The sequence below is a fragment of the Anabrus simplex genome, chromosome 4, assembly GCF_040414725.1.
Source record: "Anabrus simplex isolate iqAnaSimp1 chromosome 4, ASM4041472v1, whole genome shotgun sequence".
Lineage (NCBI taxonomy): Eukaryota > Metazoa > Arthropoda > Insecta > Orthoptera > Tettigoniidae > Anabrus > Anabrus simplex.
The window spans coordinates 424,086,655-424,158,743 of record NC_090268.1 but is presented as its reverse complement, the minus strand read 5'-3'; the positions used below and the strand labels follow the sequence as shown (position 1 = coordinate 424,158,743).

Below are 72,089 nucleotides of genomic sequence, written 5' to 3'. Positions count from 1 at the left end.
ATAGCTGCAGGCAATCGTTGCTAGTTATTGAGAACGTTCAAATGTGTCTACCATCATCCATCATTTAAGTATGCACCTGTCATTTCTTGTAGGAAGATCATTTTCTGTGCTTAAGAATGGGCTGAATGATAAACGGATAAGCTTAAATCAAGACAATTTAGAGAAATTAGTTGTTTTATAATGTTACAAAAGGAACCGAATTTTGATAGTGCATATTTTTCAGTTTATCGTGCATGTTTTGCCATATGATAGTGCATGAATACATGCATATTTTGAGATTTTATCGTGCATGGAAATCCGGGCTCTAGTAGTCAAATGACCTACAGTTTGTCGAGTTCGGTTTAATATGTGTCTGTGACTGTTACAACATCACGAGAAAATGATGGGCGGATTTCAATGAAACTTGGCATTTCAGTTAAGAATAAGATCTAGTAGGATCTTAGGTAAAAGTTTTTCACCGGGCGAGTTGGCCGTGCGTGTAGAGGCGCGCGGCTGTGAGCTTGCATCCGAGAGATAGTAGGTTCGAATCCCACTATCGGCAACCTTGAAAATGGTTTTCCGTGGTTTCCCATTTTCACACCAGACAAATGCTGGGGCTGTACCTTATTTAAGGCCACGGCCGCTTCTTTCCAACTCCTAGGCCTTTCCTATCCCATCGTCGCCATAAGATCTATCTGTGTCGGTGCGACGTAAAGCCCCTAGCAAAAAAAAAAAGTTTTTCAGAAAATTTCACCAGGAAGGGGTACTTCAGAAGAGGTCTCGATGTATCTCTCTTACGGTTGGTTTTATACGAAAAAAGCTCATGGCGAATTTTCGTTCTACGTCTTTTTCCGATACATTGAAAAAATGCAGAAAATATCAGTGGCAGTCGTGTTAAAGTCCATGAGCCGGCTACTGGCTCTAAGAACTGTAAAGAGAGTTGCTATGGACATCGTTCCAGCAACGTTTTAAAGGCTTTGTAAACCTATCAGTTTCTTTAATATTAGTTCGATACTATGCGCTCCCTTACTAAGGTTAGTGTTCCACCAGGATATCTACCCATTCTAGCTCTCTTGTTGCTTGTCATGCTATGCACAGTCGAAAGCGATGATATCGACTCAGAAAGAACCGCCAATTAACGATCGTTATAGCCGATAGTCGCACAAACTGGTTTTTTTTTTCTTTTTGTTGCTAAAACTACTCAACCTGTAAGTTTTATTTAACAGAATAAGTTAAAATTTCAAAATACAGTATTTGTGGTTTACAATTGAGAGGATTTTTTAAAATGATGTTATACAGTACGTACAGCAATCATTCAATCAATCAATCAATCAATCAATCACTACTGATATGGTCCGGCTCTATGGCTGCTGGCCTTTGGTCACAGGGGTCCCGGTTTCGATTCCCGGCAGGGTCGGGAATTTTAACCATTATTGGTTAATTTCCCTGGCACGGGGTGTTGTCTTCATCATCATTTCATGCTCATCATGACGCGTATGTCGCCTACAGGCGTCAAATAAAAAGACCTGCAGCTGGCGAGCCGAGTTAAATATACACTAAATATATTTAAAATTTAATTTCTTAAGGTATCAATTAAATGTTTTATTTTTCAATTATTTTTTTTGCTATTGCTTTACGTCGCACCGACACAGTTAGGCCTTATGGCGACGATGGGAGAGGAAAGGGCTAGGACTGGGAAGGAAGCGGCCGTGGACTTTATCAAAGTACAGCCCCAACATTAGCCTGGTGTGAAAAAGGGAAAGCACGGAAAACCATCTTCAGTGCTGCCGACAGTGGGATTAGAACCCACTATCTCCCGAATACTGGATACTGGCCGCACTTAAGCGACTGCAGCTGTCGAACTCGGTAATGTTTTAATTAACCTAATAACTTAGCTATGGTCTAATACTACGTATGTTATGACTATGTATTATTTATTAACTAGGTTTGGCAGACTTTCTTAAAGCGGAGGTGGTTTGACACGCTCCCAATTTCAGCAGATAGGAAATTCCAAATTCGACTGGCGGCGACTGATCTACTGTAGCCAGTTGAGCGATGAATAGTAATGCTTAGTACTGAGGTGGATGATGATCTGGTAGGAATACTAGAAGGTGACGCTAGGTAATGGAATTGTTTGGCAACGTATTCAGGAGTGTTAACGTTCAGTATACTATGTAACAGAGAAACGGTGTGTAAATTTCGTCGCTCTCTTAAGCGGAACTATGAAAGTTTATCAAATGCGGGAGGAATGTGGTTAAACCTTGGTTTATCTTAAATAAATCGAACACATGCGTTATATGCCTTTAAGAGCTTGACGGAAAGTGAGGCGTTCAGGTTACTGTATACTACGTCACAGTATTCGAATATTGGCATTACCATACTTTGGATAAACAGTTTTCTTACATTTTGGGGGAGTAAGTCTCTGAGTTTCTTAAGGGAATGCAGGGAATAGAACACTCACTCACATATGCTTACTATGTGATCGTTCCAACTAAGGTTTTTGTCCATTATCTTACCCTCTCTAAGTTGTATTAGTGCTTACTTTTGTCTCCTCAGTCTTTATAGAGTTATCCTACAATTACAACATACAGTTTGAATTAGTTGAATGACTGAAAGTATGAATGAGTGCCTGTGTGAATTGGTGAGTGAATGATTTCATGATTGAATGATGCTCGTGCATGAATTCATGAATGAACACGCTTCCCACCTAGTCACGGATAGCCACCAACCGGGGAGAGAGCGCTCATAATTGAATAGATATTCATCTTTATATCACACCACTGCAATAAACTAAACCACCCAACCAGGGAATTGCCTGAACAATTATACTGAGGCAATGTATTTTTTTTTCTTTAAAATGGCCATCTGGTAAACTCTGCATGAGTAATAAATATGTTGACTTCCTTCCCCTTACACAAAGTGTTCGGCAAAATTATCTTCTAGCATAATTGATTCAATTCTGAGTCGTTTGCTCCGCAAGTCTGCTGGAATAAAGTTTCATGTGTTAAAAGTGTCCTGTTTCATTATGAGAAGACGCGGAGCTTCAGTGGGAATCATTTGTTAATGGTGTTATCGTGCTCACAAAGCGGAACTGTAAACTGAACTAGTAATCCTCTTGTTTAACTTAGAGATCTCCAGCAGCTATCTGAAAGGCCTACTAGGGATTATATGTGTGTAGCTGGTTAATCGCTAACCAAGTTTATAATTCAGGCTAAGAAGTGGTGACAAGATACTGAATCTAAGTAGATAATTTGCTGCCAAATCTGATTTTATATAGTACTATATAATATTAGAAAAAAATTACTGTATAAACGTGATTTCAGAAAAAACTAAGGATTATGTACGAAATATTCACGGTGAAAGTTCCTAAGGTAGTTGATTTATATTACTCCATAATGTGGTTTATGAGAAACGAGGTATTTATTTACTTAGCTATAATAATGATGACGTATTGCCTCTGGAATGTCTGTGAGTATGGGGCCCTACCCAAGATAATTTCTAATGATGAAGACGGCACACACCCCAGTCCCCGAGGCAGACGAATTAACCAATTTAGGTTAAAATCCCCAACCCGGCCGGAATCGAACCCGGGACCCTCTGGACCGAAGACCAAAACGCTAAATTAACAGTCAGCAAAGAACTGGGGTGTCATAACATCAGATAGCTCGTTCAGAAGCTTTCACGAAGTGCTCTGTAGATCCTGAAAATTACATCTTCGGACAATATGTTGGGTTGTCTGGTCGTGTCACCACAATAACATGTAGACATTGGTGTGCTCAGAGGGGGGAATTGGGGGATGAAATCTCCCTGAAAATTTTTGAAGTTTAGAACTTGTGATTAGTTGTGGCAATCATGTAAATGAAAATTTTAGGTGGTTCATTCTTTTTTTTTAAATTAGAACAACGCATTTGCCAAGAGTGTGCTGATGCTTCCATTCATAAATATTACAGTGAGCTTGATCTGGCATTTAACCTTCAGTCTGTGTTGTATTCTGCAGTTGTTAAGACATCGCAGTTCGCGGGTAATTCCCATACATAATTAGCAAAAGTTCGAAAGTGTTTTATAAGACATCTGCACAGTCTTTTGTTTTTGAATGAGTGGGTTTTACCCTTACCTTTACCGCCAAAGAGTTGAGTGAGTGGAAGTGTGGAGAAAGTATACAGTTAATGAGGAACTTGAACGACCCACACCACTGGGCTTTGTGAGCAATGGATGACACGAGAAAGTAAAATATTTTTTGTTATGCGACGAATTCAGAACTTCAGACTGAGAAAGTAAGACAACTCAGAGAAGTAAACTAGTGATGTCGATTGAATGGTTAGCTCTTTTGTATTATACACAAAGAAAATGTGACCGTAGAAAATAGAATCTATGAGCTGTCCAAAAAGCCCACGAGACATCTGCTATTGTAATCATGAATAAAAATGTCTCTTAATTGAATAATTGTGTTACTTTGAAGTTTGAATTTAGTGTTTCCAATCCACAATATGCACCCAACATTATAATACAGAAGTCCTAAAATTGTAATATTTAATTTCCCCTCCCGAAAATAATTTCTGCATACACCCCTGCATGTATTACTCGCATACTTTTTAGTGATAGATTTTTGTACAGGGGTGAGGAGTAAGGAGGGAGCTCTCCCAGTTGCCCCAATACTGCCAACCGAATGGAAATGAAATCTGAATTGAATCGATCGATATGAATTTTTTAAACCATTATTATCTTAAGCCAACAACTGTGTCACACACACATTAAATAACATTTCTAGATGTGAATCTTGTTCCTGGCATGAATTCTATAGTTTGGTTTTGCTGTGTAAACAACAACAGTACTAGTACATAAAGTGTACGCCAGATGTTGCACAGCGATGCATAAGCAATTCATAGTTTGTGTTTCAAAGGTTGCCAATACGAATCTCGAAGACAACAGAGGTCGACCGATTCAGCACTAGGGTGTCCATCAATCACCAAAAAGTGTGCGTATAATAGATGATGGTCGTATGCCCCATTTATGTAGTAAAGAGCCACAACGTCCATGACTTGTTTGGACTCTATTGAGGGCAAATGAAATTCTCCGTGAGAAATCAAACCCCTTTGGAGGGCACTGGGAACTAAGAAACAGGCTCGCATTTCTGAGAACTCTTACTGCGCCATTCCACACACCAATCAGCTGTCACACTAAAATCTCTGCAGATCAATTCTTGTACTAATCATGTCAGCGTTTTCCGGGCTTGTAGGCCGTGGTCCAGGAGCGAGTGAATGTCCCGACGTTTCACCGAAGACTGCATTCGGCACTGTCAAGGGTTTCGACTGAATTCGATAGCAGCGAAGCTCTCAGTGGAATGAAGTGCTGTTGTAATTCCACCTATTTATATAGTGCTGGATACGGTACGCTGCTGGCCTATTGGCCGCCATGGTGGGGGGCGGTCGCTAATTGACTGTTCTTCGGCCAATGGTTGAAGCGTTAGGGAGCCCGGTGTACATTGACCTGCCTTGGCGGAGACAGGCAGTTGATCACCCGTTGCTTTCTTCTGGCCTGCCACGGCTATCGTGTCCTTCAAGATTTAGAGCTTTCAAGACTGGAAACCAGGCTTTGTTTACCCGTTCAGATTCCTCCTTACGGTTGAACCTGTCGGTGTGCTTTAGGATTTGAATGGCTTCCCTCTGTAGCGGGGCTTGATAAGACACAGTAGTTGACAGTACTTCATTGTTGCTGTACTGTATGTCATGGCCTGCTAGCAGCGAGTGTTCATCGACTGATGATCTATCTGTCTGTCCCAGCTGGCTATGTCTGTTATGCTTCTTCAGTCGTGTGGCGCTACGTTTGGTAGTGCCTATGTATACCTGGCCGAAGCTGCACGGGATCTTGTAGACACCTGCTGTGTAGAGAGGATGGCACTTGTCTTTGGCAGATATAAGCAGTTCCTGGATTTTCTTTCGTCGGCCTGTATATGGTTTTAACCCCATGGGACTCCAGTAGCCTCCCTATTCTGTCAGTTACTCTCTCGATATACGGCAGAAAGTCTTTAGCTGCCGGCCGCTCCTCTTCCTCTTTCTTGGTTGTTGGACGTCTGGGATGGAGTGCTCGCTGAATATCTTTAGGGCTGTACCCGTTAGTGACTAGGGCCCTGTTGAGGTGGTTGAGTTCTTCGTTTAAGTGCTGAGGTTGACAAATTTTCTTAGCACGGTCGGCTAGCGTCTTAATCACTCCGTATTTTTGTCACGGGTGGTGCACGATGCACTATATCCTCAACGGTGTATAGGTCGTGGTGGACCGTGAGAGTAGCTACCACGATCACCTGATCTCACCACCTCCCTGGACTTCTTTCTGTGGAGGTATATAAAATCGAAAGTGTACGAAACTGAGCCAGAAAATGCTGAACAATAATTACAATAACGAATTTGTGAGGCCTTTGCTGCAGTGACTCCTGAAATATTGAGACATGTCCATGCAGACACTGTAACGTTCCAGACGTTACAGTGTAATTATGTTAATTTTATTATGTGTAATTAATTCAGGAATTTAACGTCATGATATTTATTTTGGTATGTAATTGTATTATAATTCATGTTTAATCATTTGCTCACTATCATTTCATTACTTTGTAACTACGACTTGTAAACGAGGGCTGAATATCCTAATATTCACTTAGATTCTTGCGACAGTCGGTTAAAATTAACTTGCAGTAGATTTCCTCTATCTTGCCACATCACCGAGGAAGAAGGAAGGACAAATTTAGACACCAAGTTCTGGGAAAAGCGAGCACGTGTTCACGCGTCCTAACGTAAGCTACCGTATTTCGACCAGAATTATTCAAACTGCTCACCGCCTATATTTTCAAAGGAGCGTCATGTTGCCATGGATACTGAGTGAAAGGACTAATAGAAGAACAGTTGATATCATGGTTAAGACCCGTCAACTCTATAATATGGAGTGGGGAGAGACGTGTCATCTGATTGGACCACGTGTAGCGACCTGTAATTAGAGCCAGAGAAGGTTATAAAAGGGCGTGTTGGAGCTCTTGGCGTCATTCTGATCGATATTATTCTACATTATTCTACGAGACTTCTACGTGATTCTGATCGATATTATTCTACATTATTCTACTTGATCTTCTACTTGATTCTTCGTCTCGATACTTAGGAAATTCTGAATGAGGGGTGTATAGCCACTCTCATCAGGAAGTACGTACAGCTCGGCTACGAGACAGGTTTGAACCAGTCTAAGTCAATAGGTAGTATTCATCTAGATAGAAATGAAACTTCAGAGCATATTTTCAGTAAAGTTGGAAGGATTCTTAATTGAGTATCCTCTCCATAAAACCCAAGGTGATTCTTCTAACTATGACTTACGGCTTATCTCCAATATATGGGATAGAGCATAATAGGGAGTGTTAGTTTTGAAGTCATCTTCCAATTAGTGGGAGGTGCAATTTGCAAGGCAGGAATGGTACTTAGCTGCAGATGAAGAGATCTCAAAGACGACCGATGATGTTCCCGCTACAAGGATGGAAGCTTTCCAAGGACCAGCAGAACAAGACTACATGGTGAGCAAGCGAGTTAAAGATATTGCAAGTTTTCGCGAAGTAGAGTCATTCAATTTTTTGTTAAATTCATTTTCTATTTTAAATTCAGTTCTCGTTAAACCGTCGTCATTTATATTAAATATAATAAATAGTATTTTTCTAGTTCACTTTAATCAATCTGCCTTAATTAGCCTTTTGATTTCTAATTCTCCTGCTTAATGATTAGTGCACTATCACCCCACCCCTGTGATAAGAGTCCGTTCAAGCTTGATTATAAATTTTTATCTTTAAGTCCTCAACTTAAAGATTGGCGCCCTTAGCTTGAATGGTTGCATTTCTCGTTCGATGATTGTTCTCCGAGAGGGGAAGTCACATAAATGCCGCTCCAACGTAGGGCGAGAAAATCATTAAGTACGGAGCAGTTAATGACAGTAACGATATCAGAATTCGTATTATGGGCAAAATTTGGATATCCACGTTTCATTAAGAGTGTTTGATTGTGGGAAGGGTCATGGCTGATCAGACGAAAGAGGAGAGGATGTTGCGCAGTGGACGGGCGATAAAAGGCAATAACGTATTGAGTTCAGAGGAAGAGTTGTGTAGTCTAGGAGAGGAAATTGAAGATAGAAGTGTAAGTAGTATGGAGAGTGAAGGCAAGCAGAAAGAAGTCAGTATGGAGTCAGATTATAGTAGGATGGGGGGCGAAGCGGAAGTAAACACTAACAATGAAAGTAATAATAATGATCAGTTAATGGGAATGATGCAGTTAATGTTAAGTAAGATAGAGGACAGTAAAGCTGAAATAAAAAATGAATTGGAACAAATTAAAACAGATGTAGAACAAACTAAATCTGAGCTTAAAAGTGAATTGGAACAAATTAAAACAGATGTAGAACAAAATAACACTAAAATTGAGAGTATTAAATATGAACTTAAAGAACAGTTAGAGCAAACTAAAGCTGAATTAAGTAGGGAGATGAGGGAAAATAAGGAGGAAGCGAATCGGAGAATGGACGAACACAGTAGGTAGTTACGCGATCTGGTGGTAAAAAATGAACATTTTAATAAGCGATTAGAGGACCAGAAAAGCGAATATGTACGGCAAGGGAAAGAGGTAGAAGAAAAGTTTGAGGAGCAGAGAAGTGAATTCCTGGAATTAATGGGGAAGGAAAACAACTCTACTAGGGAGGAAGTAATGAGGCAGGTCACTAGTATTGATAAGAGAGTTGAGACTCAAAGAGGGGAAATACGGATATTTAAAGACCACGTCCAACAAGAGATTGACACAGTAAAGCTTAGAATAGAAGATGAGACCCGGGCAAGTGAAGAAAGGTTTGCGATAGCTGAAGAGAATAAGATTGAAATTAGGACATTGAAAGAGAAGCAGGTTAATTTGGAGAGCGAAATTTATAGGAGAGACAAAGAGGTAGAATGCCGGATAGAGAAAGCAGAAAATCAGTTAAAACAGGTGGCAAAGGATAAACAGGTTTTCACGGGAAGGCAATGTCTAGGAAATAGCTACATTAGGGAAATTGAACTACCTAAATTTAATGGGAAACAAACGAACCCGCTAGATTTCCTTAAGATGATAGAAAAACGATTTGAAAAGCGTCTAGAGGAAGGGTCTATGGACTGGGAAGACGTTATGGAAAATATTGACCATGCTTTTGTAGGAGAAACTCGGTCTTGGTTCATGGTATATAGGCAAACGATGACGAACCTGAAAGAATTCAGAAATAAGTTTAGAGAGAAATTCTGGAATGAAGCGATACAAGCTAGGGAGAGAGAAAGGGTGGTATTTGGGAGGTACAAACAGCATGAGGGAGTTACTATGACCGAGTACTTCCTGGCACATGTCATGATTTGTCAGAACTTAGATGGTATAACCGAGGGGTCTGATGTAGTAAGACTACTTTTGAGACATTTTCCGGACAGGGTGAGAGAAGCGGCCTGCATGCAAAAAGTTGGTACTATTCAGGAGATGGAGAACCTACTAGGCAGTTTTGATGCTTTAGGTAACCTTAGGAGTAGAACGGAGAATATTCAGAACTTTAGTCATCACAACGGAATGAGACATAACGGTAGAATACAGAATCACGAAGCTCGCAATCAGTTCAGACCTCAGCAGAACAGCAGGAGCGGAGCACCTGAATATAGGACAGGAAATTCCCAACGGAGGCCAGAGCAATGTACTAATGAGTCCAACGTCAATACACGAAGGGAACCTTTAAACTAACTAGAGGCTGTAATGTTAGGTCAGAATTCCAGCCTAGTACGAAGGTAGCGAAGTGTCTTGCCATGAAAGTGTTACCATATGACCTAGATGTTAGAGACGATTTGTTGTATGAACCCGAGCAGAATAATGGAGATTCAAGTAATAAAGTAGTCAATCCCGTTGTTAAATTGAAAGTCTGGGGGGCGTGGGTTAAAGTTTTGATTGATTCTGGTAGCCAAATATCATGTATTAGTTCTCAGTGGTATGAGTCATTAGTGAAACAGGGTATTCAGTTGGAGGAAATGCCTGTTAAGTCTACTTTCATCATTACGGCTGTTGGAAAGAGGTCTAAGCAAATTTGTAAACAAGTAGCTGTCCCGATCTGTATTAATAATTCTATTAGCGTTCAGATATGTTTGGTAATTCCGCATTTAATATTTGATGTTATCTTGGGATCTGACTGGTTAACGTTAAAATTGGCTCAGTTAAATTACAATGATCTAGTGCTAAATTTGAGGTGGAATAATGAGGATATCAAGTTCAAGTTTGAGGAGGAAATTCAGAGGAAAACGGAAGTTAGTACAGTGTGGAGAATGAGAGAGGTTTCTAAAGTAAATGAAGAGGCTAGTGAGGGCCTGAAGTTGTGCCAGTTGTGGATTAATGAGGATAAAATATGTGGCTTGAAAGAAGCCGTAAGTAGAAATCAGTTGAATGAAATCCAGAAGGACAAGTTATATGAAGTGTTATGTGAACACGTGGAGATTTTCTCCGAGAAACCTGGTGTTACCCATCTGTATGAACATTCTTTTTCTGTGCTGGATAAGACTCCATTCAGCGGACCGCGGTATCCGATACCACACAAATATGCCAAAGCCGTAGAGGATCAAATTCAAGCTATGTTAGCAGACGATGTGATTGAATTATCAAACAGTCAATATGTTAATCCCTTAATTGTCGTGCCTAAGTCTGATGGATCAATACGTCTGTGTATTGAATGCGAGAGCGTAGTGAGAATGTTAGGTTTGCCTGAGGAACCACCTCGTAATGCTGAATTTTACGTCCGACTGGCACGGGAGAACCTGATTAAATCTGGAGATAAAAGTAAAAAGCAGCAGAAACGTAAGGTACTTGATAACTTTGAGGTAGGTGATATGGTTTTGGTGAGAGTTCCCATGTTGTCAAATAGTGAGGATAAGGTAACAAAGAAATTTTTTCTTTTATATCAAGGCCCTTATAAAGTACATAGAAAACTAGGACCCTGTGCTTACAAGTTAGCGGATGGCGAGAGCGTAATGAATGGTTCATATAACATTAGTAGTTTACGGAGATACCTGTCGTGTGAGGTGGCTGAACCGGATTGTGAGATATAGGTCAGTAACGCGGGGAAGTTGCTACCTGTTATGTCAGACTACGAGCGGAATGAGTTTACGTCTCAATTGTGGTGGTATTTCCTAGTTGTGTTTGTAAACAAGGGAGGTGTTTGTGGCGGTAGAGTTACGCTCGTTCATTGACGATAGATCATCTGTTTTCCGTATGTGAGGCCATGAAATTTTATATATTTGTTTTCTGAGATGTTACCGAAGGCTAATTAAAGCTGACGACGGCAAATAATTAATTTTCCCGTATGTGCATTTCTAACTTGCAATAATTTTACCGTGAGCTTAAATCACGTGGGTATTCGTGTGAAGTGTATGGCATCCTGCTTCAAGATAAGGTTGAAACATTCGAAAGAGTGATAAAAGTGTAAATTGTTTGTATCATTTGTTTTCCATGGTTTTAATGTAAAAGATTGGAAGAGAACGTGTTACTGCTATCTAGCAAAGAATGTCGGAGAGATGGGGAGTAAAAGGACAAATAGACACTCGGCAGAGTCTGTAATCTGAATTGTATATATATTATGTTATATTCTCTAGGATAATCTTGTTTTTTTTACAAAAATGGAAAGTTGCTTGTGTTGGGCATAATTTAGCATCTAAACCTCAAGATGAACTGAAATAACAGACATTCGCAATGGTAAGCAGTCTAAGAGAGATATGGAAAGAGTGAGATATAATTAATTGTATGAAAATACTGTCGCTCGTAATGGGCAGGTAATAGAGGTATTTCAAGTCAATGTGGGAGTAAGTGTGTGAGTTCTCAACTCATGTGATATTTGTTAAGAACTCATGGGGGCGTATGTAACGTTCCAGACGTTACAGTGTAATTATGTTAATTTTATTATGTGTAATTAATTCAGGAATTTAACGTCATGATATTTATTTTGGTATGTAATTGTATTATAATTCATGTTTAATCATTTGCTCACTATCATTTCATTACTTTGTAACTACGACTTGTAAACGAGGGCTGAATATCCTAATATTCACTTAGATTCTTGCGACAGTCGGTTAAAATTAACTTGCAGTAGATTTCCTCTATCTTGCCACATCACCGAGGAAGAAGGAAGGACAAATTTAGACACCAAGTTCTGGGAAAAGCGAGCACGTGTTCACGCGTCCTAACGTAAGCTACCGTATTTCGACCAGAATTATTCAAACTGCTCACCGCCTATATTTTCAAAGGAGCGTCATGTTGCCATGGATACTGAGTGAAAGGACTAATAGAAGAACAGTTGATATCATGGTTAAGACCCGTCAACTCTATAATATGGAGTGGGGAGAGACGTGTCATCTGATTGGACCACGTGTAGCGACCTGTAATTAGAGCCAGAGAAGGTTATAAAAGGGCGTGTTGGAGCTCTTGGCGTCATTCTGATCGATATTATTCTACATTATTCTACGAGACTTCTACGTGATTCTGATCGATATTATTCTACATTATTCTACTTGATCTTCTACTTGATTCTTCGTCTCGATACTTAGGAAATTCTGAATGAGGGGTGTATAGCCACTCTCATCAGGAAGTACGTACAGCTCGGCTACGAGACAGGTTTGAACCAGTCTAAGTCAATAGGTAGTATTAATCTAGATAGAAATGAAACTTCAGAGCATATTTTCAGTAAAGTTGGAAGGATTCTTAATTGAGTATCCTCTCCATAAAACCCAAGGTGGTTCTTCTAACTATGACTTACGGCTTATCTCCAATATATGGATAGAGCATAATAGGGAGTGTTAGTTTTGAAGTCATCTTCCAATTAGTGGGAGGTGCAATTTGCAAGGCAGGAATGGTACTTAGCTGCAGATGAAGAGATCTCAAAGACGACCGATGATGTTCCCGCTACAAGGATGGAAGCTTTCCAAGGACCAGCAGAACAAGACTACATGGTGAGCAAGCGAGTTAAAGATATTGCAAGTTTTCGCGAAGTAGAGTCATTCAATTTTTTGTTAAATTCATTTTCTATTTTAAATTCAGTTCTCGTTAAACCGTCGTCATTTATATTAAATATAATAAATAGTATTTTTCTAGTTCACTTTAATCAATCTGCCTTAATTAGCCTTTTGATTTCTAATTCTCCTGCTTAATGATTAGTGCACTATCACCCCACCCCTGTGATAAGAGTCCGTTCAAGCTTGATTATAAATTTTTATCTTTAAGTCCTCAACTTAAAGATTGGCGCCCTTAGCTTGAATGGTTGCATTTCTCGTTCGATGATTGTTCTCCGAGAGGGGAAGTCACAACACTGCGAGACGTGTTCAGCACTGCCTGAGCCATCAGGGACATTTTTTGCGCATGTGTATTACGAATACTTGTAGAAGGAAACGTCGTGATAGCTCCAAGTGTGACACTTCTGAGCTTTGAAGCTATAATAATATGTATTAGTTTATGTTTCATGCAAACAACTCTTTTATAGAGTGGAATGTCTGTACGTGTATTGTTAATAAGTTATTACACTTTCTTTTCTGCATCTTTGGCGTATTTACAAGTGCACCCTCTTATAGAACGTGTAGAGTAAAATGACGGCTATTTGTTTTCCAACATCCGAAATACAGCACGTTGTCGCTCCTTCGAAAACAAGTTATTAGGCATCCCATACATCACTACTGCATGCGGGACATTTATAAGTAGAAAGTACGGCGCTCATGAGCCGCCTGGTATATACATCGATATATATATGAAACTATATGCACGTTAACAGTACTGCAGAACTTCGTTTACAGATTAGGTGTTGTTTAACGGTGCGTCATATCAACAAACGTATTGCACCGTAAGACGCTGCTTTTAGCGATCTACATGGTTATTCCTATGACATTTTCTCGTATCTCATCTATTTACGGGTTAGATTGTGATAGACACGTTGAATAGGGCGTAATTTGCGTACATTTTTGACACACTGCATTACTTTTCGGACACTTATATGATAGCTATAAACATACCATACAGCACATGTATTTATTATAAGTGTGCCAAGCTATAAAATATTCGTGTAAAAAGTACACAATCACGTACAATCGAGAAACACAACCAAATTTAACGTATAAGGGATAGAAATACGACAAAAGGCCATAGGACCAAAGTTCAAGATCACTCCAAATTGAACTGAGATTGTGCCATCCTTTTTGTGATACAACTTATCGTTCAGCGACCAAATACTTCGAAATGAAGGTCTGTACCGTAATTAAAATTACCTGCATATTTCGATATGTTTGGGGGTAGAAAGTGAAAAATTTAAACACATTGAAATTTTTCCGTCGGTTACCGGCTAAAAGCTATAATTTTGCCAATTTCAATTTTCTATCTCGTCTGTCAGATTGTGCCACCATATTGACTTGGGGGAAGGGAGATAAATATGAGGACTTCCAGGAAACTTTTAGGCCCACGAAACCTATATTTTATCGCTTTGAATAAATATGTCCGACTGCTTTCTTATGCTGAGCCTGAACTTTGAAACTTCCCAGCGTGACCCCCGTAGGGAAGTTTGAGAATTTTCGATTTTTCTAGAGATCCTGAGGTCATCAGCTTCACCGATGCCAAGTTCCCTGTGTATATATATATATATATATAATATATACTAGTAAATGTACACGTGCTTGGCTAGGGTATTCTACACTGTATACGGATATCGAAATACACTATTGTACACGCAGTGAATAAGATTGTTTTTAATTGCATGTCTCTTGGCGTTGTAAAAAAAATAGCATGGGGAGGTCACCATACGTTGTTTCCAATGTAAAGTGGGAGTGGCGGAGTTGTGATGATAACGGCAGGCTCACTTGCTTACTGCCATTCACAGTCGAGTTGGGAAGTTTTCATTATAATAGACGGCCCCTTGTCTACTTTGCGGTCACCAGCGATTTGGGGAGTTTTCGTTGAATTTCCTTTGTTATAGACGCACCATCATTTAAATATTGTGAAAAAAGAATGCATATCAACACCTCAAGATTCTCGGATTGACGTCCCTTTTGACTAAGCTCTCATAAAAACGAACTGCTTCCAATGTAGAATCCACTCCGTCAAATCAAGACCAGTTCGAGGAAACTACCAATAAGTTCCATTTTACCGTTTACAACTAATAAATTACAGAAGCATGCCTCAAACCAACACATAATGCAGAATATTTCCAATGCATTTAAGACGTTAAGCTTTAGACACTATTGAGTTTTAAGATAATTTACGACTCCAATTTTAATACGATAAGTTTAATGACAATTGTTTTTAAAAAACAAAGAACATGAGAATTTTTAGCCAAATGTCATTATTGTGTTTTGGACGTCAATGTTTTTTTAAATTTATTTGGCTTTAGATCAGTTACAGACCAAACAGCCACCTGGATATTAAAGTAGACTGGTTTGAACTTTACAATTCAATACAAGTCATTGTCACAGTGTGAAATGTATATTGTACCGGGAACGCCGCTACGAGAGAAGTCCGAAGTATGTTTATTGAACTTTGCGCGAGGTGGAAGGTATGCAACCCGCCGAACTCAATGACGTACGCAGCGAGTGACGTGACCTCCTTGAGCACGCTATACGTGACCATATATGGTAATGTCCTAGCTTGCCCGCAAAAGTCTATTTTGCGCTAAACTATCGCTATTTCGACACTGCCATCATAAGAACCATTACTATGGACACAATCTGTCAAGATTTCAGGGAAATCCACCGAATACTTTAGGAGATATAAGGGTAGATAATACCCGGGTTCTAGACACTTCCACGCGAACGGGTATAAAAGGACGACCACCCGACCTACGAATTCAGTATCTGCCGCTCCACCGTCTCTGCGACACGGGTGACGGGAGGAGCATTGTGTGTGCCGAACTTATAGTTGAAAAGTCTTCGAAATCCAAGTGTTGGAACTTCGTTATTTTCTCAAGGTGCCGTGTTGGGACTTTGTCATATTCTTCGAGTGTCACATTGGACTTTGTTATTTTCTTAAAGTGACATAGGAACTTTGTCATATTCTTCGAGTGTCACATTGGACTTTGTTATTTTCTTAAAGTGCCACGTAGGGACTTTGTCATTTTCTTCAAGTGCTGCGTTGGGACTTGGTTATCCGACGATGATTGAAAGAACTTAGAATTTTCATGAGTGTTGTGTACCACATTGGAACTTATGTTTCGAACTTATTCGAACTTGTAATTTCGTGAACATAGAAATTTTCCGAACGTGTAGGTTGAACTCGTGTCCTACCAACATAAACTTTCGTGTGAACGATATGACGTTTTTCCAAGTGCCCCTCGAATTTACGTTCTGTGAAGAATTTTGAAACTTGGGGACGTTCAAACGTTACGTTTAATTGTAAAAATATTCAATACTTTCCAAGTGCTGCATCGGGACTTGTGTTTAGACTCTTATCCTCATTAAAGACTGTGATAACTCAGAATACGCATGTCACTTTCCCAGAAAGCATAGAATTTTCCAGCATTTTGAGTGAATCCATAATTTATGAAATTAGACTTTTTTCAAATATCATTATTCGCTTTGCCTGTTGACGGAACAGTTTCAGAGTGTTATTTCATTTATTCGGTTCCTTGTCAATGTGCCAATGGGTTCTAAATCTTCAGAAACTATGCGTTAAGAAGTGTGGTAACTGTAATCCTACAGAACATTCCGATTTACTGTAAGCTTTTCAAAATCATCCTGTTCTCCGAGTGATTATTGCAGGACGTTTTCGATTCAATGTTAAGAGTGTAGTAACAATCATTGAAATGTTGTATCTGTTTAAACAGTGCCATGAATGTATGGAGTGCCGTGCAGAAAACTCACATATGAATCACATCTCAAATCGAACTCTGAACGTGTGCATCCAGAACTTCGGGACATTCCAGAACTTCAAGAAAGTCCAGAACTTCGAGAAATTCTAGAACTTCTCATCCAAGCAGGCGTGATCCCCGCCCAGGCCGTATCCAGCGCCATCTCAGGACTCTGAGTTGCTAACCAGCCACAATACTTCCATGCTGCTGTACGAAGGTGATATCAACTTGCTTTCAATAATCAATAAATTCAGATTATTAAAAAATCTTTAAGATTGATAACTATACCCCTCTCTGTACCAACTTCAATGATAAAGCCAATCCCTAGATAGAATCCGTGCTCATTAATTTAATATCAAGCGCCTCAAAGATATAAACACTTTTCCGGGTACAATATATGAAGGACATAAATGTTGCACATCATTACATTAAAATAACATACCTTTACATAGAAAATCAATTATATTTGTAGACAAGTTGTTGTTAAATAGTTCCCAATAATAGTATACACTTTTCTGTTTTTGGTCCCTAGTAGTGTATTTACACAGGTTGGTAACTGTTGCTTAGCGTGAAGCAGAGCTGTAATAAACATATTTTCCTGTTGGTGGTAATGAACACATGCAAAAAAGAGATAGTTTATGTCCTGAATAGACGGGCCATCACAGGAACAGTATGGTGTGTGCACTACGTTGATGCGATAAAGGTGACTTTTATAACTTCCGTGATTGAAGCGCATTCGAGTGTTAGTCGAGATAAATCGTCGTTGAGTGCTCCATTTTGCAAACCAAGGACGTCGCGGGGGATTCTGTTCAATCGTTGAGTAAAATTTACCTTTGTGGCTCTTTGTTTCCTCCCACTTCTGTGACACTGACTATAGGCTCGTTGGAACATAATCACTGTATAATCCATGAAGTTGCTGGGAGTATTCAGAACCTGACCACTAACACGTGCTTTCTTCGCTAAGTCATCTACATATTCATTATGCGGTATTCCGATGTGGACTGGGACCCATACGAAGTTTACTCTAGAACCGCGTCTTTGGAGTTAATATGTTTTTAATAATATACTGATGTGGTAGATAATGGGTTTCTGTAGGATAAGCGGTGTAGATAGTGTGGAAAGGACGCTCAATGAATCGGTAAGGATAGTGATACTCTAACAGTAGAATCGTCTGGCATATTTGAGCCCTTCTATAATGGCAATAGCTTCTGCTGCATAGATAGAAATATGTTCTGGCAAACGAAAACCTTCAGCTTCATGTTGATCAGGACAATAGAATGCACATCCTACGCCATTTATTGGTATTTTTGAGCCATCAGTATAAATTTTAACATACGAAGGATACCGGAGAGTCAAATCCTCTTGACATAACTGCGCAAATCTGTGATCCTTTTGTAGATATGTGATCTATCCACTTCCATAGGGCATATGCAGTGCTCAAATGGAATATCATATATGTCTGCCACACTATTTTGACAGTTTTTTGATCAGTAGTGAGTCTACATACGTGACACTTTGCACAGGAGGTATCTTTAATTCAAATAAAGCAGGTCTTGATCGTCTGCAAAATGTTGTAATCTGCGAAGAGGTATTAGAACTGGTGAATTTTCAGTGTGAGTTTGCTTCAGTATGAACTTACCTGAAAGAAACTGTGCACGGACAGTCAAGGGTATCTCTGTGGCTTCTAAGAGAAAAGCATTAGTTGGCGTGGTTTTCATAACTCCAAGGCATATGCGAATGCACTGAAATTGAATACTATCTACTTTATTTAGTAGGCATTTATTGCCACTGAAATAAAACATGCTTCCATATTCCATCTTCGATCGGATCAGCGTGCGATATAGCACTAAGAGTATAGATGGGTGTGCTCCCCACCAAGTTCGAATTAATGTGCGTAAGATATTGATCCCTTGTTCCAATTTTGGAATAATATGTTGCATATGAGCAGTCCACGTGAAATGGGAATCATACACAAGTCCGAAGAATTTGGTTTGTGGTTGAACTAAGATGCTGTGTGATCCCAGGATGAAGTTGTAAATTGGTGGTTCAATTATTTTTTTGTGAATATTACTGCCGAGGATTTACTTGCAGAGAGGTCTAACCCATGTTGATGTAACAACTGATTTACATGCTGCCTAGCATCTGCAAGACGACACTTGGCAGTAGGTACTGTCGTCACTAAGGTAACATGCATACGTCGTCAGCATGCTGAAGAAGGTTAACTCTAGGAGGCAGAATATTTTTCAAATCTCGGGTATAAATATTATACAGAAGGGGGACTAAGTACTGCACCTTGAGGGAGTCCTTGGGTCGATCGTCGTGGCCCGAGAAATCTATGGCTATAACGAAAATAAAGGTATCTAACATGTATAAATTGATATATACCTGACAGAAAAGTTGGAGGCAATTCAAGAGCAATTAGTTTGTCCATTAGTATTGGTATTCGTACATTTTCATACGCAGTGGATATGTCCAAAAAGAGAGCACAAAGGTTGTGTTTATTTAGAAAAGCTGTATGAATCGCTTTGGTTAATATGGCATGGTTATCGTACGTGTCATGACCCTTGCGGAATCCATTTTGTGTAGAAGGTAACAGAGGTTGTGATTCTAGCCACCAATCCAAGCGATTTTTAATAATTCTTTCCACCATTTTACCAATGCAGGAATAAAGGTCAATAGCTCGATATCCTGCTGGATCTCCTGGCTCCTTTCCTGGCTTGAGGATGGGTACTACAACTTGTGTCTTCCATGACTCAGGTTTGCATTTTTGAAACCAAAGTTCATTGACAATCCGGAAGAAAAGCTGCAATGTTTCGTCAGGAAGGTGTTCTAACATGGGGTATCGGATTTCATCGATGCCCGGTGCTGTATTGGCGGAGTTCTTAATGGCCACCCGGAGCTCGTTGATTGTAAATGGCGAACAGAGAAAGTGTTCGGAGTGCTCTTCATTAAATGTACATGGTGGATAACCAGCTGATGGCGGCGTAATTCTATCAGCAAAATCCTCTAACCAAGAGGTATCAGGTGACGAATCCTGAGTACTAAAATTTCTGTTGAGCAAATGTCGTATGCGATGCCATACTTCTGTTATTGGGGTTTCCTTATTCAATGTGGAGCAGTATTTTTGCCAACTCTGTTTCTTAGTTTGCTTCAGAAATCGCTTAGTTCGAGCAGAAATTTTCTGATATTGCAGGTATGTTTCTTGTGTAGGGTGTGTTCGGAATTTCCGGAGAGCCGTCCGCCGGAGAGCAATGACGCGGTAACAACCAGCGTTCCACCCTACTGTTGGAGTGTTTTACTGACCAGGAGGTTTTCTCAGGGGGATAGATATATGAGCAACACGTCCCATCATCTCGGCAAAGGTATTATAATTGTCCATGGCGGATGTTTGGGTCCGGAAACAGCGTGTTTCCTCAAGTATTTTAACCGTAAAAAGCGTCCACTCTGCACCATACATATTCCACTTGCTTGATGGATATGGTGAGGGGTTACTTGTAGGAGAAATATCAATGTTTATAAGTATTGGATAGTGATTTGAATCAGGTGAGTCTTTAAGTGAATTACAGTGGGTGATTGTGGCAATGGCGGGAGGGCACATTGTTATATCAACTGCCGATGGACGGTGATAAAAGGACGGAACTAGTGTTGGTGAGCCGTCATTCAGTATGGATAGATTGAAAGTGTCGACTGTCTCTAAAATATTGCAACCCTGTCGGTCGGTGAAGGCACAACCCCAGGTAGTACTGTGTGCGTTGAGGTCGTCGCTTATAAGGTACGGTGATGCCAAAGGAGATAAAACTTGATTCCAAACTGCTGGTGTTATAATTCTGCCTGGTTTACAATATATTGAAAGACATGTGAACTCAAGCGCAAGTGAATGGATACGTGCTGCAACGAGTTGTATACCAGGATCTACCCCCACTGTGACAGGAAATACCTTAAAAGGAACTGCGTGATGTATGAAAAGTGCTGTGCCTCCTTTCCCATCGAACCGATCGTCTCGTAGAATATTATAATTTCTAAACCTTATAAGTTTTGATGCGTTGAACCACGTCTCGGAAATCTCTGCCACCTTGATATCTCTGCAACCAAGTTCGTGCTCTAAACTTTTCTTATTAGCAATGGCAGATCTAGCATTCCACTGCGGGACATTAAAACCAATCAAAATTTATTTATTAAACTAGATATTAATTCTCGAATGACAAGGGGATTTTCTATGGGTGTTGTCTGAGACGAGGTGATTATATGCATGATAAGTTTGACTAATTCTTCTATAATGACGTTATTTTGATTGATGGAATGACCAGAGCTGTTATGTGGACGAGGAGGATATGGGTTTTGTCTAATAGGGGTAATTGGTAATTGTTGAAGAACAAACACTCATTGGTGCGGTGGAGGGTAACCTGGGGTGGGAGGCGGAGCTTCTTGGCGGCGAGTAGGACCAAGGCCAACTGGATATACAGGCCATAAGGCTCCCCCTCCACTTCCGGAGCTACGTCACACTAATAGCCATCCGTTTCATTTTTCGCCAGTGACTTGTAGGCTGATATGAACCTCGCAGCAGTAAGGCTATCAATGGTGTTGAATGACTTAAACTTGTGTGAACATTGTGAATTATGCCCACGTCGTGTTGTGTACCTGGTTGTAGAAGCAACTATAGTTCAAAAGAGCCCAATATTTCAATTTTTAAATTTCCTACTGACTTGGTTCGGAAACAAAAGTGGATCTTAGCCATCCATCGAACAGAATTTGTCCCTTCAGCAAGATCAGTTGCGTGCATAAAACACTTCGACAAACGTTTCGTAATTAGGGAGGATTCTATTAAAAGACCTGATGGGTCTATTTTAACAGTAAAACGCAACCATTTAAAACTCTCAAACGACGCTATTCCTACTAAGATTGAAAATGTTCCTGCCTATCTGTCTAAAAATCTTCCAAGACCGAGGAAAACTCCTATTCAAAGACAAGAAGAAATTGAAAAACGGGAAGAAGAAAGAAAGAAAGCTGAGGAAGAAGATGACAGGATCAAGGACTTCGATGACGTTAAAGGTAATTTCACTACTAAATGCAAATTAGATTTTGACAAAGTTTTTGCCATTTTCGACAGCCAAAGTCTAAGTATTTTCAAAATTTATATGACTGAGGAAAATATTCCGAAAATTGGTACTTCTTTAACATTAAATGAGGCTCTTGATTTTAAAGCCATAAAACATGGTATTTTCATGAATGATATCCCTGATATACGTGCATTAGGTAACGGGGGAAAGATATTAAACTGGTCAAATTTGGAAAGTATCTGTAACATCCTGTTTAGTCTTGCTTGTGACTCAAATGTGACTGTCCACGACAAAATAGAAACTGCGAACAAAATAATCGATGAAATTGAAAGTGAAGTTGATGACGGTATCATTACTGATAAATTAGAATTTTGCAAGGAACAGTACCGAGCTCGATAGCTGCAGTCGCTAAAGTGCGGCCAATATCCAGTATTCGAGAGATAGTAGGTTCGAACCCCACTGTCGGCAGCCCTGAAAATGGTTTTCCGTGGTTTCCCATTTTCACACCAGGCAAATGCTGGGGCTGTACCTTAATTAAGGCCACGGCCGCTTCCTTCCCACTCCTAGTCCTTTCCTGTCCCATCGTCGCCGTAAGACCTATCTGTGTCGGTGCGACGTAAAACAACTAGCAAAAAAAAAGCAAGGAACAGTTAAATTTAGTCTTTGCAAAGAAAGTGTCTTACTCCTGTATACTAATAACATGGTTCGCTTCAATATTTTTCGCATTTCCGGGGGAGTATAAGAAGATAAGGCAGTCAACGTTCCTTACAATGCCTCACCCTGTGTATTTGCAGTCTTTTACCTCAAAACTAGGCACGGGAAATTCGGGTATAGATGATTCACATTGGAATTACTTGAAAAAGAAAGTAAAATTGTTAAATGAACATGAACGATTTTTTAACGTTGTTGGATGAAGTCTATGTAAAAACTGAGCTTAACTATAAAGGAGGAAAGGTAGAGGAAGTTGCTTTTAGTAGTAAAAGTGGAGAAAATAACGCAACATTAGCTACAACTGTACTAATCTTTATGTTGTCATCCATTCTTTAAAAAAATAAAGACGTTGTTGGTTTGTTTCCCTGTAAGAACCTAATGTCACATTTCTTAGAAGAACTAACTTTGCAAGTCCTTAAAGTATTAACAGATATAGGTTATAAGGTAGTATGTATAATTTCTGACAATAACAGTGTTAATAGAAAAATGTTTGAAAAGCTGTGCAAAAGCAATTTACAAACCACTTTTCAAAATCCATTTGACGAAACACAAAAGATGTTTGTAATGTTCGATACTGTTCATTTATTTAAAAGCTTAAGAAATAACTGGCTTAATCAAGCCGATAACTTACAAACTTTCGTGTTTCCTGACTTTGACAACCCTGAGTCAGACAAAAAATGTTTTGCTAGTGTTGGTCACCTTAAACAGTTCCACAGAGGAGAAGAGAATGATGTAGTTAAGCTTGCTCCTGCCCTGAACCAAAAAGTGTTGTACCCAACTTCATTAGAGCGACAAAATGTAAACCTTTGTTCTAAGCTCTTCGATGAGAAAAATGTCGCCGCTTTAAAACACTTTGATAAAATAAAAAACGGAGATGGTTTTAAAAGCACATCTGTATTCTTAGAAATATTTCTCCAGTGGTGGAAGATTGTTAATATTAAGCATGCTTTAAAAGGCGACAGATTTAACGACCCTCATTGTAACGCAATATTTTCAATTCATCACGACAATGTTTTATTTCTGCACAAGTTTTTAACATGGTTAATTAGATGGGATAATCTATCTGTTCAAGGGGAGATTACACAAAAAACAGAGAGTCGTCATGGAAAACTTACTAATGAAACTCAAACAGCCTTAATTGACACTACAAAAACTATTTTAGAGTTAATAAATTTCTTGAAAACCAGTTTAGAATTCAAGTATGTATTGTTAGGGAAATTTCAAACTGACGAATTGGAAGCAAGATTTGGGCAGTACAGGGCAATGAGTGGTGCCTGCTAGCACATTTCATTGAAGCAAATCCTTGAGTCAGAACGAAAATTGAAAGCCCTAACGGTAATAAATGCATACTCTGCTAAGCATGCACCCATCCCTATTAGTGATATTTCATTAAGTAAGTATGTGGATTGCAAGAGCTCAGATTGTAAAAGCTTCAAACCAACAGACATTTCACATTTTGAAAATGTGGTAGTCGAGTTAAATGATGTTATTGTATCTGAAAACATTTTGTTAGGTCTAGTTTATATTGGTGGATATATTTGTAAAATAATTATGAAAAATTGTACATGTATAAATTGTCAAGATCTTTTATTATTAAATAATGATAATGTAACGACAGATCAATCAATCAATCAATCGCCACTGATCTGCTAAAATTCCATTCATATTTCCTGAAGATTTTATCTTACATTATTTATCTCGGTCACTAGTAAGTAGAGAATTTTATATTACATGTGTGGTGGTAATGGCACATGGAATAAACTATGTGTTAAAGCCGGAGGACAATTTTATTTCAATATAATTGACAGGGGAGCTTTGAAATATCCATCAGATTTTATTGTTAACATTTTGATCACACAGTTTAAATTATTTAGTGTACTTATAAGAGAGAAATTTGAATCGAGGTTTTTACATGGTGATTCTCAAAGAAACATTCTGATTTTGCTTGTCAACAAAGTTCTGGAAAATGAAAACGTCATGTTTGATACATGCAGTGATTGTAGAAGTAGTTTTAAAGATTACGTTGACAAATGCATATACATCTTTTGTAATAAATTATTGAATAATTATAGAAAAGTTATCGCAGACAAACTCGTGGCTAAGAAGAAGGAATCCTCAAGTAAGGATAGCCATAAATCGGCAAAGAAAAGGAAAATTGATAAACTGAAACCTTAAGAATTGTTAGATAAGTTTTAAGAAGACGCCTAATTCTAAAAAAAGGTTCCAGACTATTGTTGTGAATTGCTATCATGTATTTGCATAGTGACATTAAAACTATTTTATACGTATCATCGGTTTTAATCTTTTGCAAGAAACCGTGTTCCGTTACAAATGACAGATGTCAGCTTAATTTTACGTAAATAAATGTACATAAACTGTTTCGCTAGTTTTCCCCCGCATAAAACTCATGAAGTGCACAAGCCTAAATAAAACCACAATTGAAGGCGTGTTCAGTTATATCGTTAAGATTCAATAAATTAATAATATCATGGAGACAGTGAGAGCGGGCCGTATATTACCATGCTGAACGCCAGCCACTCGCGTGACGTCACGGTCCGAGCCTTGTGGCCTGTCTATCTAGTGTGGCCTTGGTAGGACGTAGAGTGGAGAGGGAGGGAAGTTGTTGCGTAGGCGCGGCATGATGCGGTGAGAGTAGCCCTTGTTCCTGTTGACCTTGTAATTGTGGATGGGATAACTGTTGTGATGACTGCATTGATGGCAAGGCTGTATGATACTGAGTGTTTATTATAGATGAATTTTGTACTGGTTGTGTTGGTAGAGGAGGAAATTCTTCGCGACTACTGTATTGTGGTACAGTAGCAACCACCTGAGCGTATCCCTGACTTTGCTGCTCTGTTGATGTATGCATAGAAGGTGTGTTATAAGCAGTTGCCCTTTTCATGTCTCGCTGTCTAACGTACACCGGACAGTTCTTATCTGAAGCAAAATGTTGACCTTGACAGAGTGCACAACAAACTTCCGTGGTATTGTCACAGTTTTCTGTTAAGTGTGGACCCGCACATCTATTACAGCGCGCTACTCTTGACTTACATTGTCCTTGCCTGTGGCCAAGACGTAAACATATGTCACACTGCACTACCGGAGCAAAATACCGTTCCACAGCACAGTAAGTTCTCAATATAGCTATATGAGTGGGGAGGGACTGCGATCGAAAAGTTACGAGACACACTGGGATTGCCATAACTTGATCTGGGTTCGTATGTGATCTTTTGGTATATCTCAATACGCACAACTGGATATGGAGAGTCAATTTCTTCTAAAATTTCCTGCTCGCTTAACGTAGTGTCGACATTTCTGATTATACTCTGTTTATGGATCAGAAAGTTAGGAATGTAAGCTTTCAAATTCCTTTGTTTAAAAACATCACATTGTACAATTAAATTTGCAGATCCTGCCGTGCGAGCTAGAATTTTTAAACCATTTTTTCCAATAGGGCGGATGTCAACCACTTCCTTTTTAAAGGTATTGTTATGTTGAAAAAGCAGTTTACCTATCGACATAGGGTGTAGATGACCAACTTTACAGTCCAAACTTTCTACGAAAATACAGTACGGGACTATGTCTGTGCGACTATAACTATTATCTTTACTTTGATAGGTAGGCGCTATCTTATCAGAACTAAGCTTATTTGAACTTGAGTAATTATTTACTGGCACGTCTTGGACCGAGGGATTACTAGATGTTGAAGTACTGGCGTCTGACATATCCATGTTTCACAATGAAGTATTTATTTATTTTCCACCTAGTCGATACAATGATTGCCTAAGGCAATTTTTATTGGTCAAAAGTGGTACATGTTTCGTATATTATCAACATCTTCAGCCACATAACACTGTTTATGTTAATTATGTTAATTTCAAGGACACTTCCTCTAAAGCATTACTTTGTCAATTTTATATTTTTCATCTAAACAGTGTTATGTGGCTGAAGATGTTGATAATATACGAAACATGTACCACTTTTGACCAATAAAAATTGCCTTAGGCAATCATTGTATCGACTAGGTGGAAAATAAATAAATACTTCATTGTGAATCTATTGAAGTGCGATACGGACCATGAAGCTGATTTTATGTAATATCCATGTTTATCAACTTTTCGACTAGGCTAGGAAAACAACACAACTGCGACTGCCCTAAATACAGATCAGTGGCGATTGATTGATTGATTGATTGATTGATTGATTGATTGATTGATTGATTGATTGATTGATTGATTGATTGATTGATTGATTGATTGATTGATTGATTGATTGATTGATTGATTGATTGATTGATTGATTGATTGATTGATTGATTGATTGATTGATTGTCCAGCAATCCTTTCTTCCCTCTCTGGTCCACTATAAGCTCAATAATAATAATAATAATAATAATAATAATAATAATAATAATAATAATAATAATAATAATAATAATAATCAGTATCATCATCAACACAAGGACTTAGGCCCTACCTAACGTGTTTGTGCCGTTTTCCGTGATATTGTACCATGATTTAGGGCTAAATGTTAGCCTTGACTCAATATATTTTTGTTACACACTTTTTCTTTATTGTAACCTGCTAAAATTCCATTCATATTTCCTGAAGATTTTATCTTACATTATTTATCTCGGTCACTAGTAAGTAGAGAATTTTATATTACATGTGTGGTGGTAATGGCACATGGAATAAACTATTTGACCGGTACTGACTATCTGTGTCAAATTTCTATATGCAGGGAGTTTACAATATACACTTATGCTTATGATGCAGTAGTACTATAATTATCACTGTTAATTATGCACAATACCATCATTTTTTGCCCTGTCAAAACTGAAGAGTCACAATGCAGTAAGATTTGAAGTATTCTCTTATTTGAATGTATTAATATGTGTTGGTTTGCGAAGATGCACTAATCAGGTTAGGAATGACTTCGCTCTCCTCTCGATCCTCTTATATTATTGTTTATGTTTGTTAAGACAACCTGTTGACTTGTAGAGGTACCGTATAGAATATTTGTGATTTCATTTTATGAACGTAGTTCATTCTCTTTTCACCTTTTTACACCCCATGAACTTAAAATATTGATCAGGTCTTGGATCCTAACCTATTTCCCGATGTAATCTTGTGGTTAGGATGTTTTGTTGCTGTCTTAGTCATGAAAGTTAAACTTTTATTTTCTTACTGCATGCCTTCCCCTTTTTAGAAATTACTTATGGGGGACGATGGTTGGGTTCTTAATGGTCGCATTGAACACATCTCTCCTTTACAAGGTATTCCACTTAAGATTTCCAACATATTACATCCTTATCATGCTATAAAAGTAATGTAAGTCTTATTGAATTTCTACCTTTCACGCCCATGTTTTTATGAAACATATATTTATATGTATTGGATTATTGATCATTCATTTGGATTGAGTGAGTATCCAGGACATTCACCATGAATTGTTATTTATTTTAAAGGACAAGAGAGCTCATGTTATAGGACAGGGGAAACTATATTTTGAACGGAAGACAGTGAACGTATGAAAACTGTATTAATAAACAGGTATTACCGTATTTGGTTGTTAATGTAATTTCTTGCTTTCTGCATGCAGTAAGTTTTTGGGGTAATTCTTCTGTGAATTATGTGTAGGTAGTTCTTCTTATTGCTTGAGTTATTCACTACGTTTCGGTATGTTGATACTTTGATATCAGTTTATTGATCAGTAACCAGTATCTCCTTTTCTTACTGCCTAGACAATTGTTTTATCAATCCTGTATAGACATTTCCATTCTGATTTCAGGAAAAGACTAGCTGTTATCTTCTGAGAATGCTGTGACTGACACATGCACTAGATGAGGATGTTGTGACACTTCTACTTTGATTTAGTAGAGGGATATGGCTGAAGATATTAGGACTATAACTTTCAAATGTAGTGCCTGCAAGTTCCTGTGTGAAAGTGAAGGAGATTTTTTTGACCACCTGAAATCACATGGCATTTCACCATTGTCTTGCCTTGCATGTCATGTAAAATTCAGTAACAATTATTTATTTGATTACCACAAATCCTCCAATATGTGCAGAGTACCGGTATCATCAGAAGTGAAACGCTTAGAAGCATGTACTGAGTGTTTAAAAAGTCCTGACAAGTGTTTACAATGCAATAAGAATAAAAAATTGGAACAGTGTGCTCAATGTGGTAAAACGTTCCGTATTCATAGGCAGTATGTTAAACATATGGAAAGTCATAAGAGGAATAATTGCAGTTACTGCAATGCACCACTTACTAGTCGAAAAGAACTTGCTCTTCATATGGCAGAGAAGCATCTTGTGAAGTTCAGAGAAGCAGTTCATCAATGCAAGTTTTGTAACAAATGTTTTGTAAAGCGGGTGACACTCTATAGCCATTACAACCAGCATGCAAATGGTCAGTTTGTTTGTTTGTCTTGTGGAATGTTTCTTAAAACAGAGGAAGAATATACTTCTCACAAGGAAAAGCACGATCGTGAGAAACGGTGGCGCTGTGAACTGTGTAAGGAACATTTTAGTAGACGGCAACAGTACCTTATTCATATGAAAGTAAGTAGACTAATATCCAATTTGGATGAGGGAAATAAAATAAAGCAGTAATTTATATCTTCGTAAGTTCCATCTGGATTGTAAGTTTTCAGCTGTAGAAATGATTATGATATGAATGTAAATTTCTCAGTGGTACATTGAGTTATTACATTTATGATACAAAATGCTCAAGTATTGGTGAGTGGTTTGGATGCCCACCAGTTAAGTTTGGAAACTGGAAAATCCATAGGTCAGTATGTCATACCAGTAGGCCTACATGTAAAACGCTATTTTATTTATTTTTCTTGCTAGTAGTCTAACATCACACTAACACATCAAAGAATTTTGGCAGTGCAAAGATGGGAAAGGACTAGGATTGGGAAGGTAGTGGCTGTGGCCTTAATTATGGTCTCCAGCGTTTGCCTGGTGTGAAAATGGGAAACTATTGAAAACCATCTTCAAGGCTGCCAATGGTGGAATTTGAACCCACCATCTCCCAAATGCAAACTCACGGCTACACGACCCTACACGTTATAATTCTCATGTTAGGTCCGTATTGAAATGTACGTACATACAAAGTATGTTACAAGTGTTATTTTTTTATTTTATTTTATCGCTCTACCCTCAACAGGTTTTTGGGCACATAGACTCAACGCTCCGGAAAGTACCGGTATAATCTTGTGAACTTGTGACATGCAGCTTGTTACTACGATTTTAACGAAGGACATTCTAATAATTTTTTATGTTTAGACTAACACCTATATTGATATCCTCTTTTTACGACTTGTAGGAACAATCAGGATCCTGATTTTTCACCATACAGATTTGAGTTTGAGGCTGATGATGCCCTTGATATGGGCAAAACATATTCCTTAACATTTTGTAATAATATTTAATTCTTAAAAAAGATCTCTTTGTATTGAATAGGTGGATATTTAAAAAAAAATAACACTTGTAACATACTTTGTATTTACATGACCTAACCGTGTGTTATTATTACAAGTAATATATGACATATTTAGCCCATATTGCCAACTTTGAACAGTATAAATAGCCTATATTAACATTTAAAGTTCCACCTTTACAATACTAGTACTTACTTTAATGTTTACATCTTTAAACCTAACTGCATGGCCAATTTGCTGGTTGTATAAAATGTTAATCAATCCTGGCATATATATGGATATCCACTCAGAAAACTTCTAGCTCTTGGAATTCATATCCATCTTCATAATGTGCTTGGTTTTGGTTCAATGACCACTGATTGTACCGGTACTACTCATTATGGTGATACAACCTGGTTGGAACAGCAAGAACATCTAAGTTATGCCCCCAAATTGCTTGTTTGTTATCACATCAATAGACTTACATACTTGCAATTGTTAGCCAAGTTTGGTAATATTAACAGAACACACTCCAGCTGCAGGTTCCTGCACGTACCATTGTGTGATGCTTGTTTGTTGCTGGGGATGTAGGAACTACTGTCGTTTGAGGATTGGTTTCTTTACTGCTTAATTTATATGCTGAGCGAAGCAGGGTATGAGGGATTAGACTAGATTTAGTTGTGTGTGTCTGTGTGTATAAGTTAGGCCTATTCTTTTTTCTTCATTGGTTTTCTTACAGCATTTACGTAAGGGGTTAGATTTCATTTAAGTGTGTGTGTAGGCCTGGATAGTAATTTATCATCATTGTTTTGTTTACAGTTTCACTCTGCATAAGACGTAGACATTGTTTGCGTAGGATTGTTTATTGTGCTGCTGTTGGTAACAACATTTGTGTTAAATTCTGGTAATAAATTTCACAATTGATATGATTGGTTTGAATATGTTGCAAGATTAACGATATTTGGTTATAAAAGAAAGATATACTTCTTGGGTGGGTTGGTGGATCCCTGGCCTTGGCAATGGACACATAACTCTCCCACAAGTCAAACGGGGTAAGATTCTTATGATTCGCCTTTCAAAATAATATTTATGCTGGATTGCATTTTGTTAAGTTTTACTGCCAAGATTTTATGGCATTCATCATGTTATCATTTTTCTCCATAAGGCATATACGGTACAACGGCTTTAACCTGACCAGACAACTGCTGTCCAGCCAAATATTCATCTGATATTGGACAGGAAGATGATCAGCGTTGTCGTTGATGCTTTCACGGCCCATACTTAAAGGTATAATATAGGCTTCTGGGCTTGAGAGTGAGTCACGTAATAAGAGCAGTACACACATATGAAAGTATGACATAGATACAAGACTGGGATGAAACATCTGGCGATGAGGAACATACAAATTTGAAAATCACTGAAATGAAATAACAATAGTGAAGGGAGAGGGAAGGGGAACTACCTACGTAAATCCTTAATGGCTGGCAACCACGTATTTCTTAATTGATTGTCCCTGTTGAAATTGTTAGGATTTCTACGTATTTCCACAGCTTCCCCTATAATCCTGGACCTGTAGTGTCTAGTGTGGGTAAGAGCTCGAGGATCTTGGAACACGACATCGTGACCCAACGATAGAGCGTGCTCAGTTGTTACTGATTTCTCTGGCTGGTTGAGACGAATGTTTCGTTCATGTTCCTTGATATGAGTACCAATGGACCGGCATATTTGGCCATTGTATACCTTACATGTTATAAATCTCATTTTTGGTCCGTATTGAAAATTTATAGTTCAAAAACAATAAAGTCGATCTTTAATCCACCTATTCAGTACATTCATTTCCACTTATAGTGGTTACATAAACATACTATTAGTTAAATGGGACATGTTTCCCCCTCAATTCAGGGCATCTTCAGCCTGAAAACAATCTTCAAGAGTATACCTTATATTAATATCGAAGCTAAGAGTTTAGCCAGTTACTAAAATTCAGTGTATAATAATGTGAGAAATGATACATTATACAAACATGTTGATGGAAACACTGTCAATGATTAAACCATAAAAATATTTTGTCAGAGACTAAAACTTATTCTGTTACAAAATTTCTAATTAAAACAATTCATTAAAACATAACATGAAACTCAGAGCCAACAGAAGGGCAGCTACCAACGCAACAGTAGATAGCAAATAACAGCTTTCAACAAACATAGAACATTTTCCAATATCTACTTGCACTTCCTGTCATGGTCTCAGTCAATTTTATTGCCTGCTGGTGCTAAAGGCCCCTTCTGCATTAATTCAACTGATGCTTCAGTTTCACATTTTGCTCATGATTTCATCAGCGGCCTTGAAGATGATGTTTTTATTACATTCATTTGAGTGCTTGTTTTTCACACCCTCATGTCGTTGGCTAATCATTGACGGCGGTTGAAGCTTCCATTGGCTGGAGCGCTCTGACGTCACGCGGTATGAACGATAGCGAGTAAGGAACACAGTCGCAGTACAGCAAGCCTGTGAATTCTCATGCCTGTGAAACATCTTCTCAATCTTTCATCAAATAATAGTCTAGTTTAGTCCGATTCGATAAGTAACGGCACTTCCAATAACTTTAAAACGTGAAAATGCGTTAAATTTTGTCACATGCTGAGCAGGTAGAACATCAACTATCAAATACATGACATATAATATGATAAGAAATAAAATATTGCCATGCAACTCAAAATAATTAATTTATTTCCTGATGAAGTAAATATTTAGATTAAATGGCATAGGAAAATATGCATCATATCAACATCATTATGGAATTATATTAAATTATTAAAACGTACGTGTCAGGAGACTTGATTACTTGACGAACCAGCCCAAAGCTTAGCCTTCTTATTGGCATATTTTCTCTTTGCATTAAAATGCCATATCCTAATAAATGTCCTGGTCCTTACGTAGAGACAAATTATTTTGTCATAGAATACTGGAAATTTTGACTTAATAATAGAAGTAAGAGTTTTCACTTTTTTGCATCTGGATACAGTCTTACCGTGAAACACACCAAATGAAATTTCGAACTGGGCTATATTTTTTAACCACTCATGACTGGGATGTGTGAGGCCCCCTTTTGAAATAACCGAGATCCAGTAACAGGTCTCTTCTCGCACGACATTTTTGTCTCTTTCTTCGTATTTACTGTATATCGGATCACGGATACTGTATTATTTCACGAGCTTCGAAATATATTCTGAAATATAAGTTATTAGCACATAATAATGTTAATGTTATTGGATTTTACGTCCCACTAACTATGTTTTTGAGCACCTTCACCACCGGACTGAGACAGGATCGAACCTGCCAAGTTGGGCTAAGAAGGCCAGCGATCTACCATTTGAGTTGTTACTCAGCCCGGCTATTAGCACATAACAATAATTATAGAAAATATGATTTTCATTCAGTCATTTATATCTGACACCTTTTTACCGTACGAGCTGTAATAATGGAGATATTCAAGAGTTTATTACAAAGTGTTTCAATAACCAAGCATTGCTGACGAGGAAGTATTGTTATGCCATCACAGTAGCAAACTAACTGGCTATGATGGTTGTTGTCGTTATTGTCTTTATAATATGCGAAATAATAATAATGTTATTTGTGTTACGTCTCACTAACATTTACGATTTTCTGAGACTCGAGGTGCCGTAATTTTGTCCCACGGGAGTTCTTTTACGTGCCGACAATTTATAGCGCCACACACGTTTCCATAATATGTTGACTGCATTTTAATCAGTACAGTGGTTCTACTTCAGATACTGACAACATGAACACTGTTCACCCACTGTAAAAGTATTATGTATCCGTGATCCGATATACAGCAAATACGTAGAAAGAGATAAAAATGTTGGGCGGGCGGTCGGTCGGTCACTTGCTTTCTTGGCTTACGCTGCGTGAACTATCAACGATAGACCCCAAGTGTAAGCATACGAAATGTAGAGCATAGAATCCTCTACAAAAAAGTCCGCGATGGCACATACCTATTTCCAACCGGCTGCCCTCTAGAAGCGATTTTATGCTACAGTCCGCGGTAAAAAATGTAACTCCTTAAAATTAAATAAATATTTCGATATTATCCTAGAGTTCCTCATCAAAATAAATTGTTTGACCTCCTCCAGTATTTTATAAGGATTACAATAACCTTGTCAGGACATTATTTGCATGAATGGTTCAGAAGTTATGACCATTTTAGACTGTAGTCATAATACGTGTCAGCAGGACGGGCGACCACTGTTTCATACCACATGACGTCACGCAGAAGGCGGACAGGGAGAGAAACAAGTGAGCGCGATGCGGGAAGAGACCCCTGTGCATCAGCTGAACTCACAAGGCATCCATTTCCAGCTCTCAGCTAAAAATAAAATCCCTGGACAAGCTAAGAATCGAACCCAAGGCTTCTGGGTTAGGGGCATACACAGTACTTCTACCCCATAGGGCTGTCCAGTTTCTTTTTTTAATTCTTTTTTAATATAGTCTAATATAGCCATAACCGACCAGGGTTCCATGACACAATGTTGAGTAGGGACTCTGTGAAAATGCATATTGTTGTAAGAATACTCATAACTCGGCCATTAAATCCCATCAAACTGTCAGTATCACCAGAATTATGCATTTAAAGAACTCTTTACCTTTTTAACTGAGAGTGAATCTTTAAAAGAATCTAGGTCATCGGCTCAGAAGTAAATGTCTTGCTACTGGAACAGTAGAGTCATTCTGAAACAACTTTTCATTTGGTCAGTAAAGTACATACATAAATTATAATGGTCATTTTCACTGGGAAGTTAATAAAATAAGCAAAAAGGAAATTAACGTAGAATATAAAAGCATTTAGTTACCTAAATAACAAAATAATGTAGGCTAATATTATTGATAACAACACTTAAGAGAGTCATTTTTTCCATTCCTACATCAGAATCCCACCATCAGCACATCAGCATCCCTGAAGATGGTTTTCCATGGTTTCTCATGTCATACTGAGCGATACTGGGGCTGTACCTTAATTAATTCTTGGCCCCTTTCCCAACCACATGTCACCAAAAACCTTCCATGTGGTAGTGATATGTTAAAACTGCTAGCAAAAACAAAATTCACTTTCTCTTTTGGGTTAAAAATTTCTATTATATGTTATTTTCATTGTATGCCGGAATATCCATATGTATTAATTAGTACAATTTCTCGTTATGTAAATAAGTGTGTTTATAATTTTGTACCAACGTTCCATGACAGTTGCAAGCTTTTGCACCTTTTGCTGCTTAACGCTGTTTGCTGCTAGACCTACTTATTTCATACCAACTGAGGGTTTATCACCGCTAATTTTCTTACAAAGCTTATGATGAACAATGTGAGGCATAAGGGTTTTATGGTGCTAGACTTATTTGCTTAGGATTGTTAATTTTGCCACTATTTGTTTTCCTCCATGGGTGGGGGCAGTGGAATGCATATCCACAGTATCCCCTACCTGTTGTAAGAGGTGATTGAAAGGGGGACCAAGGACTCTCAACTACAGAGCATGGGTTGGTGACTACAGTTATTCTAGCTGAGTCCTGGTGTTGCTTCCACTTACATGTGCCAGACTCCTTACTTTCTTCTGCCCAATCTGAATTCCCTAATGGAAAAATTTCTGCCAAACTCAGCGGTATTAGGTTTGTGAGGCCTAGGGAGTCTTTCATTTTCACGCCCTTCGTGATCCATCCCTTTCTTTTACTGAGACGTTCATTCTTTGAAGTGTCAGACCTCTTTAATTTTTTTTTTAATTTTTTTTTTTTTTTTTTTGTACTTACCGTTACTAGAGGATCAATCAATCACTACTGATCTGCATTTAGGGCAGTCGCTCAGGTGGCAGATTCCCTTTCTGTTGTTTTCCTAGCCTTTTCTTAAATGATTGCAAAGAAATGGAAATTTATTGAACATCTCCCTTGGTAAGTTATTCCAATCCCTAACTCCCCTTCCTATAAACGAATATTTGCTCCAGTTTGTCCTTTGAATTCCAACTTTATCTTCATATTGTGATACTTCCTACTTTTAAAGACACTACTCAAACTTATTCGTCTACTGATATCATACCACGCCATCTCTCCACTGACAGCTCAGAACATACCACTAATGATAAATGTAAGCAATTTATTTCTCTTCCACCTATTCATTGCAACTCAATATGTTAAAGTTATAAATCCTCATTAAAATAAGAATTGGTACATATTTTGCCCTTTCCTATGGGGCATCATCAGCCGTATAATTACCTCAAAACATATCAGGTACCTGGTTAAAATTGATCTAAAATCTACTACAAACCTGAATACATTAAAAAACTTCTCTCTGAAAGTAGATAGAATACAGGGAATTCATCTTGGGCGTAAGGGACAAAACTTAGAAATTAAATGTTGGCTATTCCTGCTGATCTTACGCTCTTAGCTCAAAATAGAAAGGATACCCAAAGGATGCTCGAGTTTCTTCATGACATTGCGAAGAAAACAGGTCTCAAAGTCTCCTACGAAAAGACAAAGTGCATGGAGTACCAACGTCAGGGAGAGAAAAGCATGGAAGTAAAGTGCGGAAAAATTACAAGAGTAGAAAAGTTAAAGTATTTGGAAGAACTGACCCAACCCAATGGACTAGACAAGGAGGCAAACAAGGAAAGAGCTAGGAAATTTAGGAAATTGGAACTGGCCTACAGACTGACACAGAACAGGTACAATAAATGAGCAATATCCTACAAAGCCAAAATTAAACAGTACAACGCTGTTGTAAAACCAGGGGGGCTGTACAGTTCAGAATGCCTTATCTTAAATAAAAAAGGGGAACTGAAAAAATCGAGAAGGAAAGGAAAATTCTTGGTCCTCAGAAAACAACGGATGGGACATGGAGGAAAAGGAGAAAAGAGGATCTCTACAAGTATTCCAAAAAGATCACAGACGCAATGTGAAAACGAAGACTGAAATTTTACGGACATCTCGTCAGAATGGATGTCAATTGCCTAACTAAAAGAATATTTATATATACAATTGGATTGAGGAGGACAACAAAATGGGTGGAGGAGGTTAAGAAGGATGCAGAAGAAATTAAAATAACACCAAACTTGATCCTCAACAGAAAGAAGTTCAGAACTTGAGTGGATGACTACAAATTCCATGAAGAGCAGCGGAAGAATAGGCCCAAATTTGTAATATCTGAGGAGCAGAGAAAAATAAGGAGTGAACGAATCAAGAAGTTCTGGGAAGAGAGAAGAAGAAGACTGGCCAGAAAGCATGAAATTTCACGCGGTCCACAGTTGGCCAAATTTGGAAGCAAGAAGAAGAAGAAGAAGAAACTTCACTTAAAAAAGCCGTCATTATATGAGTAACTTGGTTTAGGTACAAGTGAAAATTAACAATATCGATGGCCTTGAGCCATGGTCAGTGGTGAATATGATGAAAGTTTAAAAATATTGTTACAAAGTGATGAAAGTGAATATAGAACAATACCAATGATAATACACAAACTAATAAGGAAATGCATTCAAACACTGCCATTTTTCATAATATTGGACCTTGGCATGTGTACTTGATATAATTTGTAATGTATTCAATTTTGTAGTAGATTTTAGATCAATTTTAACCAGGTACCTGATATGGTTTGAGGTAATTATACGGCTGATGATGCCCCATAAGAAAGGGCGAAACATGTAGCAATTCTTATTAAATGAGGATTTAACTCTTAACATACTGTGTTGTATTGAATAAGTGGAAGGGAAATAAATTTCTTACATTTATCATAAGATTATATTACTCAACATGGCTTAGCTGTGTTGATACTGCTACACTGCTGAAAGCAACGGGAAACTACAGCCGCAACTAACTCCCAAGGACATGCAGCTCTCTCTGTATGAATGATGTACTGATGATGGCTTCCTCCCGGGTAAAATATTCCGGATGTAAACTAGTCCCCCATTCGGATCTCCAGGTGGGAACTACTCGAGAGGGGGTGATCATCAGGAAGATGGATACAGACATTCTGCGAGTCAGAGCATGAAATGTTAGAAGTTTGAATCGTTGTGGTAGGTTACAGAATCTGAAAAGGGAGATGGATAGACTAAAGTTAGATGTAGTTGGTATCAGTGAAGTACATTGGCAGGAAGAACAGGATTTTTGGCCAGGCAACTACTGAATTATCAACACAAAATCAAATGGGGGAAATGCAGGAGTTGGTTTAATAATGAATCAGAAAATAGGGCAGCAGGTAAGCTACTATGACCGGCATTGTGAAAGAATTATTGTTGTCAAGATAGACACCAAACCAATGCCCACCACAATAGTTCAGTTCTATGTGACTACTAGTTTAGCGGATGATGAGGATATAGAAAGAATATATAAAGAAATAGAAGACTTAATACAATATGCAAAAGGTGACGAGAATCTAATTGTGATGGGATACTAGAATTCAGTGGTAGGCCAAGGAAGAGAAGGAAATACAGTAGGAGAATTTGGATTGAGACAAAGGAACGAAAGAGAGGAAGTCGGCTGGTTGAATTCTGCACTGATCATAATTTAGTCCTTGCCAATACTTGGTTCAAACACCACAAACGACGGCTGTATACGTGGACGAGACCTGGATACACTGGAAGGTATCAAATAGACTTCATTAGGATTAGGCAGAGATTCAGAAACCAGGTGCTGGATTGCAAAACTTTCCCAGGAGCAGATGTGGACTCGGACCACAAATTGTTGGTTATGAAATGCCATCTGAAGTTGAAGAAATTGAAGAAAGGAAAGAATGCAAAAGGATGGGATCTGGACAAGTTGAAAGAAAAGAGTGTGTGGGATTGTTTCAAGGAACATGTTGCACAAGTACTAAATGAAAAGGCTGATGGAAACACTATAGAGGAAGAGTGGATGGTCATGAAAAATGAAGTCAGTAGGGCTGCTGAAGAAATGTTAGGAAGGAAGGAAAGATCAACTAAGAATCAGTGGATAACTCAGGAGATACTAGACCTGATTGATGAACAACGAAAATACAAGAATGCCAGAAATGAAGAGGGCAGGAAAAAATACAGGCGATTAAAGAATGACATGAATAGAAAGTGCAAGGTAGCTAAGGAAGACTGGCTGAAGGAGTAGTGCAAGGATATCGAAGGTTGTATGGTCCTAGGAAAGGTAGATGCTGTATAGAGGAAAATCAAGGAAACCTTTGGAGAAAAGAAATCTAGGTGTATGAATGTTAAGAGTTCAGATGGAAAGCCACTTCTAAGGAAAGAAAACAAAGCAGAAAGATGGCAGGAGCATATCCAACAGTTGTATCAAGGTAAAGATGTAGGTAATTTGGTTCTGGAACAAGAAGCGGCTGTTGATGCTGATGAAATGGGAGACCCAATTTTGAGGTCAGAGCGTGACAGAGCTGTGAGCGATCTAAATAGGAACAAAGCACCTGGAACTGATGACATTCCCCCTGAATTACTGACTGCCTTAGGGGAAACCAGCATGGCAAGGTTATTCCATTAAGTGTGTAAGATGTATGAGACAGGATAAGTCCCATCTGATTTTCAGCAGAATTTTGTTATATCTATTCCCAAGAAAGCCGGTGCTGACAGGTGTGAAAACTCATGTCTGCAAAATTTTAACACTTATTATTTACAGAAGAATGGAAAAACAATTTGAAGCTGAGTTGGGAACACATGAAGCAATCCTTTACGTCTGATCTTAGAAGGACAAGCCCACGTACATAGCATTCGTAGATATAGAAAAGGCATTCGATAATGTTGATTGGACCAAGCTATTTAAGATTCTGAAGGTGATTGGTATCAAATACCAAGAACGAAGAATTATCTGTATAAAAATCAGTCTGCAGTGATAAGAATCGAGGGCTTTGAAAAAGAAGCAGCAATCCAGAAAGGAGTAAGGCAAGGCTGCAATTTATCTCCCCTCCTTTTCAGTGTTTACATAGAACAGGCAGTAAAGGAAATCAAAGAGGAATTTAAAAAGGGAGTCACAATCCTAGGAGATAAAGTCAAAACCTTGAGATTTGGCAATGATATTTTTATTTTATCAGAGACTGCAGAAGATCTGGAGAAGCTGCTGAATGGTATTTATATAGTGTCAGAAGCATACATAAGTTTAAAATTAAAGATAAGGAAAAAACATAATATAAATACTCCAATGGCGAAGAGCCACATTAAACTATGTGAGCCCAAAACCTTGCACCATCAAGTGCATTTGGCTTCACTTTAACCAGGTCTTTTGTTGTGCAGCTGAATGGGCATGAACTGCATTGCAGCAAATGGGCTGAGGTCTGCTCTTCTCCACATACACACAAGGTACTCTCCACTTCAAAACCCCATTTCTTCTGGTTTACCCTGCACCGCGTAACACCAGAGCGCAGTCTGTTCAGTGCTCTCCAATTCACTCAATCTGTGACATGGCCAGGAGGTAGTTCCTTTTTTGGGGTCATCCATTGACTGATCCTCGTATGTTGACTCCTGACGCGCCATTCTTGAATTCTTGCTTGCTGCGCTGTTCCTGCAAGTGTTTCGGTTACTCTCAAGAAGCTTTTCCTAGACTTAAGCCGCTGGCATGGTGGCTCATATCCAAACAAAGGGTGGGCTTCCGATGTCAACACCTTTCTCTTTTCTTTCTTGGCTGCCACTTCACGGCGAATATCGGGAGGTGCTATCCCCGCAAGTCAATACACGTTTTCCAAAGGTGTAGGTCTCAAACATCCAGTAATAATGCGTCAGGTTTCGTTGAGTGCTACATCAACTGCTTTGGTATGGCTAGATGTGTACCACACCGGGCATGCGTATTTCAGCTGTGGAATAGCAGAGCGAAAGAGCAGATGTCTAATATTACTATTTATAATAGTTTATTTAAATCCGCCTTGATCAATACACTCATTAAATGAAAGAAACATTATTAATTAAACCATACATGTTTCGGGAAATCTCAACATTGCCTTCATCAGTGGTTATATCAAAGAATAACACAATATGACACAATCTTTTGTTTTACAATTTGAAGGAGTATTGTGTCCCAATACATCATATCAAAGAGTAAAGAGAACTTATGAAATATTATAAAAATGATCAATACATACAATTTTGGTTGAACTGAATGAGAACACTATACAAATTTAGGATCTTCAACTTTTTCTTCTTTTTGTTCCTTAAATGATTATATGCTAGCCTAAACAGTGGGTTATCTTCTGTACTTTTCTCATTTAAACATGTATGGTTTAATTAATAATGTTTCTTTCATTTAATGAGTGTATTGGTCAAGGCGGATTTAAATAAACTATTATAAATAGTTATATTATACATTCAGACCAGTCAATACGGACCAAACACAATATTAACCTATCATGGTTAAGTTTATTAACAGGGCAGATGTCCTCACTGTGTCTGGTTGTGCTCCCCAAGATGTTCCAGTTAGCTTCCGCACAATATTGTTTCTAGCAGCCACTTTCTGCTTGATGTTCAAACAATATTTTCTGTAGGTTAAGGCACGATCCAGAGTGACTCTGAGGTACTTCGGGATAGGATTGTGTTGTAATGCTATGCCTTGAAAGTGACCTTCAGATTTCGGGAAGGTTCTCTGTTGTTTAGATGGAAAACACAGGTTTGCGTCTTAGTTGGGTTTGGTGTTAGTTGATTCTTCTTGTAATAGCCAGCAAGAGTGTCTAGAGCTGTGGACAATGTTTGTTCAATCGCCTCAAAATTATCCCCCTGAGAAGTGATGACACAATCATCAGCATAGATGAAACTATTCGTCCCGGCAGGATCATTTGTCTAAATATTGAAAAGCATTGGTGCCAACACGCTTCTCTGAGGTAGTCCGTTCTTCTGTATCCTCCACCTGCTTCTTTTTCCCTGGAACTCAACGAAGAAACTTCGATTTTGAAGTAGGTTTCTAATGGCACAAGTCAGATGGAAGTCCTTGGTCATGCTGTATACCTTTCCAAGGAGAATTCAGTGATTAACAGTATCATATGCTGCCGAGAGATCTATAAATGCAGCTCCTGTGATTTTCCGGCTTTTGAAACCATCTTCTATGTGTTGACTTAATTTCAACACCTGCGATGTGCAGCTTTTCCTTCTCCTGAATCCAGCTTGCTGTGGAATCAGAAGTGGCTTGATTTTATCAGTCAACCTATTGAGGATTAGTCTCTCCAGAATCTTAAAAAGATGGCATAATAAGGGGATTGGTCTGTAGCTCCTAGGGTCATTTTTATCTTTGCCTGGTTTTAGAATGGCTATGACCCTAGCTTTCCTCCATATTTTAGGTATCATGGAAGACTGAATGCTGTTATTCATGAGTTCTAGCAACCAGCACTTCGCAGTAGGACCAAAGTTCTTAATTTGTTCCATTTGAAGGTCATCGAATCCTGCTGACTTCCCAATCTTACACTTACTGAGAGCTAATTCCAGTTCAGTTAGTGTGAAAAGCTTAGATAACTCATTGCTCTCGTCTGGTTGTCTGACTATAGGATTCTGCCCTACTTTCATGGAAAGCTTTGGTTTTCCATTAAGCAAAAGTTGGTGTGCTATTTGATCTGCACTCAGATTGGCATGTGTGTTACCTTGTGTGGGATCATTGCTCAAGCGTTTCAAAAGTCTCCAGGCTTCTTGACTGCTCCTACACATATCGACTTCAGACATCAACTTCATCCATGTCTCCTTCTTTGCCTGGAAGATAGAGGAAAGAACACTTTGTGCTCCTTGAAGCGTGTGCAGAACTAAGAGTACAACATGAAAAATAAATAAGTCCAAAACAAAAGTAATGGAGTGCAGTCGAATGAAGGCAGGTGATACAGGAAATATTAGATTAGGAAATGAAGCCTTAAAGGAAGTAGGTGAATATTGTTACTTGGGTAGTAAAATAACTAAGGATGGCAGAAGTAAAAAGGACATAAAATGCAGACTAGTACAAGCAAGGAAGAGCTTTCTTAACGAAAGAAATTTGCTCACTTCAAACATTGATGTAGGAATTAAGAGATGTTTTTGAAGACTTTTGTGTGGAGCATGGCTTTGTAAGGAAGTGAAACATGGATGATAACTAGCTCAGAAAGAAAGAGAATAGAAGCTTTTGAAATATGGTGTTACAGGAGAATGCTGAAGGTGAGATGGATAGATCAAATCAAGAATGAAGAGATACTGAATCGAATTGGTGAGAGGAGATCGATTTGGCAAAATTTGACGAGAAGAAGTGATAGAATGATAGAACACATCTTAAGACACCCAGGACTTGTTCAGTTGATTTTGGAAGGAAGTGTAGGTGGTAAGAAGGGCAGGGATGGACCAAGATATGAATATGACAATTAGATTAGAGCAGATGTAGGATGCAATAGTTACGTAGAAATGAAAACGTTAGCACAGGATAGGGTAGCATGGAGGGCTGCATCAAACCAGTCTATGGAATGATGACTCAAACAACAACAACACCATAAGATGACTTTCAATACGGATTTGCAATGATTTTCATTACTTGTAACATACCATTTAGTCGAGCAGCTCGTCTCCTTTCTCCCAAGTCTTCATAGCCCAAACTTTGCAACCTTTTTGTAACACTACTCTTTTGTTGGAAATCCCAGAACAAATCAAGCTGCTTTTCTTTGGATTTTTTCCAGTTCTTGAATCAAGTAATCCTGGTGAGGGTCCCATACACTGGAACCATACTCTAGTTGGGGGTCTTACCAGAGACTTATATGCCTTCTCCTTTACCTTACTACAACCCCTAAATACCCTCATAACCATGTGCAGAGATCGGTACCCTTTATTTACAATCATTTTTATGTGATTACCCCAGTGAAGTTATTTCCTTATATTAAGACCTGGGTACTTCCAATGATCTCCAAAGAGAACGTTCATGCCATCAACACAGTAATTAAAACTGAGAGGACTTTTTCTATTTGTGAAACTCACAACCTGACTTTCAACCCCGTTTATCATCATACCATTGCCTACTGTCCATCTCACAACATTATCAAGGTCATTTTGCAGTTGCTCATAATCTTGTAACTTATTTATTGCTATGTACAGAATAACATCATCTACAAAAGGCCTTATCTCTGATTCCACTTCTTCGCACATATCATTGATATATATAAGAAAACATAAAGGACCAGTAACACTGTCTTGAGGAATTCCCCTCTTAATTATTACAGGGAGTTCTATTTTCTAAAAACATAGCCACCCATTCAGTCACTCTTTTGTCAAGTCCAGTTGCACTTATTTTTGCCAGTAGTCTCCTATGATCTACTCTATCAAATGCCTTGTATAGGTCAATCGCGATACAGTCCAATTGACCTTGTGAATACAGGATATCTTCTGTATCTTACTGGAATCCTACAGGTTGAGTTTCGGTGGAATAACTTTTCCTAAACCCAAACTGCTTTCTATCAAACCAGTTATTAATTTTACAAACATGTCTGATATAATCAGAAAGAATGCTTTCCCAAACCTTACATGCAATGCATGTCAAACTGGCTGGCCTGTAATTTTCAGCTTTATGTTTGTCACCCTATCCTGAGGGGCTACTATAGCAACTCTCCATTCATTTGGTATAGCTCCTTCATGCAAACAAAAATCAAATACCGGTAAGTACTTCAGATATTATTCTATATCCCAACCCATTGTCTTTAATATATCCCCCGAAACCTTATCAATTCCAGCCGCTTTTCTACTTTTCAACTTTTGTATCTTACTGTAAATGTCATTGTTGTCATAGGTAAATTTTAATACTTCTTTAGTATTAGTCACCTCCTCTATCTGGACATTATCGTTTAACCAACAATCTTTACATACTGCTGACTGAATACGGTACGTTTGAAGATCCTCGCATACACACTCCCCTTGTTCATTAATAATTCCTGGAATATCCTTCTCGGAACCTGTTTCTGCCTTAAAGTACCTATACATACTCTTTTATTTTTCACTAAAATTTGTATGACCGCCAATTATGCTTGCCATCATGTTCCTTAGCTGACTTCATTGCTAGATTCAATTTTGTAGTAAGTTCCTTTAATTTTTCCTTACTTCCACAGCCATTTCTAGCTCTATTTCTTTCCAACCTGCACCTCCTTCTTAGTCTTTTTACTTCTCTGTTATAATATAGTCAATCTTTACCATTCCTTACCACCTTTGTAGATACAAAACTATTTTCACATTCCTCAACAATTGCTTTAAACCCATCCCAGAGTCTGTTTACATTTTTATTTACCGTTTTCCACTGATCATAGTTACTTTTTCTAAAACTCCCTCATGCCTGTTTTTTCAGCCATACGGTACTGCCTAATAGTCCTAATTTTACTATCTTCCTTTCTTTCACATTTATTTTTAACTACCACAAAAACAGCTTTATGATCACTAATACCATCTATTATTTTGGTTTCTCTAATAGAGCTGGTTTTACCAGCACCACATCCAGAATATTCTTCCCTCTAGTGGTTTCCATCACGTTCTAAATCAGATGTGCTTCCTTTATTAACTTATTTGCCCTTTGTTGGTGATGCTTCCTGTCGTTCGCATTACCTTCCCAATTGACATTTGGTAAATTGACATCACATGCTACAATCATGTTCCTTTCCTTATCGTTTCTCACGTAGTTCATCTTATCAAATAATTCAAGTAATCAAATACTTCTGAATCAGCGTCTGCGCTACCGTTTCCCAGTCTGTACATTCCAAAGACATCAAGTTGCCTATTATCTTTAGAGATGAGCCTTACACCTAGAATTTCAAATTTGTCATCTTTAACTTTTTTGTAGCTTGCAAATTCTTCTTTCACCAGAATGAATAGGCCTACTCCCCCTCCTACCATTCCTATCCTATCTCTATTATACACACTCCAGTTCCGTGAGGAAATTTCTGCATAGATTATATCATTTCTCAGCCATGATTCATCTCCTATTACAGTATCTGGTAAGTATATACCTATTAAATTACTTAATTCTATTCCTTTCTTTACAGTACTTCTACAGTTGAGCACTAACATTTTTTCATCATCCCTACTTGATTTCCAGTAACCTGTTCCCTTATCACCGCTCCCTAGACCACCTCGTTTCCCTGCATGTACCTCCCTATAACCCTTCTAAACAAATTTCCTAACTTACATGTACCACTGCAGTTTAAGTGAAGGCCATCTGAGTGCAGATCCCTATCTCTTACCCACCCATTAGATTCGAGAAATCTCACTCCCAGTTTCCCACGTACCCACTCCATAGCCTCATTTAAATCCTCAATCACCTTCCAGTCAGTATCCCTCCTCCACAGTATTTCACTGCTAACAATCTCCGCTTCCTTACACTTTACCCGTGCTGCTTTTACCAGATTCCACATGTCCCCAGTCATGTTGGTACTTATACCTGCTTGTCTTACGTTGTTAGTACCAACATGAAACACTACCACCTTCTCCTTTCCCTCCTCCTTCTCTTCTACTTTCCTCAACATCTGCCTTAACGGAATTTCTGGATAACACTCTGCCCTGGTACCCTTTTCTCCACACACTTTCCTGACATGTCTCACAATGGAATCCCCCATGACCAGAGCCTCAACCCTACCCACTTCATTTGATCCCCTCCCCTCCTGGTCAGTCCTATCTTTCCTGACAGCTGCAGAAGCTACTTCCTCCTCCCTTTTCTTCATCCCATGATCCTGTTCCACCTGTCTTTTCCTGTCCACTACTCTACATTTCCCTTACCTACCTTTTCCCTTCCTTCTACCTCCACACATCTCAGCAACAGTTGCCTGTTCCTCATCTTCCCTCTGTTGCTGTACCTGTAGTGGCTCATACTGATTTCGCACAGACACCTGTCCTGAATTCGGATCCTGAATGAAGCCCTTAGCCTGCAATCTTTTTCCCCTTAAAACATTAGACCACCCGTCTTCTACAATTCTCCCCTTTCCTTCCCATCCCTCTTTTACACCTACTCTCTCCTGTGCATTGTTTGAGGGAGGCCTTCTTTCCTTCCTGTCCTCTGAGAGAATCCTAATTATCTCCCTCAAACTCTCCACCTCGTCCCTCATACTCCTTAATGCCTGGCCACACTCACAGTTCCTACACTTTCACTTCCTAGCCATTCTTTACTGAATAATGGAAAGAAAAGGAAAAATCTTATAACTTATTCTCTGCAAAATAAAAATGAAAGGAAAGAAATATTGTCTAGGATAGTTCACAAAGATCACATGACAATAAGGTAATTAATATAAGCTACTACTACACTACAATACTACTTAGTTGTATGATATTTCTATTCCTACAACACTCTAACAGGATGAAAATTGCTGTTAATTATTGGAAACAGAGAATAATACACAAGAATTACACTATTCTTAACTGCAGTTAAGTCTAACCTAATTACTACAACAGAATTCTAGTAAGAGAGTTACTACTGATACCACAGATACTACGCTACACAAGTGTTTCACAGTAATAGAATAAACACACTATTTTCTAATAAGGTACTATAATACACTACAATCATTTTAAACTACATTCAGACATATTCTAATTACAACAGGTTATTACTAAGTACAAACAGAAAAGGAAACTACAATTAAAGTTTGAAATTTGCAAGACTACTCAAAATAATAGAATAAGCACTCTAATATCTAATAAGTTGCTATAATACACTATAATAATTTTTAAACTACATTCAGACGTATCCTAATTACAATAGATTATTACTGAGCACAAATAGAAATGCAAATTCCAATTAGGCCTAAAGTTAGATATTCACAAGAACTACCGGTACTCAAGGATTACCAACAAAGTTAATAAACACGTAGACAGATTAATATTAGTACTACTTTATCATACTATACTGTAATAGAAATGAAACCTGCCCTGTACACATCACTTTCCTATGAGTTGTACGAGGTAACATTTATATGATTAACCTTTCAAATAATGTGATTTTACCAAGCAAGTTGCTGCGCAGTTTGGGTCACATAGTTATCAGTTTGCATTCGCCAGATAGTGGGTTTAAACCCCACTGTCAAGATGGTTTTCCGTGGTGTCCTTTTCACACCAGACAAATGCTGGGGCTGTACCGTAATTAAGGTCACAGTCGCTTCCTTCACATTCCTAGCCTTTTCATATCACGTCGTTGCCTTAAGATTCTATCTATGTTAGTGCAGCGTAAAGCAAATTGTAAAAAAAAAAACTTAAACTTTTGTCCTTGCACTAGATAATTAAAATCCTAACATGTTGACTGTTAACTGTTTAGAACTTGAATGTGTTGGACCGGCTTTCTTTTGTATAGAGTGCACAAATCAATGTGGGATAATGCTCACCTCTCCAGTCCCTTAGAGAAAATATTTTCCCTCTGTGTATTACAATGTGCAGTTACCTTTTAAAGTAATTAATATAACCATTTTAATATATTCTAGGGGCATGAAAAATACCAATGCACAATCTGTGGAGAAAATTTTGCTGTTAAGATTAAACTGATGGAGCATGAGCGGGAGGTTCATCTGCTTAGACGCATTGAGAAACGGCATGTATGTTCTACTTGTGGCCAGTGCTTCTCAAGACCCAACCTACTGGAACTACACTATCGTATTCACACAGGTAAAGAGAAGCTTGTAATAATAATCTAGAAAAAGCAAGAAGTACAGCTAATTTGTAAGATTTAAAGGTACAGATAGGAATACAGTGGCCTATACTGCTCTGTTGGAGGATACAGCATGACTGGAAATTAGGATTTGATATCATCTGTTATGTTTACTACCCAACAGCTGATTGCATGAAGTGTAGTGAACGTATGGAGAATTGTAGTAAATCGGTTGATATTTTTTCATTTTAACTTTGAATTGTATGTTATACAATAATATAAGTTGGTTAATATTGTCATTATAGTCATGTAGGCTATAGATAGGATCTTGAAAAGGAGAGCATAGTACGATAAACATAATGACAGGTCACTTTGGGGAGTGGGAGGACCAGAAAGAGGAGAGAAGAACAAACCTTAAAACACAAAATGTATTTCATATGATATAAGCTGTATGTTGTCCATATTGATGATTCCTTAATTCAGTCTATAATTTAAGGGAGGGGATGTTCCACCTAATCAATACAAGTATTCAAAGTTCAATTATGTATTAAAAACTCTAGGACTAGTTTTGATCCTCAGCTAGATACATGAATTATTTTTAAAGAATAAAATTGCACTTTTTAAAATGATATGTTGAAAGATTGTGTCACTGTTGTTGCTTTCCTTAAAATGTCCACTTGGTAGTTAAAAAGGATTTGAACTTCTGCACCAGATGATGTTTCTTCACAAATTGTAGGAGTATGCTCAGACAAGAAGTATAATATTTTGCAGTGCTGCTTTGGCAGATGTAGTTTACTGCATTGTAGTACAGAAATGGATCTGAGGGGACATCCTTTGCTGCTATGGTGATTAGTAGTAAAATTGAGAGTTGTTGTAGGTTAAGGAATTGCCAATGCACGTAGCTGTTTCAAGTCTGTGTTGAGAATAAGTTGGTGGATGTTCCCTCGGTTCTGTGTGGACCTGTTTCCAGCTGCTTTGTCTGCAGTGCACTGAATGCTGACAAAACATTGTGCTGTGGAAGGTGCGGGAGCCTGCAGCTGTCATAGTTCGCAAGTGTTTCCCTGAGTTTTACCCAAGGATTGTGCTACTAGACCTGTTTTGTCTCCATATTCAGCTGGTCCCTCCATCTTTTCAACGGTCTTTCTACCCTACTTTTTCTTACATTCAGGGTTGGGAAGTAATTCAGTAAGAGTAATCGAATTGCTTGTAAGTAGAAAGATGTTTTTATAATGAAGTAGAAAGGTGTTTTTTGATCACTCCTAGTGGAGGATAAGGAAAAAGTAAAGCCACCAGACTGCTGAAGCTGCCAAAGATGTTAATCTCGCATGCTAAGATAAGACAACAGTCCTCTTCAAATACGCTGCATATCTCAGTGAATGTATTAGTTGGAACACTGTGGAATGCAGAGCAGTGGAATCCAGGAAAAATAAACTTGACCTGGCCTTCCAACTAACAAAAGATACATGCAACAATAAATCTCTTTACCGAGCTCGATAGCTGCAGTCGCTTAAGTGCGGCCAGTATCCAGTATTCGGGAGATAGTAGGTTCGAACCCCACTGTCGGCAGACCTGAAGATGGTTTTCCGTGGTTCGTGGTTTCCCATTTTCACACCAGGAAAATGCTGGGGCCGTACCTTAATTAAGGCCACGGCCGCTTCCTTCCCACTCCTAGCCCTTCCTTGTCCCATCGTCGCCATAAGACCTATCTGTGTTGGTGCGACGTAAAGCAACTAGGCAGAAATCTCTTTCATGGGGGTCCAAAATTAAACAGTATAAAACAGTGATTAAACCAGAAGCACTATATGCAGCAGAAACACTAAACATGAATTTCAAAGGCCAGTTGGAGAAACTCAAGTTAAGGAAAATTTTAAGAAAGATCATAGGACCAAAATTTCAGGATAATTAGATAATATACATCAAGAATGAAACACTCTACAAGAAAATTGAAAATCTCTCAGATACTATGTTAAAAAGAAGGATAAATTTTTACAGTCATCTTCTCAGAATGAACTCTTAATAGATTATCAGACGTGCCAAGTCTCCCGATTTGAGCGGGAGACTCCCGATTTTTCATCGTTTCTCCCGATCGCTGGGTCCGATCTCCCTATTTTCAGAGCAATATCCGTAATTTTTGTATTATTTTAAACTCCCGCGGATTTCCTCGTTCTGTCGATATGTGGCTGAGTATGGCTGGTCAATAGTAGCTCTAATAATGATACCAGATGGCAGTATGGGGCACGGTGGCCAGTCATGTGCTGCACTTTGGTCTATAATAAAGTCATTCTCTTTGCAAGCGAGTCAAGCGAGCAACATTCTCTTTGGAGTAACCTAACCTCAGAAGTAGTACACCATAGTCGTTCTACCCAGGTCAAGACCTACAGAAGTGCTCGTGTTGTGCCTTAATATTTGTTTTGGCCAAAATGTTAAAAAAGAAATATGATGCAGTGTTTAAAAGTGCTTATAGGGAAGAGTTTCTGTGTGTGAGTGAATCCAGAAAGGGACCAACGTTGACATTCTGTACTATATGTAGGTGCGATTTTTCAGTTGCACATGATGGGAAATGAGATATACTCAAGCATATGCAAACAAGAAAACATAAGGAGAGTGTCCACTGTGTAGAAAGAAACCAGAAACTGAACTTTTCATGTAAAAACCAAAATGTAAATTCTGTGACGAATGCCGAGGCGTTATTTACGTAATTTATACTAGAACATAACCTGCCTGTAAATTGTGCCGATCACGCGGAACCTTTGTTTCGCAAAATGTTTCCTGATTCGGAAATCGCTAAACGATATAGGTGTACTAGAACGAAAACAGCGGCTATTATTACAGAAATGTGCATGAAAGAAAGGGCGAAAATTGTATCACATTTGCAGGTGAATGCGTTTTCTGTTACTACTGATAGTAGCAATAAAAGCGACTTGAAGATATATCCCATTGTTGTAACATATTTTAGGCCTGAGCTCAATGAAATTCAGAGTTGTCTACTCTCTGTGCGTAATTTAGAAGGGGATGCTACTGGAGCTAACATTGCCAGTTTTTTGCTCTCAACTTTTCGGGAATTCTGCATTCCATTAAAAAACTGCCTAACTCTTGGTGCTGATAATGCTCCAGTAATGGTAGGATTAAAGAATGGTGTGGCAGGATGTTTGAAGCAGGAAAATAGTAACATAATCATCGTAGGCTGCTCTTGTCACCTAATTAATCTTGCTGCCGAGAAGGGCGCGGCGTGTTTGCCCGTAAATGTAGATGAAAGTATAATTGATATATTTTATTATCTGGAAAGGAGTGCAAAGAGGAAAAAAAAGTTCAGAGAATTTCAGACTTTACACAACACAGAGATCAGGAAAATTCTGAAGCATGTGCCTACTCGATGGTTATCACTAAGAAGGTGTTTAGATAGGATTTTGCTTCAGTGGGACCCTTTGGTTACATTATTCAGGAGAGAAATTGTGAGTAAGGATTCTCAGATGGGAACTTTGAAGACTTACAAAATTCCTAAGCAGAGTTTAAGTGCAGATGTGTCTTGTTTGTCTGAAAACGTTAAGGCGGGTACTCACTACGAGGCTGCAACATGCAACGCAACAGTTGCTGCAACCATATTTTTCTAATGAGTACGCCTTGAGCTTCGTTGCTACAACCGTTCGCAGTGAGGCGCACTATGATCCATCTGGTTGTCGGTATTCTGGCGAACACAAAGCGGCGCGCAGTGCGTTTGTTGACGTGTTCCAGGCACATTTCGTAGACAGGACGCGCAGAGGTCATGGAGTGGACTGAGGAATCCTGTCTAAATTTAATAGAATTATATCTCAATTCTACATTATTATGGGACCCTTCAGTGAAGTGCCAAATGATTTCAATATCAATGACGTCTCACACAAAATAATGTTTAAAGAAATGAAATAAAACTAAATGAACCTTACCTCTATGTGATCTTTTAATTCGCTGATGATTGCTTGACACACTTGTGGTACAAATTTACTTATGACTACCGGGCGAGTTGGCCGTGCGGTTAGGGGCGCGCAGCTGTGTACTTGCATCTGGGAGATAGTGGGTTCGAACCCCACTGCCGGCAGCCCTGAAGATGATTTTCCGTGGTTTTTCATTTTCACACTAGGAAAATGCTGGGGGCTGTACCTCAGTTAAGGCCACGGCCGCTTCCTTCCCAGTCCTAGCCCTTTCCTGTCCCATCGTCACCATAAGACCTATCTGTGTCGGTGCAACGTGAAGTAAATAGAAAAAAAAACTTATGACTTGTTTGGATATTCTGAGGAGATACTGCAAGCTGGTGAAGCTGTCACCGGTGGCTAAAAATCTCAAAGTAAGTGCCAATTAATATTGAACAGATATAGCTTTTCTAAATTTCGTGTCCCTTGTTTATTTCCAGAAGCAAATTGGAATTAGCTTTACCTTTGTAAAAGTCACCTTGCCACCAACGACGGGGATGTTTATAGTCCTCAATTAGGTAATCTAGCAGAATATACACAGCATTTATGACGAGTATACTGGACGACATTGTTGCATGTGTCACAACGAATGCTGCGGAACTACTGGTGTTCGCATTAAGGTTTGATGAACGTACACAATATACAAGGTTGCAGCAACCATTGCGTTGCATGTTGCAGCCTCCTAGTGAGTACCGGCCTTTAAGGATTGTCATAACATTTCACCTCACTCCTCAGTTAAAAGGAAAACCCAGTCATCAGTTTTACAAAAAAAGAAGGAATGAAACTACATATGACACTAAGAGCCATGCATTGTCACGTGAAGAACGACTTTTCATGTTCCTTTCATCAAATTTACATAAATCTTTTTGCCTTTTTCTCTCAAGTTTTATGGATATCTTTGAGAATCCAAACGTAGCTCTTCAGTCAAGTATGCTGCACATCCACTTATTGAGGTCAGTTTTGGAGGAACTGTTGAAGAATGTGATCGCAAGGTTTGTGAAACCAGACGTTATTAAAAGATCCTCCTCTCTCTCCTTGATGTAGATTATCATACTCCAGCAAATCAAAAGGATGATTGTAATCTGATGATAGGGAACTCTGCATTTGTTTTAGTGAACACCTTGAAGTCAGAGGAAAAGTGCATATTCTTTAAGTCTGTTAGAAAGTGTTTCTCTTCATCATGTGACTACATGGTACACAAATTTCCATTCAAAGATGGAATTTTAATTAATGCAGAAGTTGCAAATATTTCTGCTATAAGTAAGGCATCATTTTCTAGCCTTAGATTTTTCATTGACAAGTGTCCAAACATTTTGACTAGTGAAACAGAACATTTGGATAAAGAAACTTATATTCTGCCCCCCCCCCCGTTCTGTAACTTTCAGCTCGAAGAAACAGATCTGGCAAAAGGAAGAATTGATGTTCAATGGGCATTGATAGGTCAGATGAAATCTGCTGATGGTGTACTTAAATATGACAGACTCTCTAAGGTGATACTTGCTATTTTATCATTTCCACATAGCAATGCAGAATGTGAAAGGATTTTTAGCAGAGTCACAAAGACAAAAACACAGTTCAGATCCTTGCTGTCTGAACAAACTTTGGAGAAACTTTTAACCTTGAAATCAGTTCAGCACGGCAAGTGCTTTGAGCAAAAATTTAGTTCCGAGTTTCTGAAGAGGGCTAAGTCAGCTACTGGTGTGTTGAACAACAATATTAGTTGTAATGTGATCACCATGTTGAAGGATGAGAAGTCACATGTTCCTACAGTTCAGGTATGTCTGGTATTTAGTATTCACATGCAAATGATGAAAAATATATATATGGGCAAATAGAATTATTAATGTATTTAATTATAATGAATTTGTACATGTTCTGCCATCAGTGATGTGTCGTAATACATCGCGATTCGCTGCGAAATTTCTCCTGATTTTTCACTTTTTAAAGTTGGCATGTCTGGATTATTAACCAAACAAATATTTGACTTCTTCCGTCAGCACAAAACAAAACCCAACTGGTTTAAAGAAACTGAAAAAAGACCTAGTAGAATTAAAAATTACAGAAAATTCACTATTCGATCGAACAGCTAAAGTAATAACTAAAGACGAAAATATAAGGGTCCAAGACAAATCTATATTAAAAGCCAAACCTATTATCTTAGAAGACGAGAGGAAATGAAGATCAGAAGGAACGAAGAAATACTGGGCACTAAGAAATGAACAACACGCAGAGAAATTATTGATTCAACGTACCCCAAGTAGGATGAAATGAAAGAAGAAGAAAGAATATTTTAAAAATATTATTATTAGTATTATTAGTATCCGGTCCCAAGGGCTTGGCAACCAGCTGTAAAAACTGCTAACGCCGAGTGTCGAGCAGCGGTAAATAACTCGACCTCCCCTAGGGGCCAACGGCTTCGGGCCGATGAGCCCCTTTGGGTAGGGTGATGGTCCCCTCAGTGTAGAAAATGACACTGGAATCCACAATCTGTGTATTTGGCCCAATGGCAAAACAGACAGAGGAACCTCCTTTTTGTGGTTCTCAACAGTCGTGGAGGCAGATGAGGTCATGCCAGATGACCTAGTAGAATAAAAAATTACAGAAAATTCACTATTTGCAACTCATTGGTATTTCAAGTGTGCAGCAGTCCATTGCAGTCGTGGTACTAGAATCTGCACGTTACATTTCATTTGTGCCGCAGGGTATAGTTCCGATATCATAGTATGTGAGACACTTCCTTGCAAGCTGCGATCCACCTTGAACAAAATCCCACTTGTGGCACTTTTTTCTGCTGTCACACCCTTCAACTCAACTCCAGCCCCTGATTGGGGTAGGCCCTACAAAATGTGGCTGAACATTGGTAGTCACACTCTTAGCCGGCTGGGAGGCCGCACCCAGCAGGCCACCCCTTATGAAGTCATAAAATGAAGATTACCAAAACTTTGATTATAAGAACCTGGAATATTCGAACCTTACTTGATTTGAAAGACAATAACAGACCTGAAAGAAGAACAGTTCTTGTCATCCATGAGCTTGTACGAATCAGCGTTGATATTGCTGCCTTAATTGAAACCAAACTCTCCAGTGAAGGTAAACTTACAGAGTTCAGTTCAGGTTACACAGTCTTCTGGAAGGGGAAAGATGAAGTAGGGTGTAAAGACTTATTCTTTATTGTCAAAGTAGCAGCAGAGGGCTTTCTGTAAATTTGGAAAATCACTGGCTCTGGTCAAGGTTAAGTCCAGGAAGTTTCAAGACTTGTTGATTTAGTCTTTCTTAGTGAACCTGATATTGTGGTCTAGGTCATTAAAGGTCCTTAAAATGTTATCACTCTTATTGCCATGTGTGTCAATGATGGCAAATGTGTCATCGACGTATCTTAGGCAAAGCTGTAGACCAATGATTTTATTGATAATGGATGGTAATATAGTAAGTGAGATTGAATCAAGGTGTAGTAAAGCTAATGCAGTGAGCTCGCAGTTGCGATCAGCAGTATTCTGTAAGAAGGAAGTCAGCTCCCAGACAAAACTATCCTTACATCGGTCTGTTTTCAGACCAACTTTGCTTTACGGGAGCGAAAGCTGGGTGGACTCAGGATATCTTATTCATAAGTTAGAAGTAACAGACATGAAAGTAGCAAGAATGATTGCTGGTACAAACAGGTGGGAACAATGGCAGGAGGGTACTCGGAATGAGGAGATAAAGGCTAATTTAGGAATGAACTCGATGGATGAAGCTGTACGCATAAACCGGCTTCAGTGGTGGGGTCGTGTGAGGCAAATGGAGGAGGATAGGTTAGCTAGGAGAATAATAGACTCTGTTATGGAGGGTAAGAGAAGTAGAGGGAGACCTAGACGACGATGGTTAAACTCGGTTTCTAACGATTTAAAGATAAGAGGTATAGAACTAAATGAGGCCACAACACTAGTTGCAAATCGAGGATTGTGGCGACATTTAGTAAATTCTCAGAGGCTTGCAGACTGAACGCTGAAAGGCATAACAGTCTATAATGATAATGTATGTATGTATGTATGTATGTATGTATGTATGTATGTATGTATGTATGTATGTATGTAATTTAGTGTGGCTATTTCTCACCGAGTGCAGCCCTTGTAAGGCAGATCCTCCGATAAGGGTGGGCGGCATCTGCCATGTGTAGGTAACTGCGTGTAATTGTGGTGGAGGATAGTGTTATGTGTGGTGTGTGACTTGCAGGGATGTTGGGGTCTGCACAAACACCCAGCCCCCGGGCCATTGGAATTAACCAATGAAGGTTAAAATCGCCGACCCGCCCGGGAATCAAAACCCGCGACCCTCTGAACCGAAGGCCAGTACACTGACCGTTCAGCCAACGAGTTGGACATTTTATTGATTATCTTGTTAGTCTCAAGGTGATCCATAAAAATGTTAGCAAGGATTCCAGATATCAGGTCGCCCATCGCTAGTCCCTTTTGTTTGTAAGTTTTGTTATTGAATGTAAAGAACTTATTGTTTACTACAAATTTTAGCAAGTTGATCAGTACATCTACTTCATATTTGCTTATAGTGTTATGTTTCAAAAGGTGGTAACATCATACGAAACCATGACATGATTGTCATGTAACGTAAATTTAGAAAGTTTGTTACAAAAATCAACTGGATTTTTGACACAGGTTTCATTATTGAACTTATAATGGCTATTTAAAAAATGGTGTAAAAATTTAGAAACCTTGTAGGTGGGACTATTTTGACAGTTTATAATAGGGCTCATTGGCACCTTTTTTTATATACTTTTGGTAAGTCTTTAGCACTAGGTAATCTGGGATTAGTAAAACTGAAGACTTCTTTTCTGCCAATAACTACAAACTAATTGACAAGGATCCCACTTTAAAGATCCAGCGTGGTATAAAGAACTTGCTGAAAAATTCATCTTTTCTCTTTCAAGAGCCTGAACAAACAAAAACTCACGATTATCAATCCCAGATTACCTACTGCTAATGCCTTACCAAAAATACATAAAAAAGAGGTGCTGATGCGCCCTATTATTATACTGATTTGCGTCGTATATTTTTATATACGTACTTAACTTCCTGCAACTGTGACAAATTCTGGACCTTCAAAACATTCTCCACTCTACTTTGGCGTTCGACCGCAGCGCATGACCTTGAATGTGCCGCGCTGATCACCAGGAGCTGGCGGCTTTCTACTACAAATCTATTCGTCTGCGACTTCAAGTTATTTTTGATCTTCGTATATTAGTTGATAGTGTTGTGACTTTGTGCATGACAGAATGTGATGTCGTGTCTTTGTGCCTATCAGAGTGTGAAACTAACCTCCAATATTCATAAACATTGTACATGTTTTTACGGCTGATGATGACCTGGACTAAGGTCGAAACCGGTCCCATTTAAATAAGAATGTAATTACTACATTTCTTTCTTTTAAGTATTGAATAGGTTGAACCTCCTTTTCAATTATTTAACTATTATAAACTGTCAAAATAGCCCCACCTACAAGGTTTCTAAATTTTTACACCTTTTTCTAAATAACCATTATGAGTTCAATAATGAAGCCTATGTCAAAAATCCAGTTGTTTTTTTGTAATAAACTTTCTAAATTTAAGTTACATGACAATCATGTCATGGTTTTGTATGATGTCGCCAATATGTATACTAGTATACCAGTAAATGAAACCATTAATTTAATAGAAACTAACCTTTTGAAACATAACACTATAAGCAAATGTGAAATAGATGAACTGATCAACTTGCTAAAATTCATAGTAAACTGTACCAGGCGGTACACCTCCGCGCCGCTAATTCAAACTTTGCGCCAGTTGAAACTCCTCTACTGGAGGAAGCCTGAACTCTAACAACCATGTTAATTCTAAAGGTTATCAGAAGATGTCGCTATCTGTAAATTTTGAAGCATTCTGAACTGTGTCTTTTTTGATTTATTTTTGTTTTCTCTGTAGTGAGAAGTGTGAACATTCTCTTCTAGATGGCACTACTGAAGAAATACAACGGTGCACCCTAGTGCGAAGTGAAAGAACTTTTTTTTGAAGAATTTTAGTATGCATAAGTTTGTTCTTTGTTAAATTTATTTCAGTCATTGTTTAGGTTGGCTGTATAACCCTTCTCTTTCCGCCAGTTTTGAATTCGACCAATGAGTAATTTTTGTAATTAATTTTCCACCAATCCTAGATGTCTTCTTCAGTTTTGACTTGTAATGTTTTGGCCGTCCAATAAAATGCTTGTGGGCGGTGTTATCATTCATGAAAGGTCTCGAATGTTCCGCGAGGGTATATAAACTGCTGATTTTCGGGTCTCTGCGCCACTTCAGTAACATCTATCATTGTGTAAATTATGTAGCAGGGGGCGGGAAGCACCTCTTTCGTCGGGCAGCGGTTCATCAATAAGGTAATGGCCTTTTAATAACTTCTTTTCTTGCTAGCTCAGCAGTTTAACTGTCGGGGCAGGTTCGATACCTTTTATCATGTAACTTTCCTCTAAAATGTAATAGACTCTTGGTATAAATTCTCTCTCTTTAAACTACAAATTGGGATAGAGAGTGCCTAACCCTCTCAAGCTCCCTTTCATATTGTTTTTGAGGTGACTATGTTTTTTCAACCATTTTTCTTTGTTTCGTAATGTAATAAGTTTTCCTATCGTGTCACCTCTTTAGTATGGGATTAGCCCTTGCATATGCGGCCTAGTGCCAAATAGGTTTTAAATAAAGTGTATTAGGAGTGCAAGGACGCCTCCTCTCAAGTTGGTATTTTGGAGGCCATGTAATTGTCCTGTTTCTTTATTGAGTAGGCCTCAGTAGGTTGGGTATTTTTACCCCTGTTTTCATGTGCTTGGAGGTCAGCTTGAAGGTGGACTTTGGTGTGGCCTTTGATAGGCTTGAACTTTAAGAGCGGGTTGCTCTTTCTTAACATTTTGATTTCTGTGTGCCTCAAGCAGGCTTTACTGAGTAATAGGGAGCAAGAGCTCCTGGGCATGATTGGGGTTTTCTGCCCCTTTGTCAAACCTGGTATCTGGCTGAAGTTGGGCTAATTGCTCGAGAATTGTGTGTCTGGCTCTCGGAGCCCAAATCCTGTAACACTGTAATTGTACATTCTCGATTTGTTGCTAGGCTACTGAGTACCTGTTATGTTTGTTATTTCTTGATCTTAAAAAGAAAATATAACCTTGTTAAATTTTAAATTAACTTTAATTTCGTATATTGAGACCTATTCATCCCAGCACCTTCTTTCACCTCTGCTAATCCACCAAACCGCGGTAACATAAACAATAATTTCTTCACATTCAATAACAAAATTTACAAACAGAAGGGACTAGCGATGGGCAACCCGATATCTGGAATCCTTGCTAACATTTTAATGGATCACCTTGAGACTAACAAGATAATCAATAAAATCAATGGTCTACAGCTTTGGCTAAGATACATCGATGACACATTTGCCATCAATGACACACATCGCAATAAGAGTGATGACATTTGAAAGACCCTTAATGACCTAGACCACAATATCAGGTTCACTAAGGAAGACAAATTCAACAAGTCTTGAAACTTCCTGGACTTGACCTTGACCAGAGCCAGTGATAATTTTATTTTCCAAATTTACAGAAAGCCCTCCGCTGCTACTTGAACAATAAAGAATGAGTCTTTTACACCCTCAGTCTCATAAACAAGCTACTTTCTACAGTTTAGTTCATCGAGCAAAAAAAAAGAGTTCGAATACATAAAAGAACTTCCAAAACTTAACGCCTATAAACCTAACCTGATCAATAAGATTATTGGTAAAATAAAATCAAAAAATACTACAAATTTAATTCCAGATAAGCCCAAAAGAATAAACACTGTCACCTTCACCTTCACTAACCTTGCCATATACAGCATTACTAACCCATTTAAGAAGCATAACATCAGAATCGCCTACCGAACGCGCTATACTAATCGGAATATATTCTTTAATTCCAACTTGGTAAATACTTCTCAGGACAAATTTTTGAACCCTGGTATTTACAGACTCAAATGCCCCCAGTGTGAATTTTCTTATATCGGTCAAACTGGCCGCAGTTTTAGAACTAGATACGGTACTTGGAACATTATTATGCCTTAAAGCATAAAAATTACTCTGCCATGAGCAACCACATGACGGATTCCGGCCACAATTATTCTACAATTGATCAGGACCTCCACATTATAAAATATGTAAATAAAAGCAGCTTAATGACAGGATTGGAAAATACGTACATTTTCTTGGATCAACATTTTAATAATAATAATTTGAATGACATCCCTGAGAACAACAGCCCATTAATTGAACAAGTCCCCAAGTTTCTCACTAATTTTAATATAAATCATAACAAATTCCACTTTACCCCCTCCCCATAATACAACTTCGCCGCCAGCTTCCAGCACTCTCATTGTTGCGCCTACCCCCCCTGTCCCAACTTACTCTCCGCCTAAGTAAGCACACAGATAACACACGCAGCAACAGGCATACGTTTAACAGACCCCCTCGAATAGCTAATGTCTCTAGTCAATCCAACATAAGAGGTAAGCGATCTTAGATTCTCAGTTTCAACACCCTATTTTCAAGGCCCGATTACATCTTTTTCCCTTTTCCATTTTTCAGACTTCAGTTCACGCACTTTGCATCTTATTCCCTTTTGGTCTTGAATTCCCAGTAAAAGTAAAGACAACTGTTATTCGGCTTTAACCATTGTTTTGGATGAAGTGGATATTGGCCTCTACCTTATAAGCGGCCTCAGGCATGATCAATCCTGTTTAAAGTGTTACTACTCCATGTCCGCTACAATATGTGATTTCTCTTGCCCGACTCACATATCCATACAAGAGTGGGATTTAATTATTTCTTCATTCAAAAAATATAATCATCATTTTTTGTTACGTATGAACATTCTTATTAACTGACTGGTAGCAATGAGTTTTGATTATTACACTGCCAGTTCTGTGTTGTACCTTATGTTTTCAACCTCTGGCTACATGATTACGTGTTTTTTTTTTTTTTTTTTTTTTTCACTTCGCCGTGATATACCGTATTTACGCGGATAATCCCCGCCACCGAGTAATCGCCGCACCCTAACTTTGCGAAGTCTCATTTTGAAAAAAGTTAAATGCCAACATTGAAGCAAATAAAACCCGCACGCAATTACGTGTGTAAAATTTTTAAACATTTTTGTAACATTCTATGTTTTGTTTTTGTTTTTTCACACTAGTTTTAAGCCTATTTGATTTTCTAAATGTAAATGTTGATTCTTAGGGTGCCATATATTTTAAGGACACTAGGTTCGGGGCCCTGACCTAACTTTAGGCTAAGATTTATTTTGGCTGATTATGCTTACGACAGTTAAGCGAAACATGTCCCATCTTACAACACCTGTTGTAATGTTTATATCCTAAATATAAGATGGTGTTAACTATTATTCTTATTTTAATGTTCATAATCTGGTGTCCAATGCGGTCCACAATGAGATTTATTACTTGTAATCTCTCAGAATGAAGAGCCAGAATTAGTAATCACAAAATCTTGGACCAGGTCAAGCCAAAAATCCCCTTGGAAGTGAGTATCTTGAGATGAAAGCTACCCTACTTAGGCCACATAATGAGAAGTACCTTCCTGGAAAAGAGGAAAAGATGATGTCATGCTTCATATGGTGGAAGACATAAGAGGAACTGGGAAGCCAAGATCATGTAGGTTAGATGGCGTCAGAGGAGATACTGGCATGATGACCACCGAACTGAAAGAAGCTGCTCTTAATAGAGCTGAATGGAGGCACTTGATCCATATGATGACCAAGGGGTATACTTGACTGAACGAATGAAGATGATTTTTTTTTTTTTTTTTTTTTTATGCCCTGAAATTTCTTTGCAAGGCAAGTCCTCCAATGAGGTATGGAAAGTATATTGAATGTTGTTTTTGTGGAAGTGTAGTGTATGGTGTAGGAGATGCAAGTATTTCATAAATAGAACAAACACCCAACCCCTGAAGCCACAAACCCCATAACTTGACCCCACGGTCCAAAAGACTGGGATGGATGTCAGTCATTGAGTTAAATATTAGTTGGATATTGTAATATTAGGTAACTTGTTATGTGTATAAATTCTTATCAGAAGTTTCCAGGAGGAATCAAATATAAATGGGATTTTATTTTTTATTTAAATTCATTTATTGAAAAACACAAGACAATTAGAATTTATATCCACATAGCTTCCCGCTTTGGAAATGCATTTGTCGCAGCATACGGACAGCCTTTTGATGCCCTCATCATAAAAAGAACAGAGTCATGTCACCAGCCAGTTGCGCACGAAGTCTTCCACACTTTCATCATCTTCAAATCGTTGCCCTCCTAGAGCTTCTTTAACCCTGGATCAGTAAGCTTCCATCTGCCAGATGACGCGTGCGGATATTAGTACCCCTTTCTCCCTCCCGCATAGGTATTTGCTTCACTTTCTCTCTAGCTTCCTTTGTGTGAGTCCTGACGTTGTAGAGAACAGTTGTGTCACCGTACGTTGCTTCATTCCGTCTCTACGGAGACCCCGTTGTCTGGTACGAATGCTTAGTGACAATGTTACTTTTATATTTATTTATTTATTTATTTATTTATTTATTTATTTATTTATTTATTTATTTATTTATTTATTTATTTATTTATTTATTTATTTATTTATTTATTTATTTATTTATTTATTTATTTATTTATTTATTTATTTATTTATTTATTTATTTATTTATTTATTTATTTATTTATTTATTTATTTATTTATTTATTTATTTATTTATTTATTTATTTATTTATTTATTTATTTATTTATTTATTTATTTATTTATTTATTTATTTATTTATTTATTTATTTATTTATTTATTTATTTATTTATTTATTTATTTATTTATTTATTTATTTATTTATTTATTTATTTATTTATTTATTTATTTATTTATTTATTTATTTATTTATTTATTTATTTATTTATTTATTTATTTATTTATTTATTTATTTATTTATTTATTTATTTATTTATTTATTTATTTATTTATTTATTTATTTATTTATTTATTTATTTATTTATTTATTTATTTATTTATTTATTTATTTATTTATTTATTTATTTATTTATTTATTTATTTATTTATTTATTTATTTATTTATTTATTTATTTATTTATTTATTTATTTATTTATTTATTTATTTATTTATTTATTTATTTATTTATTTATTTATTTATTTATTTATTTATTTATTTATTTATTTATTCTAAAAATAAACAATAGCTTATTGTGTCAATGAGTACTTCCATCATTAACATCGGAATATATAATTTCATTGTTACGTTCTCATTAGCTGTAATTGTGTGTTGAAATTGGGAATCCACTCCAGAAAAATGAAATATATTTCAGATGGCAGAGAATATCAGAGATGACCACACACAATACTACAACTTTTGACTGAAGTAGATGACACTGGCGACAACACAGCAGTAACTGGAGAGACGTGCAGTGAACCGGAGGATGGCTTTGAAGAGGATGACATCAAATTAACTGACAGAGAATCTGACCCAGAATATAACCCACAGTTAGATGATTCCTATGATTCTGACAAGCCGGGAAGAAAGAGAAAACGTGATCCTGAACCAGCATACTCTGACGAGGACCCTGATTCAACTAATAGCAATTCAAACCCGATTGTTTCCAGTGCTAGGCATCCGAATGTTGTAGTCCCTAATAAGACCAATCTACGAGGGAGAAATTAACACAAATGATCAGCACTTCCATCAAGAAACCGTAATACCCGGACAACTGCCAGGAACATAATTCATATAAAGCAAATCCCTTTAGGAGAAGCCAGAAATGTTTCAACACCCATGGAATTGTTTTCTTTATTCTTTAGCGATTTCATTTTAGATAAACTGGTACAACACACAAATGAGGAAATACAAATTCAGAGTTGTAACTATGCAACAATTTCTCAAACAAGCAGGGAAGATATTAGCACTCTTTTTGGTATACTTGTGTTATCAGCAGTCATGAAAACCAATCATCTTCCTACAAGAGAGCTGTTTGATCCAACTTTCTGTGGTTACAGAAATAAGGCGACAGTGTCAAGTGAGCATTTTGATTTTCTGGTGAAGTGTCTTAGATTCGATGATAAATCTACTAGGGTAGAGAGACGAGCGAGTGACAAGTTTGCAACCATTCGAGAAGTTTGGAATGAGTTTATCAAGAACTGTCGAGACTCATACAAGCCAGGAAGTTACACAACCATTGACGAACAACTCGTTGGATTTCCTGGACGATGTCCTTTCAGGATGAATATCCCCAACAAACCCACAAAATATGGAATTAAGATTATGTTGAACGACGTTGGGACCAAATATATTATTGACGCTAAACCATATTTGTCGTCGCCGTAAGACCTATCTGTGTCGGTGCGACGTAAAGCCCGTAGCAAAAAAAAAACAAAAACAAAAAAACATATTTGGGGAAAACTACGATATGTCTGCTCAACCTCTCGCTCATTATTTCTTAACAGAACTGACTGTAACCATCCATGGTTCGAATAGGAATGTAGCCATGGATAAATGGTTTACCTCTGTCCTACTGGCTGAAGACCTTTTGAAACTACCTTACTCTCTGACAGTTGTAGGAACAATAAGAAAGTATAAACGCGAGATATCTCCTGAGCTCCTTGAAGTGAAGAATCGGCACGTCAATGTTTTGATTTGATGGACCAAAAACTCTTGTATTGTACAGACCAAAGCAGGGGAAAGTCATTGTTCTGCTATCCACTACTCACGAGGACATAGAAATAAGGGATAACAGTGGCAAACCTGCAGCAATTAAATTTTATAATGAAACAAAAGGTGCAACAGACTCTGTTGTACAAGTGTGTTGCAGCATGAACTGCAATAGAAAGACCAAAAATGCAATCCTGTTCACAATTTAAATGAAATTTCAGAAACTGTGAACGTGCTTTTCGAGGTATTACTCAACAATTTCTCCTTGAATAAGCCTCACAACAAACTTTTACACACTCGCTCCCGGCGCACTGGATTCAACCCTCCTCTACTCTCCCTTCAATCTAGCTTTTATCACACACGGCCTTCACAGTTCACCTTTAATCAGCCATCAACATTAACACATGTATCGAGCTGACTACTCTTGGGCAGACAAGGACGTAAGTAGTCAGATGTTAAGCATAAGGAATTTCATGTTTTTATCCGTATTGAACTGAGATCACAATTAAATAGGCATATAGTAGGTTCCACCTTTTCAATACATTTACAATGTTGTTATCTGATGTTTACAACATTATTTATTACAAATTACAGGACATGTTTCAGTGTACAATTTTTAACACCTTCATCAGCTGCATGAAAAGTGTATAGAAACTTGGCGGTCAAAACAGTGAACAGCATATTATCATACTTAACTCCTTATATACAGGCAATAGAATGTTGTTATAATTAAATTTAGTATCTTATTATGCTAGGTTAAAACTAATTTGTGTGACTACGTAACAACTTTGCGTATTACAGTCTACGTCCACAACGCCCCCGGACCTCCTCCTAAACAGCCAATGTTCTGGAAAGCCCCCTTTACCGCCCCTACTTCTCCTTCCCTAACGCTTAGATACACAGCTTTAGAGGTGAGTCAGGCGTTTCAATGATTCAATCAGTTTCTCTATCAATTTTCTCGCTTTTCTTTTAACATAGGGTTTCATCATTACAGGTGCCTATTGAACTGAGAACCGTAGCCCGCTTAACAACTATAGGGCAAATTAATATCACAGTTCAACCACTACATATACAGCATCAAAAATACTACGTTTTTACTCAACAAAAATAAGAAGCTTTAATAATTCTTCTATATACAACGAACTTTTAATTCAACAAAATAACATATACAAAAAATGAATATCTTAATGTCAAACGGACTGCATTCAACTTCAATCCTCTAATTTAGGATCGCATGTGAAACCAATATTACGAGTGTATAATATTATAGACATTAAGAAACCGAAGACCATTCATATACCAAATGAAGAATTTTATATTTTGACGTGCAAGAATCTCCTTGTCACACAAATTAGTTTTAACCTAGCATAATAAGATGTTAAATTTAATTATAGCAACATTCTGTTGCCTGTATATAAGGAGTTAAGTATGATAATATGTTGTTCATTGTTTTGACCGCCAAGTTTCTATACACTTTTCATGCAGCTGATGATGGTGTTAAAAATTGTACACTGAAACATGTCCTGTAATTTGTGATAAATAATGTTGTAAACATCAGATAACAACATTGTAAATGTATTGAAAAGGTGGTACCTACTATATGCCTATTTAATTATGTAGTCAGATGTGTCACATATTATTTCAATTTCACTTGTAATTATAAGATGTTTCAACCTTGCCTACTTTTAACATTGCTAATAGCCACCTTTTTCATTCTAAGGATATTCAATTACAATACGATTTCTCCATGTATGAACTTACAGTCAAATATTCCACCTGCCTCATAACCTAATTAAGAATTGTCAACAACATCATCACGCCAACAAGAAGAGCTCGATTATCATATTTTTTTAGAACTATCACATGTGTTTGATATCTTTATTTTCATTTTAACAGAACCAAACATTTGTGCCCCAGAACATTCTCCAGACAAACATTTTTAACATGCATTTTAACTGACGTATTCTGTAATCCAAATCATATTTTAATGTGTATTTGTCTTTGTCTATTTTACTTATTCTTACAATTATTCGGCTGGTAATGTCCACCAAGATGGACGAAACATGTACTGATATTTGTTAATTGTTAATTAAACAAAAATATTTTAGTATTGTAAAGGTGGAACCTTTAACTGTACCTTCTGAAAATGTATATGAACGACAAGACAGGCTTTGCATTGAAATTTATTTTATGCAGTAGAAGTGAGTCAATTTAGTTTTGAATTGAAAAATTACTTATTGTAAATAGCTTCAAATAAATTCTTGTTTTATTGATTATTTAGACCAATAATTATTATTGGATTGAAGATCAAAGAAAGCATATCTTTTGGTACTTTAAAATACTACCAAACCAACCTATTTTTTTCACATGCCTATTATACCCTCCCCCATTTTAAAAGATAAAAATGAAGGAAGAAAGGGGGTTCTTATATGGTTTGTAAGCAAGAGTTTAATGTCGTTCTCTTTTTCTTTTCAAACAGGTGAGAAGCCTTTTCTCTGCAAACCATGTGACAAGAGTTTTCGATCTACAAACGCGTACTTCAAGCATCTAAGAACTTTACAACACCGCAGTTATCAGGCCACTGCTCCACCTGTAAAAGTGTATAGCTGTGATATTTGTGATAAGAGTTTTAACCAGAAAACTATCTTGGAGAAACATAAAACTCGTGTTCATGGAAAGGGGGAGACGTTTTCCTGTGATTTTTGTAGTCACAAATCTAATTGCAAAGAAAATATGAAACGTCACTTGGCTCTACATACAGAGAAACGTCGTTTTGTATGTGAACAGTGTGGAGCTGCATTTCATGCTCTCCAAGCTCTTAAAGATCATGGGAAGTATGTACATTCCCAGACTAGACATTTCACATGTGCTCAATGTGGCAAGTCTTTCAAGATAAACAGCGATTTGAACAGGCATATGGCATCACATTCTGAGGTCCGACCACACGTATGTGACTGTGGACGTTCCTACAAGAGAGCGTCTCATTTGAGACGACACAAAGAGTCTGTTCATGGTATCGTTATTAAGCCTCCTAAACTTCTTAGAGTCAGTCAGGATGAGTCTGGTGCATTAGTTTCAGTTGTGGATGAATATAATGAGCCTTCCAAAATCAAGAAACGTTATAATTCCAGAGAACAAAATTGGCAGGCAAGCCAGGAAAAGGAAAATGCAGTGAATTCTGTGATATCCATGGTTGGTACAGATGCATGCCATCCCCCTCCAACCAGCAATGAGCTAACCAGCGTAATTCACTGTGCAGATGAGGCTCAAAGGGATTCATTTGCTGGAGGTGTTATGCATACCATAGAAGTTTCATATGATATCAACAGTTTTACTACTCCTGAGCCTTTAACTGCTGTTCCAAGCACAGAATCACAGTTAGTGTTTTCTACCCCTATATCTGTTGCTCTCGATCAAACACATGCAGTCTTATCTCTCCACTCTGATCCCATGCAGAATACACACAATACTGACCATATAGAGAGAGTACATTTGGATCCACTGCTGCATACAACCAACCACATGAAGCATTCTGATGATATTTACATCCATCAAGGGAAGCATGAGTCTGCCGGACCTGTATTGTTAGGTTCCAGTGTAACTTCACACGTAGCAATGGATTCCTCATCATCCTTGTATATATCTAGTGAAGCATTAAATGGTTCTTCTGCATTGATGACCACATCAAGTGAGGCTTCTCTCATGTCAGATCTACATCATTCCACTGCTCTTCTTAGTTTATCTTCAGACACATCTTCTCACAGATATGCAGTGACAAATAGTTTACAGGATAATGTTGGTGACTGTAATTCATTTCTGCAGCCTATTGAAAATGCCAGGCACAAAATGCCTACAACTTTATCTACTCAGACTCTAGATAAATGTATTGAACCTAATGACATAGACAGTAACACTACGAATTTGCCAGTGCTACCTGATTATCTTCCACAACATTATCCATTCTTAAATGTTTAAGTGGAATATTTCTGCAGTTAAACCTCCTCATAATGTATGCCTTAAATTACTGGAAAGGAAATTGCAAAATGTGAGGTATTGTTTGTTCTATCTATCATATGAAATATATACATTTATAAGAAAAGGCCTCATATTTTCATATTCTAATAATCGTAATGTTTGGTTCAGGTACATTGTACAATGAGATCATTTTTTTAAATGTACTTTTTTTTTTTTCAAATAGTGTAACTAAATATTTAATACATCAATCAAAATATTTTGCTACCAGTAAGGGAGTGGGGAAAGCTCTATCATGTTTATAGCCTGGAGAGAAAGATTATAAATTTGAAGAAAGTAGTTTCACTATAGTTGCATCTTATGTAGTGTTCCCTGATTGTAATTGTGGGACAATGACAAGAGAGCAACAGTGTACAGTTTTGCTAAATGCAAGCCACCTCTGTACTGATTAAAGTGCCCTATAGAATTGCATAAGGTAGAAAGTTTTGCTGTCCTCTACCTGGATACTAAACAGGATAATTACTTCTATAGCTAGCTGTCTTTTTCCCCAGCAATTCCTCAGGTATGTATTGCTGGTGTAGGCTGAATCCAGAGCCATGTTTCTCACTAGAAGTGACTTTGTTCATAAATTTCTCAACTTGATAGAGAAACGAACCCATGTCTCTTTCTGAGACCAAGTTGATGTGTTTGATTACGTCTCAGTCCGGTGGTATTTGAAGGAACTCAAATATGTCAGCCTTTTGTCGGTAGATTTACTGGCACATAAAAGAACTCCTCATCGGCATCAATTCTCTATTCCAGCAGCAGGGTTTTACGAGCCTCTTCCCGTTCATCCTGTCCATCCACAGTTGATGTTCTACTTGTTGCTGCCAATTTACATCATGTTTTGCAAGGTCTTTGAAAATTTGCTTTTCCCAACCATCACAAGGTCCCCTTCTGGGCCTCTTACCAACAACATTATTTTTTTGAAATATTTGCATCAATCCTTCTCATATATCCATATGATCACAATCTGCTTAATTCTAAGGTTTCCAACAGACTCTTGCCCAATCTAAGTTGGTGCCACTGTTTTTTTTCCTTATTTTGTCTCTCCATGTTTTCTGGAGAAAAGAACATAGGAATATTATTGTTGTCTGTAGATGACTTTTTGCAGATCCAGTCAAAGTTACTACTGCCATTCTTTATATTAGAATTTGTACAAGGTATATTTTGTACAGTGTGATCTTGAAGCATGGGGGAAATGTGTAATGCCAGGCTAGCTGATGAACAGTGTGGTAGAATTTTGATTAGATGTGAAGGACATGTCATTAAAGGAATGGGGGCCTCCAGTATAGCCGATGTAACAAACATGCTCCGAAAAACCAGATAAGATTATCCTGTAAACCTAATCCATGGGTAACCTCTGAAGTTAAGAATATGATATCCAATATAATGCTCATTTTTGACACTACAAACGTACTTGTGACCCAACTGACTATGAAAATTATAGAATACAGTAATCTATATACAGTGAAGCCTTGTTAGTGCATTCCCCATTAACACATTTTCCCGCTTAGCACGTCATAAATTCAAAATCCCAATTCTCATCGTATTAAATTTATATGATATAGATGTTGATTTCCATAGGGAATTGGTAATATTTGTCCCGAATGAGTAAATTTATAGTACCAATATAAATGGTGCATTATTGGACATTATAAATTTTCCAGCTAACTCATTCCTGGTTGCCAGCGTTTTGTCCCCGTGTGCTAGATTGGGTTCATCAGTAGGTACCTAGCACATCTACCAAGACGCTGGCTAGTGCATACCAAGGAGGCCACTGCGTAGGCTACTTGGAGCCACCGGCAGTGCCAGTGCACTATGAGAGACTTTATCTCATTACCAAAAATTGATGCCTGCTTGGGCATCAGATGATTTAGATGTTGATTCCCATAGGGAATCTGAAATATTTGTCCCGAATGAGTAAATTTATAATACCAATATTAACGGACCATTTATATGATTTCGATGATACAGACTATCTGATCTGTAGTGAACTAAGTATTTCTAGGCCTAGGATAGAGAAAGTGAAATCTGTCTGCAAACAAATAAGGGTAGAAAATCTCCAGGATGAGAAAATTAGACAGAAGTACATGGATATGATTAGTGAGAAGTTTCAAACAGCGGATAGTAATCAGGTACAGGATATATAGAAAGAGTATGAGTGGCATACAGGGATGGTGTAGTAGAAACAGCAAGGGAATGCCTAGGAATGACTGTGTGTAAGATGGGATAAAGCAAACATCTTGGTGGAATGATGAAGTGGAGCAGCTTGTAAATGTAAAAAAGAAGGCTTATCAGAAATGGCTCCAAACAAGGACCGATACAAACAGGGAATTGTACGTAGATGAAAGAAACGGAGTGAAACAAATAGTTGTTGAATCCAAAAAGAAGTCGTGGGAAGATTTTGGTAATAACCTGAAAAGGCTAGGACAAGCAGCAGGTAAACCTTCCTGGACAGTAATAAAGAATCTTAGGAAGGGAGGGGAAAAAGGAAATGAACAACGTTTTGAGTAATTCAGGTGAACTCGTAATAGATCCCAGGGAATCACTGGACAGGCGGAGGGAATATTTTGAAAATATTCTCAATGTAAAAGGAAATCTTCCTGGTGGTGTCATGACCAACCATGGGGAGGAGGAAAATGTTGGTGAAATTACGCTTGAGGAAGTGGAAAGGATGGTAAATAAACTCTATTGTTATAAAGTAGCAGGAATAAATGAAACTAGTGAAACTAGACCTGAAATGGTGAAGTATAGTCGGAAGGCAGGCTGAAATTGCTTCATAGT

General features: G+C 38.0%; 1 protein-coding gene across 1 annotated transcript; it reads left to right on the top strand.

Moving 5' to 3' along the window:
* The first annotated feature begins 27,345 nt into the window (after positions 1-27,345).
* Positions 27,346-69,365, top strand: LOC136872788 (zinc finger protein 85). The gene is made up of 4 exons (XM_067146628.2): positions 27,346-27,472; positions 28,410-29,185; positions 48,436-48,616; positions 67,771-69,365. The coding sequence occupies exons 2-4, from the start codon at positions 28,505-28,507 to the stop codon at positions 69,264-69,266; spliced, it is 2,358 nt and encodes a 785-aa protein (XP_067002729.2). The 5' UTR covers positions 27,346-27,472; positions 28,410-28,504; the 3' UTR covers positions 69,267-69,365.
* Positions 69,366-72,089: the final 2,724 nt, after the last annotated feature.

Bases quoted from the DNA above. Each gene is read 5' to 3' on its own strand.
- LOC136872788 (XM_067146628.2), top strand. From the start codon at position 28,505: ATGGCTGAAGATATTAGGACTATAACTTTCAAATGTAGTGCCTGCAAG. The intron at 29,186-48,435 runs GTAAGTAGACTA...AATATATTCTAG, and splicing joins AGTACCTTATTCATATGAAA to GGGCATGAAAAATACCAATG. The intron at 48,617-67,770 runs GTAAAGAGAAGC...CTTTTCAAACAG, and splicing joins ACACTATCGTATTCACACAG to GTGAGAAGCCTTTTCTCTGC.